This window comes from Arabidopsis lyrata (genome assembly GCF_000004255.2).
Source record: "Arabidopsis lyrata subsp. lyrata unplaced genomic scaffold ARALYscaffold_8, whole genome shotgun sequence".
NCBI lineage: Eukaryota > Viridiplantae > Streptophyta > Magnoliopsida > Brassicales > Brassicaceae > Arabidopsis > Arabidopsis lyrata.
This window is the reverse complement of record NW_003302548.1, coordinates 16,705,712-16,767,324: the sequence shown is the minus strand read 5'-3', so window position 1 is coordinate 16,767,324 and position 61,613 is coordinate 16,705,712. Positions and strand designations below refer to the sequence as shown.

The 61,613-nt window shown below is 37.5% G+C and overlaps 14 protein-coding genes across 19 annotated transcripts; 9 read left to right on the top strand and 5 right to left on the bottom strand.

Annotated features, from left to right (window-relative positions):
- The first annotated feature begins 4,424 nt into the window (after window positions 1–4,424).
- LOC110225792 (uncharacterized protein At3g60930, chloroplastic-like) lies at window positions 4,425–5,694 on the top strand. The gene is made up of 2 exons (XM_021015792.1): window positions 4,425–4,889; window positions 4,963–5,694. The coding sequence occupies exons 1-2, from the start codon at window positions 4,425–4,427 to the stop codon at window positions 5,692–5,694; spliced, it is 1,197 nt and encodes a 398-aa protein (XP_020871451.1).
- A 7,395-nt stretch (window positions 5,695–13,089) lies between these two features.
- Window positions 13,090–15,067, top strand: LOC9302135. The gene is made up of 3 exons (XM_021015429.1): window positions 13,090–13,833; window positions 14,543–14,617; window positions 14,758–15,067. Exons 1-3 carry the CDS (start codon window positions 13,441–13,443, stop codon window positions 14,863–14,865), a joined length of 576 nt encoding a protein of 191 aa, XP_020871088.1. The 5' UTR covers window positions 13,090–13,440; the 3' UTR covers window positions 14,866–15,067.
- A 2,814-nt stretch (window positions 15,068–17,881) lies between these two features.
- LOC9300431 (TBC1 domain family member 15) lies at window positions 17,882–21,656 on the top strand. Its single transcript, XM_021016283.1, has 12 exons — window positions 17,882–18,422; window positions 18,970–19,065; window positions 19,255–19,358; window positions 19,467–19,606; window positions 19,697–19,789; window positions 19,887–20,009; window positions 20,114–20,202; window positions 20,308–20,413; window positions 20,514–20,611; window positions 20,724–20,987; window positions 21,065–21,148; window positions 21,259–21,656. Exons 1-12 carry the CDS (start codon window positions 18,333–18,335, stop codon window positions 21,268–21,270), a joined length of 1,299 nt encoding a protein of 432 aa, XP_020871942.1. The 5' UTR covers window positions 17,882–18,332; the 3' UTR covers window positions 21,271–21,656.
- A 564-nt stretch (window positions 21,657–22,220) lies between these two features.
- Window positions 22,221–23,801, bottom strand: LOC9300430 (thiamine thiazole synthase, chloroplastic). The gene is made up of 3 exons (XM_002864308.2): window positions 23,286–23,801; window positions 22,674–23,162; window positions 22,221–22,583 (listed from the first exon to the last, which is right to left on the bottom strand). The coding sequence occupies exons 1-3, from the start codon at window positions 23,691–23,693 to the stop codon at window positions 22,422–22,424; spliced, it is 1,059 nt and encodes a 352-aa protein (XP_002864354.1). The 5' UTR covers window positions 23,694–23,801; the 3' UTR covers window positions 22,221–22,421.
- Window positions 23,802–24,565: 764 nt separating this feature from the next.
- LOC9300429 (protein translation factor SUI1 homolog 1) lies at window positions 24,566–26,850 on the bottom strand. Its single transcript, XM_021010511.1, has 5 exons — window positions 26,726–26,850; window positions 25,605–25,686; window positions 25,200–25,405; window positions 24,948–25,001; window positions 24,566–24,860 (listed from the first exon to the last, which is right to left on the bottom strand). The coding sequence occupies exons 2-5, from the start codon at window positions 25,639–25,641 to the stop codon at window positions 24,816–24,818; spliced, it is 342 nt and encodes a 113-aa protein (XP_020866170.1). The 5' UTR covers window positions 25,642–25,686; window positions 26,726–26,850; the 3' UTR covers window positions 24,566–24,815.
- Window positions 26,851–27,016: 166 nt separating this feature from the next.
- Window positions 27,017–29,113, bottom strand: LOC9302134 (trafficking protein particle complex subunit 3). 2 transcript variants are annotated; one of them, XM_021010500.1, is made up of 6 exons: window positions 29,007–29,113; window positions 28,489–28,576; window positions 28,133–28,230; window positions 27,788–27,887; window positions 27,420–27,602; window positions 27,017–27,325 (listed from the first exon to the last, which is right to left on the bottom strand). In XM_021010500.1, the coding sequence occupies exons 2-6, from the start codon at window positions 28,543–28,545 to the stop codon at window positions 27,203–27,205; spliced, it is 561 nt and encodes a 186-aa protein (XP_020866159.1). In that variant the 5' UTR covers window positions 28,546–28,576; window positions 29,007–29,113; the 3' UTR covers window positions 27,017–27,202. The 2 variants fall into 2 exon arrangements, with proteins under 2 accessions (XP_020866159.1, XP_002864352.1); XM_002864306.2 differs by lacking the exon at window positions 29,007–29,113 and having other exon boundaries at window positions 28,489–28,788.
- Window positions 29,114–29,263: 150 nt separating this feature from the next.
- On the top strand, window positions 29,264–31,823 carry LOC9302133 (protease Do-like 4, mitochondrial). Of its 3 annotated transcripts, none has more exons than XM_021015854.1 (8): window positions 29,264–29,624; window positions 29,732–29,977; window positions 30,115–30,288; window positions 30,378–30,659; window positions 30,759–30,886; window positions 30,978–31,145; window positions 31,364–31,414; window positions 31,541–31,823. In XM_021015854.1, exons 1-8 carry the CDS (start codon window positions 29,315–29,317, stop codon window positions 31,787–31,789), a joined length of 1,608 nt encoding a protein of 535 aa, XP_020871513.1. In that variant the 5' UTR covers window positions 29,264–29,314; the 3' UTR covers window positions 31,790–31,823. The 3 variants fall into 3 exon arrangements, with proteins under 3 accessions (XP_020871513.1, XP_020871514.1, XP_002866059.2); XM_021015855.1 differs by having other exon boundaries at window positions 30,115–30,304; window positions 30,400–30,659; window positions 30,978–31,130; XM_002866013.2 differs by having other exon boundaries at window positions 30,115–30,304; window positions 30,400–30,659.
- Window positions 31,824–32,180: 357 nt separating this feature from the next.
- LOC9302132 (protease Do-like 4, mitochondrial) lies at window positions 32,181–34,909 on the top strand. Its single transcript, XM_021015791.1, has 8 exons — window positions 32,181–32,499; window positions 32,622–32,867; window positions 33,156–33,351; window positions 33,500–33,759; window positions 33,884–34,011; window positions 34,164–34,340; window positions 34,494–34,544; window positions 34,653–34,909. The coding sequence occupies exons 1-8, from the start codon at window positions 32,181–32,183 to the stop codon at window positions 34,839–34,841; spliced, it is 1,566 nt and encodes a 521-aa protein (XP_020871450.1). The 3' UTR covers window positions 34,842–34,909.
- Window positions 34,910–36,405: 1,496 nt separating this feature from the next.
- LOC9302131 (2S seed storage protein 5) lies at window positions 36,406–37,187 on the top strand. The gene has a single exon (XM_002866011.2). The coding sequence runs from the start codon at window positions 36,459–36,461 to the stop codon at window positions 36,954–36,956; it is 498 nt and encodes a 165-aa protein (XP_002866057.1). The 5' UTR covers window positions 36,406–36,458; the 3' UTR covers window positions 36,957–37,187.
- A 1,379-nt stretch (window positions 37,188–38,566) lies between these two features.
- On the top strand, window positions 38,567–42,315 carry LOC9302130 (autophagy-related protein 18f). Of its 2 annotated transcripts, none has more exons than XM_021010920.1 (8): window positions 38,567–38,658; window positions 39,130–39,406; window positions 39,545–39,976; window positions 40,065–40,445; window positions 40,531–40,761; window positions 40,833–41,549; window positions 41,634–41,800; window positions 41,892–42,315. In XM_021010920.1, the coding sequence occupies exons 2-8, from the start codon at window positions 39,218–39,220 to the stop codon at window positions 42,076–42,078; spliced, it is 2,304 nt and encodes a 767-aa protein (XP_020866579.1). In that variant the 5' UTR covers window positions 38,567–38,658; window positions 39,130–39,217; the 3' UTR covers window positions 42,079–42,315. The 2 variants fall into 2 exon arrangements, with proteins under 2 accessions (XP_020866579.1, XP_020866575.1); XM_021010916.1 differs by having other exon boundaries at window positions 38,582–38,833.
- Window positions 42,316–43,589: 1,274 nt separating this feature from the next.
- LOC110225845 (ankyrin repeat-containing protein NPR4-like) lies at window positions 43,590–45,279 on the top strand. The gene is made up of 2 exons (XM_021015931.1): window positions 43,590–44,173; window positions 44,373–45,279. The coding sequence occupies exons 1-2, from the start codon at window positions 43,652–43,654 to the stop codon at window positions 45,237–45,239; spliced, it is 1,389 nt and encodes a 462-aa protein (XP_020871590.1). The 5' UTR covers window positions 43,590–43,651; the 3' UTR covers window positions 45,240–45,279.
- Window positions 45,280–48,096: 2,817 nt separating this feature from the next.
- On the top strand, window positions 48,097–50,930 carry LOC9300428 (probable galacturonosyltransferase 12). The gene is made up of 5 exons (XM_002866009.2): window positions 48,097–48,525; window positions 48,991–49,046; window positions 49,135–49,884; window positions 49,979–50,281; window positions 50,367–50,930. Exons 1-5 carry the CDS (start codon window positions 48,312–48,314, stop codon window positions 50,649–50,651), a joined length of 1,608 nt encoding a protein of 535 aa, XP_002866055.1. The 5' UTR covers window positions 48,097–48,311; the 3' UTR covers window positions 50,652–50,930.
- On the bottom strand, window positions 50,883–53,157 carry LOC9300427 (transcription factor ILR3). Its single transcript, XM_021033309.1, has 5 exons — window positions 52,714–53,157; window positions 51,973–52,035; window positions 51,694–51,771; window positions 51,451–51,613; window positions 50,883–51,377 (listed from the first exon to the last, which is right to left on the bottom strand). The coding sequence occupies exons 1-5, from the start codon at window positions 52,839–52,841 to the stop codon at window positions 51,105–51,107; spliced, it is 705 nt and encodes a 234-aa protein (XP_020888968.1). The 5' UTR covers window positions 52,842–53,157; the 3' UTR covers window positions 50,883–51,104.
- A 3,236-nt stretch (window positions 53,158–56,393) lies between these two features.
- Window positions 56,394–61,346, bottom strand: LOC110225708 (kinesin-like protein KIN-14N). 2 transcript variants are annotated; one of them, XM_021015633.1, is made up of 17 exons: window positions 60,943–61,346; window positions 60,518–60,782; window positions 59,831–59,975; window positions 59,632–59,741; window positions 59,430–59,549; window positions 59,135–59,338; window positions 58,868–59,044; window positions 58,704–58,778; window positions 58,460–58,606; window positions 58,234–58,372; window positions 58,039–58,148; window positions 57,794–57,955; window positions 57,497–57,705; window positions 57,313–57,394; window positions 57,134–57,238; window positions 56,948–57,052; window positions 56,394–56,857 (listed from the first exon to the last, which is right to left on the bottom strand). In XM_021015633.1, the coding sequence occupies exons 2-17, from the start codon at window positions 60,710–60,712 to the stop codon at window positions 56,678–56,680; spliced, it is 2,265 nt and encodes a 754-aa protein (XP_020871292.1). In that variant the 5' UTR covers window positions 60,713–60,782; window positions 60,943–61,346; the 3' UTR covers window positions 56,394–56,677. The 2 variants fall into 2 exon arrangements, with proteins under 2 accessions (XP_020871292.1, XP_020871293.1); XM_021015634.1 differs by having other exon boundaries at window positions 61,067–61,346.
- Between the last annotated feature and the right edge of the window lie 267 nt (window positions 61,347–61,613).

The following is a 61,613-nucleotide window of genomic DNA, read 5'->3' as shown; positions in this document are numbered from 1 at the left end:
ATGTTTTCCCGCCAACAATTTAACGCCAAAAAAATTACGGAATCACTTTTCCCGCAAAAAAATTTTTTGGCGGGAAAATTTTTTGGCGGGAAAAAATTTTACGGGAAAACTTTACAAGGTATTTTAAAGGTTTTTTACAAGTGTTTTGGCGGGAAAAATTGAGGGCTCACTTTTCCCGCCAAAAAATATTTTGTATTTTGTGGACCTAATTTTGTTATATTTCCTTATATATTTGTGATATCTTTTATTAAAAGAAGAGTAATTTAGCCATTTTGTACATAAAAAAGGGTATTTTTAAAAATGGACAGCCAAAGGAGGCATTTTTAAAAAGGGGTATTGAAAAAGGGGCATTTTTGTGAATCTCCAAAAAAAAAAGACAATAGGATGTCGGGTAAAAGTAGGACTCATGATCATTGTGATCCATGTTTATTTATAGTTTTAGGTTCGTCACTTCATACATACAATACAACATTCACATATGCTCTTATATATGCTCTCACATCGATAATTGTTTCGATTATATGCTCTCACTTCCATATATTTTTCTTCTTAATCAAACTTTTCGTTTTCTTTGCAATTTGTACAATAAATGTGTGATTCGCCGAATTAAAATGAATTTAATTAAAATTTAATTAATATCGATATGGTCTCCAAAAAATTAGCATCATCAGCATGACAGCCTTCCATATTCAACTCCTCTCTTAAATCATGAACCATGCTCCTCAAGTTATTATTACGATAAATATTTTTTAAAATTTTAATAACTTACTATACTGTTAAATAACTAATTGAAATGCGTCTACTAGTACCATATAAATATATAAATAGTTGCAGTACAGGTTTAATTATTGTATATATTTTTGGATAATGTGAAACCGGCGCATTTGCTCGTTGATTTATTCGTAATCCAGAAGTTAGTAAATTGATTATTCAATTGTGGGTTTCTTATGGACCATCCAAGTGGATAAATAAGAGAACAATTTGATTAGGAATCTAATGATGTTTCAGTCCACTCTATTCATTTAACTTATCAGGAAATAGCCAAAATGCGACGTCGGACATTTTAAACTTGGCAAGACCTAATTGTGGAGGAAAGCTGATGACTCACCAACACACACACACACACAAAAAGGCCTAATTGTTGAGGAAAGTTAACAATGTGTAGCATTATTGGTCACATTACATGTTATCCCAAAAGCACAAAACCTGATACTTATTTAAGTTCCTCCCACATAAATATATGTCTTTAACCGTGTTAATACGAGATTTTAAGGTTTATATGCTAAACTTAGAGGATATTTTTGTGCTACTTTTGAGCATCTCTAAAATTGTTTATAGTGTTATTCATAAACATGGTCATATATGGAGGACATTCAAGTATTATAAGATTTAAGATTTTATACTACTTTAGCTTTAATATACTGACATTAAACCTTGTAAGTAGTTTACATGTTTAAAACTGCTCCTCATCTTCCACTTTATATTATTTACATTGAGCAGAATGTGACACATCTTCCCCCTCCCAATATCATCACATAAAATGCAAATTATTATTATTATATTAATAGACCGGCTTCACTTTTGTTTTAACTATGTATATACCTCTAATATATATATGTTGTTCTTACACTAATATATTTTATATCTATAGATTCTAATTAGGGGACAATGCACCAAACAATTATTCGATAAAGATGCGAAAGTAATCATAGAGTAGCTCGACGGAAAATATAAGTCCAAAAACTTAGAACCAAAAGTGAGCACCCTTTATACAGTGTTGAAAAGGAAGATATTTAATAAAATATAATTTAGCATATCTTTATAGCTCCAAAAAAAAACAATAATATGGAAGAATTGCATATACTTGTGGAGGTCGAAACTAACACAATCAAGATTTGTCTAGGGTTTTATTTTAGGGATACGATAATCGTGAATTCTCAAAGAACAACAGAAACGATTGATACCAAAGATGGTGTTCTTGATATTATTAATGAAAAGATGATTTTGATCGTACAAGAGTTTGATCGTAAAAGAAAAAGTGTTCGTGCTGTGAGAGCTTTGCGTAGTGTACTTTCTAGAGCGATATTGCTTGCCTTCTGCGAGAGCCTTGAGTCTCTTTATATAGGGGTGATGAACCGCCTCTCCAGCGATATTCTCGGAAGATTTCCATTTATCTTGAAGTCGGCTTAGAATATCGCGGATTAGGATAGTTTCCTTATTCTTCGGAGTCTTTTGGAAGATTTCCTGATTTGAGTTGATCCTTCGAGATTCTTCCTTATCATTTCCGAGTTTATCGGAAATGATCCTTCTTTTTCGGAAATGATAATATGCTTGGAAATGATACCTTTAAAGAAGAATATTTACTAAGTCTTTGCTTCGGGCGACGATGAAGACTTCGCCTCGGGGAACTTGTGCAACTGGCTCGGGTACACAGGAAGAAACGGCTCGGGCACTCTAGGATGGCTTCTTCGGGTGTCCCCGAGGCGATGGGCTCAGAAACTCCCGAGGCGATGGGCTCGGGTACCCCCGAGGCAATTGGGCTCGGGTGCTTTCGATGTCTTGTTCGGGATATCCCGAGGTGAATGATGCGATACCCCGAGGCGATCGCCGAAAGACTCCCGAAGTATTCTAAGTCTGGCTTGGCGCTAAAGGATGGAATCCGACCCCAACAGTTAGCCCCCCAGCTCGTTAGTTTGGAGGGCCGAGCGTGACGAGCTGTGACAATTAGGCCGAGCCGTTTACTTTGAATAGTTCGGTCCCTTTAGCGGTTTGAATTCCTCTGTCGTTTCATCTTCTCTTGGCGTGTGACGGTTGGGATTCCTTCTCGAGAAGTGGAAAGGTCCTTTCGCTGATTCCCGAGATTGGTGCGGATGCGAAGTATCTTATTTGATTTGTGCGTGCCCGACGCGCCTTAGACGCGAACGCGATGTTTTTATTTGGTTCGTACCCGACGCGCCTTAAGTCCCTATAAATGTTAAGTCTCGGACTCATTCTCTCATTTCGCAACTGCAAAGGAAATTTTTCGAGGTTCGTTCTCTTCTTTCTCTGATCTTGAGTTTTTTTGCATTTTCTCTATTTTTCCGTTATACTTCCGTCGTAGCGCCGCCGTCATTAGATCTAGGTTGATTTCTCCGATCTATCGGGCTTTGTTCCTCCGATAAAATTCTCCAATCTCCCGAGCCAGAAAATGTCTCTATCTGATTCCAGCGATTCGCCCCGAGGCGACATTCATCTTCCCGTCTACAAGAGAAAGATGGTCTGGAGTTCCTCGAGCGACCCCGAGGCGGATACCACGGACCATCAGATCGTGTTGTACCGTGGAAGTGATGCAGAGTCGGCTTCGCGGGAAGAAGACCCGAGCCGTTTCATCGCTCGGGAAGATGCGGTTGCAGATGTGGCTCGGGATCAGGATTTGCCTGATGATCCCGAGGCGACTTTAAGCAGGAGGAAAGTCCATCCACCGGCAGCTGATGAAGCTGGGGTTTCATGCTGGCGAAATGCCCCCGAGGCGCCTCTACTTCCTGTTAAGGCCGAGGAGGTTCACTACGATTCTGACGAGGCGGCTAGGTTGCTCCAAGCTAAAATCCAAGCAGCCAAGGGTCAACAGAAGAGAAAACGAGCCAAAAAAGCTAGGAAACCTGATCCTCCGGGTTCCACTTTATGCACGGAGGATTCGCTTCGGGATCTCAAGGCTCGATTTGGTTTTAGTGAAGGGATTGAACTAAGACTTCCAACTTCGAATGAGCGAGCGGATGATCCACCCGAGGGGTTTTTCACCCTTTATGAGGGGTTCTTCTACCATTGCTACTTATAGATTCCGATTCCGAGGCCTGTATTGGCGTTTCTATGGTCGTACAAGATCGCTCTGTCTCAGATCACAACCCGAGGCTTGCGCCATCTCATAGGGATTCTAGTCCGGAGTATTGAGACGGTCAACCTTGTCGGCCTTAGCCACTTAAGGAATCTCCTAGAGATTCGGCGCATACCTGGCCCCGTCGAGAGATTTTACATATCCCCGAGGCCAAATAGAAGGGTTATTGGTGGTTTCCCGAGCAAGGACGAGAAGTACACTGACCATTTCTTCTTCGTAGCCTTGAATGAGTATAGTGTCCACGAGGACTACTTAGGGAAAGTTGTTGGAAAGTGGAGAACGATTGGTACTACGCCCGAAGCCATACTTGATGTTTTGTTTTGCTTTGAACTTCACTAAATATTTTCTTGTTTTCGCAGATCGGAATCCGTCATTTCTCGAAGACGTCCCCGAAGGCTTTTTAGATCTGCACGACGAACTGATAGCTCGGAAGTGTGATTGGACGAAACACTTCTCCCAAGAAAGAATTGAGAGAGCCTTGCGTTTGTTGCACGGAGCTCCCTGCCAATCTTCTTCAGAATCATCCGACCACCGTCTAGATCACCTCATCGAAATGCAAGGAGCTGCGCAATCTCTGAGAGCCAGGAAGGCTGCTGAAAAGAAAGCGGCTAAGGAAAAAGCCGTTTTGGAGGCAAACTTCAGACCTCCTACTCCTCCCGAGGCCAGTCTTGAAGTCGTCGGCGTCGAGGCGACCAATGAAGCTCGGGATATGGTTTCGATCATGCCCGAGGCGGCTGAGCGAATCTCTCCTGTGACCAATATTCCCGAGGTGGTAGGGACCTCGGCTATTGTCGCTCTTGGTGCCGAGGCGAAAGCTAAGGCGAAGGTTAAGAGGCCCCGAGGTGATAGCTCGGGAGGTCGTAGGAAAGAGAAAAGGAGTCGCACCGAGGCTCCCATCTACAAAGATAAGACGGCATCTGCTAATCTTATCGCTTCTTGCTCGGGTCCGACCCTAGCTGCGCCCGAGGCCTTGCTGGAGGCTGAAAATTACCGCGAAACTGCTGCGGGATTCCTGAAGGTAATGGTTTATTTCCGAAGCTTCCTAAGCCTTTTAAAATTCTTAGTACTAACTTTAGTTTTTTGCGTTCCAGGCTTTCCATTCGATGAACCGCATGGTTCGAGCCTACGACTCCTCGAACCGTAGATATGAGACTTCCCGAGCCGAGGCGGAGGTCAGAATTGCTGGGGCCGATGCCAAGATGGCCGAGGCAGAGGCCAAGATTGCCGAGGCGGCGACTAAGGTTGCCGAGGCGGATGAGGCCAGGCGGGAAGCCGAAGCGTTGGCTAAGGCAGAGAAGGTCGAGCGATTAAAGGTGGCTGAGGACGGTCTTCGTCTTCGTCGGAAGATGGAAGCCGAAATCGAACGCTTGAACCGACTATTCTCCGAGGAGAAATCGCTTCGGGAGAAGGAGGTACGTCGGGAGAGGAAAAAGGCTAGGAAGGAGTTCGCCAAGAAGGTCAAGGCGATAGAAGCGAAGATGGACCTGTATGGGAAGGCGTCCGAGCGCTACATGTTCCTCGTCCAGGCCAGAGCTAACGCTGAATTGATCGCCGACCTTGAAGGCGGCAAAAATGTCGAGGATGAGAAGGAGGAAGTTCTCCAGTGGAAAGCTGAGTATGGAGATGCCGAGGAGGAGTTTGTGCGGATCGGAACCGAGCTGCGAGAGGATCTGAGGCTTCCTCCGGCTTCCCCGGATTCTGTTGAAGATAATTTCGGAAACAGGTCAATCGAAGGGGTTGCCGCGGAAATTGGTATTAGGGATCAGGCCGGCACGAATCTGAGCTCCGAAGTCGCACATGTTCCGGAGGAGCGGGATGAGTAGATCCGTGGCGCATTCCTTTTAATTCTCGATTTTTGTAAGACTTGATGCCTGGACGGCTTTATCCACTATTGATAATGAATATATTTTGTTCTCGATAAATTTCTAGTCTCAGAGCTTTTCGAATCACTTTTCGAACCAAGCAAATCGTGTACCAGTGTTAAGTAAACCGGGTTTTGGTAAGTAGGACTAATCTTTGTCGGTTGCGACCCGAGCTGATATAGTCGATGCCAGTGCTTAGAAGCGAACTGGGGTACCAGTGTAGAAGTGAACTGGGTTTTCTGAAGACAACTTCTTTATGGGAGGATATCTCCTTCCGAATTGTCTTGGATGCTTATATAGCGCGCTGTAACCGTAGAGGTGTAGATGAATTTAGTTCGCGGGCGTGGCCATCGCCCAAACGAAACGAACGGAGTTTAGACCGTGTTGATTTCCCGAGGCGAGTTTCGGGGTAAAGACCGAGGTGGATTTGATCGGATAAAAACCCGAAGTGTATACTTAGAAATATAGTTTGATAAAATTTGAATAGGAGTATAGGAAACGTATAATTGATAAAGTTTTGAGTGGGAGTATGGATATACGGACCCACTCCCCCCCTTTTTTAATTAGGGGGGGTAGCTGAACTCGTCCGAGGACGAGCTGCCTACGTACCCTTTTCAGGGATCAAGTCACCCCGTAGTTCGAGTACATGCGTACCTTAGGTTTTTAGCGGTAGTATTTCCTTAGATGCATTGCGTTCCAGGATCTAGGTACCGCTTTGCCGTTCATGTTGATGAGTTCGTAGACGCCGGGACGGATTACCTTTGCGATCGCGTAAGGTCCCTCCCAATTCGCGCCGAGTTTGCCTGCGTTCTGCTCGGCGGTATTCTGGAAAACTTTGCGCAGTACGAGATCTCCTTCGTGGAAACGGCGATGTTTAACGTGAGAGTTGTTGTACCGAGCCGTTGCATTCTGATAGTTCTGCATTCGAACCAAGGCCGAATCTCTTCTTTCGTCAACTAAGTCCAGCTCGTCCAGCATCATCTGCGTGTTGGAATTTTCCTGCTCGGGGAGAAAACGTCTCCTTAGTCCCGGGATCTCGGCTTCGGTGGGAATCACACACTCCGTGCCGTAGACAAGGGCGAAAGGTGTTTCTCCCGTGGCTCGCCGTGGCGTGGTTCTGTGTGACCAGAGTACTCCTTCTAATTCGTCGGCCCAGCGGCCTTTCTTTGCGTCGAGGCGCTTTTTTATTCCGTCGAGAATCGTCTTGTTTGCCGCTTCGGCCTGTCCGTTCCCCTGAGGATACCGAGGCGTAGACTTGCTGAGGCGAATTCCCCATTTCTCGCAGAATCCTTTGAACCGAGCCGAAATAAACTGCGATCCGTTATCTGTAACGATCTCGTAAGGTATCCCGTGGCGGCATATGATGTTCTTCCAGACGAAGTTTTCGACCTGCGCGTCTTTGATGCTGGCGTAGGAGTCTGCCTCGATCCATTTGGAGAAGTAGTCTGTTAGTACGAGGACGAGTTTCTTCTGTTTGGAGTTGTGTAGAGGTCCGATGATGTCCATGGACCATCGCATGAACGGATAAGGCGAAGTGATGGAAGAGAGGAGCTCGGCGGGTTGATGAATGGTTGGTGCGTGCCTCTGGCATTTATCACACCGTTGAGAGAATTTCTCGCAGTCTTTGACCATCGTCGGCCAAAAATATCCGTGGCGTTTGATCTTTATGGCTAGGGCTCTCCCGCCGGAATGGTTTCCACAAGATCCGCCGTGTACTTCTTCCATGACTCTCCGAGCTTCGTTTCCTTCGACACAGACAAGGAGAGGACCAGAAAATCGCCATTTAAAGAGCTCTCCGTCGATCAGAGTATACCGAGCCGCTTTGGCCTTAAGCTTCCGAGCTGCCCATTTTTCAGTAGGAACTTCTCCGTCGGCGATGTAGCTTCGGATGGCTCCGATCCATTTGGCGTCGCTTCCGTATTCGGGCTCGGTTGCGTCCGTAGTTTGCTGGTCCAGCTGTTCGATGTCCATTTCTTCCGGTTCTTCCGTTTCCCGAGCTGTTAGAACTTGATCTTTGCTATTATCTTCAATGCTCGGCTTTTCGATGAACTCAACCGGTATGATCCTCTTCAGATTTGGGTCGGAGGTTGAAGCTAGAGCCGCTAAGGCATCGGCCGATGTGTTCTCACCTCGTGGGATTCTGTTCAACTCAAACTCTCCGAACTGTTTCGCCAAGTCTTGCGTGAGAGCAAGATACGCTTCCATTCGTTCGTCGCGAGCCGCGTATTCTCCATTGAATTGATTAGCCACGAGCTGGGAGTCGCAAAAGGCTCGCAGCTTGTTGATCTTAAGTCCCCGAGCCAGCTTAAGTCCTGCTATCAGCGCTTCGTACTCAGCCACGTTGTTGGTCGCGTCGAAATTTAGCCGAAAGGATTGTTCAAGGATTTCACCCTCTGGTGATGCGAGGCGGATTCCGACGCCAGAACCTTGTTTTGAGGATGAGCCGTCGACGTGGAGGATCCAAACAGCGTTGGGTGACTCTTCTCGGACGTTCTCTGTTGGCAGCTCGATGATGAAATCGGCCAGGACTTGAGATTTCGCGCATGTTTTGTTTCTGTATTCGATGTCATATTCGCTGAGTTCTACTGCCCACTTGGCTAAGCGTCCCGATTGGCTTGGACTGTGCAAGATGGTTCGGAGCGATACGGGCGCCATGACGACAATCGAGTGAGACTGGAAATATGGCCGTAGCTTCCGAGCTGACATTACTACGGCGAGGGCGAGTTTTTCAGTTTGCGGGTAGCGTGTTTCCGCGTCGGTGAAAGTTTGCGAGACGTAAAAAATCGGCTTCTGCTCCCCTCTGTCTTCCCTGACTATGACTCCGCTTATAGCCGTGTCGGAGACTGCGATGTACAGGAATAACGGCTCGCCCGGGATTGGTTTCGCTAACACCGGTGGATTAGCCAAATACTTCTTCAGTTCCTGGAAAGCTTCTTCGCAGCGATCGGTCCATTCGAATTTATTGTTCCCGCGCAGAGTATCGTAGAAAGCCAGGCATTTGTCAGTGGATCGCGAGATGAATCGGTTCAAGGCTGCGACTCTCCCGGTGAGACGTTGGACTTCGCGCTTGTTCTGCGGTGAGGGCATGTTTAGTAGAGCATCGATCTGTTTCGGGTTCGCCTCGATGCCTCGGTGTGTTACGAGATATCCCAAGAATTCTCCAGACTTTACCGCGAAACGACATTTTGCCGGGTTAAGCTTCATGTTGTGCTTGTTGAGCTGACGGAAACAGTCGCATAGATGGGCTATGTGGTCGCTTTCTTCAAGAGATTTGACTAACATGTCGTCGATATAAACTTCCATCGTCTTCCCGAGCTGTTCGGAGAACATTCTGTTGACGAGTCGCTGATACGTCGCGCCGGCGTTCTTGAGTCCGAAGGGCATGACTTTGTAACAGTAGATACCTCGGTCTGTGATGAATGCTGTCTTCTCGCGATCGTCGGGGTGCATGAGAATTTGATTGTATCCTGCGAAAGCGTCCATGAATGATAGCAACTTATTTCCCACGGTTGCTTCCACTAAACGATCGATATGTGGGAGCGGAAAACTGTCTTTAGGGCAAGCTTTGTTCAGATCGGTGAAATCGACGCAAACTCTCCACTTGCCGTTCTTCTTTTTAACCACGACAGGATTTGCTAACCAGTCCGGATACCTTGCTTCAGAGATCGAGCCGATCTTCAGGAGTTTTTCAACTTCGGCGTTCACTGCATCTGCGCGATCCCGACCCAATTTTCTTCGCTTCTGCTTGATGGGCTTGAAAGATGGGTCAACATTCAGCTCGTGGCAGATTACGTCGATGCTTACCCCAGGTAGATCTTCAGCCGACCAGGCGAAGGTGTCGATGTTCTCCTTGAGGAATGAGATGAGCTCGGTCTTGAGCTCCTCGGTTAAGTCGCTGCCAAATTCCACACATCGTTCGGGCCGTTCGTCGTCGAGGCTAATGGAGATTACAGGATCCGAGGTAGGCTTCTTCTCCTCGCGCGCCTCCTCGATCTGTAATTGCTATAACTGTTTAGATATAGCCTTCTCTTCACTCCGGCCAAGTTTCGATTTCTTGTGATCCGTTTCAGCTTTTACTTCAGTGACAGGGTTTCGGAGTTTGTGTGCTGCCATGAAACACATCCGAGAATTTTTCTGACTGCCCCAAATTGTTTTCACGCCATTAGGGGTCGGGAACTTGACACACAGATGATATGTTGATGCGACAGCTCGCATTAGATTTAACCACGGGGTTCCCATTATGACGTTGTAGATGGTAGGTCGATCGGTGACTGAGAAGTTGACTATCTTTGTCACCCCGCCGGCTCGGACTGGTAGTTGGATGGTCCCAAGCGTCATCAAAGTTTCCCCTGAAAATCCGAGGATAGGCCTCGGGGTCGGAATCACCTGTGACATGTCGATGTTCATTCGTTGGAGCGTTTCGCGAAAGATCACGTCAATGGTGCTGCCGGTGTCAATTAACACTCGGTAAATATCGTGGTCTCCTATCGCTAATGTGACGACGATTGGATCGTTATGAGGCATGTCGAGCCCGTTTGTCTCGCTCTCTTCGAATGTGATCACGTCGTTAGGTCGATCGAAGGGTCTTGTCCAGTTGCTAGGTGTCTCGGCTCGGCGTTGATAAGCTTTGATTGCCGCTACAGTGTCAGGACAGTATGGCGATCCACCCATTATAGTAAAAACCTTCTGCCGCGTACCATCTCGGTCTTCGTCTTCCGATCCCCGGGTTCTTTTCTGAGACTCCTGGTTCCTTGGTTCGGGGTCTCTTCCTGGGTTGGTCTGCTCGGGCTCCGGTTCTGGCTCGAGATCCTTAAGAGTAACGTTTGTCCCGAGCTCTCCAGCTAGGAATTTGGTTGCTAACTTGGCTCCGAGGCTTCGGCATCTCGAGGTATGATGGCCGAAAATTTTGTGGTGTTCGCAATATTCTTGATCATTGCTCGGTGGCTGATCCCTTGTCCAGGTGAAGGACTCTCTTCCCCGCCCACGGCCTCGGCCTCTGCCGCGGCCACGGCCTCGGGGTGTGTCGATTTGGTAGCTATGGTATCCTGAGAAATTGCGCCCTTCGTGATGCGTATATGTACTGCTCTCACGCGTCTTCTTCTGGATTGGAGGTGCCGCTTGGGCTTTCTCAGTTTTCTCGGTTTTCTCGGCTCGGGACGCCTGTTTCGTCGGCTCGTGCCTCTTTGCTAGTAGCGCCATTTCTTCTTCGTGGGCGACGAAATCCGAGGCTCGATGCAGCGCGTCACGAATTGTTGTTGGTTTAGACAGGTTCAACTCTTTCCTGAATTCTGACTTGTACCAGAGAGCTTTCTTCAAAGCCGAGAGAGCTGCTACATCTGTAATTCCTTCGACCTTGGCTAGCGTCGATTTGAAGGTCTTGAGGAAATCCCTTAATGGCTCGGTGGGCTGTTGAGATAAGGACCATAGATCCGCGTCGGAAGTTCCGGGGTCGATGAGCACGGAGTATTGTTTGAGGAACAATGTCGACAGCTCGTCGAAACTATCAATCGAGTTTCGTTCCAATCTTGAAAACCACTCTAATGCGGGTCCTTTTAGGTGTTCCACGAACAGTAAGCACAGACCCGCATCCTTTTCTCCGGGCTTGAACCTGGCTCGGGCCACAGATATCACGAACGATTTAATGTGGCACTTCGGGTCGGTTGATCCGTTGTAGGAGTCGATTCTGAACTTTCCCAGGTTGGACATCGTCGTCTCAGAAATTCTTTTGGTGAAAGGCGTATTCCGAGATTCTTCCAAAATTCGGTCGATGTTCGGCGCGGAGGATGAGACGCTATGTATCTGGGTTTTGACGAGCTTCATATCAGCTTCCGCCTTGGCTAGGGAGGCTCGGATCTTGCTTAGCTCGTCTTCTCTTTCGGATTCTTCGGCCCACCTTATGTTTTCTTCAGTTTCTTCGTCATCAGTAAGGTCTGTTCGCTCGGCGGAATTAGCTCCGGCTCGGGTACGCTCATCCTGAAGATCTGGCTCGTCTGTCAAGTCCACTGCGTCCGGCTCGGTGGGATCATCCTGGTCCTCGCGCCTGACATGGTCGGCTCGGGTTGCGACTCTGGTGTTGCCGGTTGGTGTCGCGAACGTGAGTCTCGTTGGGTTGATGCCAGGCAAGTCCCTCCGAGCTCGTGGTGGCCGAGTTTGGAAACGTGTGGTTTTTTGTTGCCCGCGTGTTGCGATTTCGTCGACTCGCTGCGCCAAGGTTTGGTTGGCTTTCTCTTGGTCGTCAGTTTTCTTCTGGAATTTAACCATCAGATCTTTCAGTTCGGCTAGAGTCGCTAGGATCGTCGGATCGGCGGGTTGAGGGTTCTCAGGGTTCGGAGGGTTCGGGATTCCTCCTCCAGCTGGTGGTGTCTGACGACCGTCTTCGGTCATCGTGCTTTTCAGTAATCGAGTTCTGCGTCTTAGGGTAAGAGAATTCTAAAGTATCCCCACAGACGGCGCCAAACTGTGGAGGTCGAAACTAACACAATCAAGATTTGTCTAGGGTTTTATTTTAGGGATACGATAATCGTGAATTCTCAAAGAACAACAGAAACGATTGATACCAAAGATGGTGTTCTTGATATTATTAATGAAAAGATGATTTTGATCGTACAAGAGTTTGATCGTAAAAGAAAAAGTGTTCGTGCTGTGAGAGCTTTGCGTAGTGTACTTTCTAGAGCGATATTGCTTGCCTTCTGCGAGAGCCTTGAGTCTCTTTATATAGGGGTGATGAACCGCCTCTCCAGCGATATTCTCGGAAGATTTCCATTTATCTTGAAGTCGGCTTAGAATATCGCGGATTAGGATAGTTTCCTTATTCTTCGGAGTCTTTTGGAAGATTTCCTGATTTGAGTTGATCCTTCGAGATTCTTCCTTATCATTTCCGAGTTTATCGGAAATGATCCTTCTTTTTCGGAAATGATAATATGCTTGGAAATGATACCTTTAAAGAAGAATATTTACTAAGACTTTGCTTCGGGCGACGATGAAGACTTCGCCTCGGGGAACTTGTGCAACTGGCTCGGGTACACAGGAAGAAACGGCTCGGGCACTCTAGGATGGCTTCTTCGGGTGTCCCCGAGGCGATGGGCTCAGAAACTCCCGAGGCGATGGGCTCGGGTACCCCCGAGGCAATTGGGCTCGGGTGCTTTCGATGTCTTGTTCGGGATATCCCGAGGTGAATGATGCGATACCCCGAGGCGATCGCCGAAAGACTCCCGAAGTATTCTAAGTCTGGCTTGGCGCTAAAGGATGGAATCCGACCCCAACAATACTGTACAATGATTCAGTCATATAATTCTACATATCATTTTTTTATATCTTAATATGTTGAAAATATATTTAAGAACGTTCACTAAAAAATATTATAGTTTATTGATGTTAACATTTTAGATAATTCAACAATGACAATTTATACTATTCATAAAACTTTCATAAATCAAGCTCGATTTTTTTTTTTTAATATAAAAATTCATTTATGTTTTAATTTGCAGGATAACAGTATTAAACTGGTTTGAACATTTCAAACCAACTTTTATTCCAACCAAATAGAGAAACAACAGATAGAGCGACCCCACAAACCAAGATTCCAAACCAACATTACATTCCCCATCATTGACAGCAAAATAATATTAATTCGTTAAAAAACAATTTTAAATACTAATTTGATTAATTCACTATTTACTTCACTATGTATATAATAATCCCTCACGCATGTTTCCTTTCATCTGTTGCTACCAAATTACAAACCAACCATTTTTCTTTTTCTCTTCCAAATTTTTCATGGAGAGTTCAATGAACAATGCCTTCATTATGGGAAAACATGAAACGGCGACGTTTACAGGCGACCAAAATCCAGAAGAAAGTAGCTGGACGATGTACTTTGAGGATTTCTTCGAGGCTTCTTCAAGCATAGTTGACGTCGGAGATTGCAGCTCTTCCTCCGTCTCCGATGCAGCGTCGTTCGTGGCCACTAAGAAGACCCTCCACGTGTCGAAGCAAGAAGGATCTAATTTGGACATCAAGAGGACGAGAAATAGAGAGATTCCTTTTGGTCGTCGTCATGATCTTGAAGACACTGCCTCTTCTCCTTCTCATAGCCCTAACGTCAGTCTCTCTCTCTCTCTCTCTAAATGAATATATATTGTTGTATGTATTGTTATAATGATTTTAATTACCAAATGATGTTGGTTTAGTGGTTATCGCCGAAGTGATAAACACAAAAGATCGATTTTTTACTATACAAATCATGAAAACACTATAAGACTACTTCATGAAAATTTTAAGTAGACTATAGGTATGTCATATGCGGTGAATATGATTTTTTCAGGCATTATCCATTTTAGGTTCCTTCTATATTTTTCTAAGAACGTGATTAATTACTTCTTTTTTTTCGTTTTGCACAAACAGTCGACGACCAACTATATATATTGTATATGAGTAAATATGCCATGATACAAATATATAAATGGGATATCTATATTAGTCCTATGCTGATTATATTTTTTAGGACAATATTGGATTGATGATAAGGTTAGACGTCAATGATAGGGAATAATTTATTTTTCTTTTTGCCAAGAGAGGCAAGCAATCATTAAAATTTTGGGTTTTGACTCATAATTGAAATATACTTATAAAAATTAATCCAAAAACTTATGCACCAATCTGTGCCATGTCTTAAGTTCCTACTATTTGACATCAATGTATATAATAATCAGCTTTAACAAGTCAATTGTACATTATATTAATTTAGTCCATAAATATTTAAACAGTTATTATCTAATTAACAATTTGGGATTTTTTTTTCGTTTTATAGGTCTATAGCATGATGAACCTACAGGACAACAACACTAGACACGGGGGTGGTATTGTGGCTGATGACACAAATAATGTAAGAAACACATTAACTAGCTATAATATTTAACTTTGTATAGTTAACGTTAGAATTGATCAATCATATGTTATACGAAATATATGCGATCGATATGATATTTCTAACAAAAATTTACCCTACGATAATGTTTTGCATAGGAGAAAAGAGAGAGTGCAGTGCAAAACCAAGGTGGATTATCAATAGACTTGAAGAAAAAGGGGCTTTGTTTAGTTCCTTTGTCTATGGTCACCAATTTTCTTGGTTGATTATAAATAACAATCCTTATTCATTCTTTTGGTTTCCAATAATTTTTTTCCTTCTAGAATATTAATATTTGGTAGATTTTTTTCAGTCATATGTAATATATGTTATTCACTTAATTGTTGAGATATGCTTATGTAACAAATTACATATGGCATGTGAGTTTTATGGACATTCATATTTTTATTGGAATATATGTATATATATATTTTCGAAAATGAGTCATATAATCCTTCACACAATCATTTAGAAAAGTCTCAAAAATGTTTTTATGATTTTGTTTCGCTGGCTATGCACCATAGATCAGTTTTCTGTTTACCACATTGTTGACAAATGTGGTACTCACCTAACCGCCGTAGGTCACAAGGTGACCGTGCATAGTTATATTTTTTTTTCTCCAGACCAGATTAAAAGCCACAACGTGAGAAAGCTAGCTAGGTAAGAGGTACAAATAAACTACGGGTTTAAATAGTAACACATAAAAAACAAAAAACATTCAGTCATATTCAACTAAATTCAACAATTTTACAGTTACTATTTGCATAAAACTAAATTCAGTCAGATTTAAAAGATTTTTTCAACACTAACTAATAATACGTAGATATGTTCATTTTTGATAAAAATTCGGATAATAACGAGTACACAACTTAAAATAAAATCTTTTTGAAATTACAAATCAAATTTTAATTTTAAAATGAGTCAGATTTATGGATACAATATATGAATAATTCAGATACATAAAATCACTACCAAAATAAACAAGATTCGAATTCATTTTTGGATAATTATAAATAATTTTGGATAATATTAATAACTTTTAGATAATTTAAAATGAATTTTTAAAATTTTGCAAAACAACTCATAACTATGCTAAAACTATTATTTAAAATATCAAAATTTTCTTAATTTTCTTACTCAAACACTCATCCTCATCATAGTATTGATTAAAACAACTAGAGAACAATAGAAAAAAAAAATCAATTAGATAATCTATATTTTATTATCATGTTAATTTTTGAAATTAATTTTTCAATAATGCTTTGACAAAGGTTTTTATTAATTATTTACATAATTTTAATAGCTCAAATTTTTAATATGGAAGACTAACTCAATTTTGCTAACCAATATCTTATTTATATATAGTATTAATTTTAGTATTTATTTATTGATATAAAAGTTAACTAGACCATTATATAATTTTATCTATTTTGTGTACATAATTTTTAGTTATTCTATTAATATTCATAATTATTGAATGATATTTTTTTAGTTAAAGTTTTCATTATTTTTTAAAATTTTGTCAAAAATCACAAAAAAAAATGAGCTAGCTAGATTCAACCGTCACCATTTACAAATGTATAAATTCAACTAAATTCAGCTTAAAATCACTAAAAATTTTAACTCGATTTAACAATTCAGAGAGATTCAGTCAGATTTTCCGATTACTATTTAGACTCTACATAGGTCAGAATATTTTCTAAAGAGAATTGTTAGTGACAATTTTTTTTTTTTTCTCTTATGATATTAAATTCTTGTGTATGTAACGTTAACATTTGTTAGACTCAAAATCATTAGTTATGATATTCCAATTCAAAAGTTTTCCTTATGTTTCATGTATCTTTCATCTTTGGATTGCTAACTATTACCGGCTTTCTATTTTCTTAGCCTGCGACACATAAATAACCTTTGGAATTATGACTCACTAAATCTTTGGGTATATGACATGCCTTTCTACTATAAACTTTTCCGAATTTTGTATATTTAATACAAGATTCCCAATTGGAAACATTTAACCCTAACATGTCATGTTTAAGATATGCATATATATTGAATGTACGTGCGTGTTTAAGAACTTTTATATAGTTTCCATTTATTTATAAAGGTAAATCTCTTTTTTTTTCCCTAAAAGGTCAATCTTCTTACTCGCTATATAATTTGCCATTTCTTTAGATACAAGAGGTAATAGTAAGATATATTATTCACTAGTCGTATCTAAGTTTCCATTTTTTTGGTCAGCACTAGTATCGAACTTTTCCTTATAGTTCGAAGCTAATTATTAATATAAAACCTCTTCTTTTTGATTGATTATATTTTTCTTTCGGCTTTCAATACAGTATACACACAAAAAGGAGAAGGGAGAATGGAAGGCTTGGGACTAATGGCGTTTATAGGTTTTTTTGGCGTTTTTGGTGGCTTTATATGTTTCGCCATCTATGTATTTTACGCATATTGGGCAACAAGAGAGGATCAGGCGTAATTGGTGATTGTATAGGACGATTCGACAATGCCTATCTAGTTGTTTCATTGTTTAGTTTTCTTTTATTTTTTTTTCTGTTATTTTTTTCATAATATAGTTTACATCGCTTACATACTTTTTTTTTCTTTATCAACGACATCGCTTGCATACAATTACATTATTTTGTTCCTAAATAAAATTAGTTGTTTTTTTAAGTCTTGTGGTGGCTTAGTCTACTTTTGTCGTTTGGCTGAAACGATGAGTGACTTAAACCTCTCTAACGACTAATGTCGGAGTTGTTGAATACGTCAAAACAAGACACAACTTCACTCGGCGAAAAATCTACTATGTGGTTTATGTGACCTAATTAGTTTCTTCCAATGTTTATCAAACCTAGTTTTCTAGGGTTTTGGAGAATAAAAAACAAATAAAGACCGAACCAAATCAAAAATACTTAAACAGAAGCTAATTTTGTCACCGGTTTTAGTTCTAACAAAAACTAAATCATCCAACACAATTGCTTCAAATCGGATGGAAACCAAACTATTGAAGTATAGAATTCCGGTTATGTTAACTAGTAATTAGGGTTTAGCTAGTAAACCGGGGGTTCAAACCCTCTACATAAGACTCTTTCTTATATAGAGGGTTTGACCCCGGTTTGCCCTAAACTTGACCCCGGTTTGCCCTAAACCCAAAACTTCAAACCAAAATCAAATCATAAACCGATTGACTAAACTAAAAACTATGTCAACAAACGCAACCTTGTCTCGTTTACTAAAAACGGAGGAGAGAAAGATAAATAAAGAAAGATCGATGAGCTTGACCAAACGATCAACACCTCTTAATCACCATCAAAAATGATTGCTTCTCCAGAGACCACTCAATTATTTTAAAAAAATGTAAAACGAAACATGGTTGATGATTAATTAGATTAGATTAGTAAAATAATTGCAAACCAAAAAGAAAAGTTCTGTCTTTGATCTTTTCTTTAATCTCAAAAACTGGACCCCTCTTAAAGATCTCTTTTTGTTTTTCTTTTCTTTCTTCTCCAAAAATTCGACAAAGAAAGAATTGATCTTTTGAGAGGGTTCCAGTTTTTTTTCTTTCTTTCTTCTCCAATCTTGTTTGTAGAAAAAAAAAAACCCATTTTTTGTTTGGATTTTTCATTTGATTTTCCCGGGAAAGTTTTCATTTTTATTTGTTTTTGGGGAGGGGATTGAAAAAATTAGCTAAAAAATGTGGGGAGCGTTCGCAGAACCAGCAGATTCTTATTACCAGATTCGTCCTGAGTGCAATGATGTCCCCAATACCAAATTCAAGATCAAAGTTTGTCCCTTTCCCTAATAATTTCTTCTTTTTTTCTTGGATTTTGGTTCACCATTGGATTCGTTATTAATGAATGAGATTGGCGTTTGCGATTCCCTGGGAGCTTTCAGATTCTTTTGTCTTGTTGCTTAGATTCTTCTTTCTCCCTTGCAATGAATTTTTCAGCTAAAATATTAGCATTGCTTTATTATTGTTGGCCTGATTTTTTCTTCTTCGATTTGGAACTTTTACCGATGAGAGCATTTACTAGTTATGATTTAGGCTATGACATGTTTATGTCTTATGATGCTGATTTATATATAATGGGGATTATTGATTTTAGTGCTCTTTTAGGTTTATTATTCTCATGATTGTGTTTAGAGAATTGCAGATACATCAATAGTGCTATGACTTGCTTAGAGTTAATGTTTTTCTGATGCTGATTGTTTAGGTTCACCTTTCTAGCACTGATCATGCTCAGTAGCATCACATGATTATGTTTTAGAGAACGACAGAGTCTCAATTTGCTGACACTACCTGTCCGTTTTGCTTAATTTTGTTTGTGCAGCCTGGTAAAACTCTAAGTGTAAGAAAATGGCAGGCTGCATTTACAACAGAAGGGTTCCTCGATATTGGCAAGACTCTAAGTCGAATCCAACGAGGGGTAAGTCTCAAAAACATTGTTTCCAAAGACTGCAAAATTAACTAAATTTGGCCATGCAAAAAAAATCACTTACATTTTAATCCTCTTGCTTGCCTTTTTGTCATTTCAATCAAGAAATCAAGAGTACACGGTATCAGTTGTGTTTTCTTATCATTCCAGTTCTGTTGTTTGCTTTCTTGACTGGTCTAGGGAATCCATCCATCAATTAGAGGAGAAGTCTGGGAATTCTTACTTGGTTGTTATGATCCAAAGAGCACATTTGAAGAAAGAGAGCAAATCCGACAACGTAGAAGGTGTTCTTTTTCACCCATATATAAGTTTATGAAAGATCTTATTCATCTTGCATTCGCTTTGCACTATATCTTTTTTTTTTTTTTTGAAGTATGGATATTTTCTTTCAGATTGCAGTATGCTTCTTGGAAGGAGGAATGTAAACAAATGTTTCCAGTTATCGGAAGTGGTGGATTCATTACCGCACCTGTAATTACCAACAAGGGTGAACCCATTTACGATCCTATTGTACTACAAGAAACAAATTTAGGTAAAAATTTGTATCTTTTGCTCAAGAAAACAGTAGAACAATCACCTTTCACTAGAACTTGGTAAATTACGCATTGTAATATTATCTCAGGTGCAAATGGTTCGGATTTCTTCAAAGATCTTGCAAGCCGCGGACCTTTGGACAAGAAAGTTATTCAATGGCTGTTAACACTTCATCAGATAGGTCAGTGATCGCGCGGACTTGGTCACAACAGAGAGTAGTTATGAGAGAGATAATTCAATATATCATTCAATTCATTTGCGTCAACTCTTGTTTTCAGGTCTTGATGTAAACCGTACAGATAGGACTTTGGTATTCTATGAGAAAAAGGAGAATTTGTCTAAGCTCTGGGATATTCTAGCTCTTTACGCGTGGATAGACAATGACGTTGGTTATTGCCAAGGTAAGCAGTGAAATTTAAAGAAAGAACACGGTTATCCTTTGTTCAAGCCCTGAAAAGTTGATTGATTCTTAAGTTTTGATCTATCTACTGTTTCTTCTGACTAGGAATGAGTGATCTTTGTTCCCCTATGATTATGCTTCTTGAAGACGAAGCTGATGCTTTTTGGTGTTTCGAACGGTTGATGCGCCGATTGGTACTTACGGACTTACCTCTATGTTTTGTGTTCATATAAGTTTTTCTTGACTCTCTCTGTAGTCAGATAATATTTAACTATTTCTTCTTTTTTTCAAATTGAAAGCGAGGGAATTTTCGGGACACGGGGAGATCAGTTGGAGTCGAAGCACAGCTTACTCATTTGGCTTCAATCACTCAGATTATTGACCCCAAACTTCACCATCACTTAGGTATCTACTAAAGCTTTCTCATCTCACTTTTAGTGTATAATTAATCGTTACAGGTTGAGCAAGAGAGATCTTTAAAGCCACTGTGGATCTTGAAATGCAGAGAACTTGGGTGGAGGTGACTATCTCTTTGCGATTCGAATGATAATGGTTCAGTTCCGAAGAGAATTCTCTTTTTGTGACTCCTTGTACCTTTGGGAGGTAACCTTTTTCTTCGTCTCTTTATAAACTCATAAACTCAGAAACATTGTTCTTTAACCGCACACTAATAAAGTGTGATACATCCATTACGGGGATCTTTTGCATTGAGCAGATGATGTGGGCATTAGAGTATGACCCAGAAATGTATTCTCTATATGAGGAGCCTCAATTCGAGGGAGAGAGAACCGAAGGTTCTTCCAAAGGTAAACCGAAGTCGATAAACCAATGTGGGAAGTACGAGAGAGAGAACATGAAGAATGGAGGGAAAAGTGCAGAAGGTCCTTTGCCTATTTCTGTTTTCTTAGTGGCTAGTGTTTTGAAAGACAAGAGTTCTAAGTTAATGACCGAAGCTCGAGGACTTGATGACGTTGTAAAGGTAATGCAGAGAGATCATTTTTCTTTAAGCCCTTCCATATCCAGTGAAGTCCTCTTTAATCTGTGTATTTTGCCCAGATCTTAAACGACATAACCGGAAACTTGGATGCTAAGAAAGCCTGTACTGGTGCAATGAAACTGCACAAGAAGTATCTAAAAAAGGTTTGGTTTTTTAATTACCCTTTCTCTTAAATTCTGTCACAAGTTTATACTCTTATGGGTTTATGTATGATCCTTCTTGTCTCTGATTGTTCTGTTTTTTGGTATTTCAGGCCAAGAAATAGCATTGGAGAAGATTCATGAGTAGCAGCGTTTTTGTATGTTATTATACATATTTGATAACTCACAACATCCGGCGACAAAAAGTGAATGGTCAGAGATTTAACGATTCCTTGGGTGGTGGTAATGAAGAAAAGAAACCATGCAGCCCAACTTACACAACAACTTCTCGTTGTAAACTGTTCATACAACAAATTCATGTTTGTAATCTTTGTTTCACAAAACCATGTTCACAAAAAAGGATTATCACCGATGTCATTTCTAAACTCATTGTTGCACTTCTAAGCCGGATTATATATGTAAATAAGGATGGAGTATTTGAATTCCAGGTCAGACATCAGTATATATTTTACAGTTCATAAAAGAAATGTAAACATTTGTTTTCTTTCTATTTTACAGTTTTCCTCTGTTCTCTGAATCTAAAATCATAAAACTCTTTGTTCATTCATAAGCAGAGAAACTATAGACTTTTTTTTGTTACAGATTCTAGACTGCTAAATCTATCTGATGATCAAAAGAAATGTTACAATAAGAATCAGAATCGAGGACAAGAATCCGACATTCAATACTAATCTTCTTATGAAGCTCACATTATTCACCATTGAAGAAAAACCTCTTATAGAATCCATCTCCTCCCGGAATCCATCTCATATCAAAACCAAGTTTATGATAGTTGGTAGTAAAAGGAACAACAACAGTCCGTTAGGAACAGAATAATGTTTTGTATCTTCATTGTTCCTCAGGTTTACTTAGGATGCAAGAGAAAGGAAGAGAAAAGAAAATAACTCATAATTCTAAATTTAGTCCTCAGAACATGAAGCTTATGTCCTGCAATAAGAGAAGCTATTATAATCTAAAGATTCGAAACCTAACATTCAGACATATTTTGACTTGCTACAAAACTGAACATGCCAAGGACAACTAGAAAGCTGCTTGTACTACAGCCACAAAGAAGGAGAAGAACGAGAACATACGCATTACGAATGAACGGATAAGATATTTTACACAGAAGAAACACATTTTCATTGACAAGAGGAAACAAAGAAACAAAGACACCAGAAAAAGTTCAAGACTTAAACACCTAAACTCCTTTATTGCACTCCTTCAACATCCGAAGGATCAAGGGAAATTTTTCTTAAGTTAAAACCTTTTGATTTTAAGCATCTACGGTTTCAGCTGAATCAGCAGCGGCTAAGACCAGCTCCGGGCTTAGGTTTCCAACGTTAGTTCCATCAATAGCATTTGGCAGCCCCAAAGCCTTAAGAGCAAGTTGTCCGGCCTTCTGTCCCGATATCATCATAGCACCAAATGTCGGTCCCTACACCACAACAAACTCACTCAGGACATGATCTTCAAGAACTATTGATATCAACTCAAAAATCCGTCAAGAAAATAGAAAAAGACTCACCATTCTCGGTGCACCATCGATCTCAGCAACTTCCATACCGGTAACAATCATACCAGGAACAACCTCTCTGGTCAACCTCACTATAGCGTCTTCAGCAGTGTTCATGTCCAAAGCCTTCATCCCAGGAACATGATCAATCATCCCAATACTCTTCAACCTCTTAACACCAGTAGCTCCAAAAGGACCATCATGACCACACGAGCTAACCACAATCTTCGCCTCCATAACATTGGGGTCCATGCAAGACTGTGTGTCATGGTTCTGAGCCACAAGAGCCCAGTTAGTCACCACACCACCAACTCTGTTTCCTTTCACAATCAAATCCTCAGCCGCCACAGCGTTGAAGAGCTTCACATTAGGACGAGCCAAAAGCTTGCTCATGATGGTAGACGTGAACAGAGCCGCGTGTTTAACCACAACGTAGTTGTCTTGCTCATCGTAAGCCACACCAATCTCATCAAGGAACAAGTGAGCTGGTTTGCGAACAATCTGCCATAAACACAACAATCAAACCCAAAATTGAGATTGATAGTCACAGTGATTAAGTCTAGACCTAAATCCTCCATTAAAACAGAACCAATCGCACATGCAAAAAAACAATCTAAATCTTACCATGGCGGAGAAAAGCTGACCACCGAGCCAAGCGCCACCACCAGGACTAACAGATTGCTCAATAATCGCAACTTGAACATTAGGGTTCTTACTAATCTCATAAGCACAAGACAAACCAGCAGATCCAGCACCAACGACGACGACATCAGTCTCAGCGTAAGTGATCATATCAGTCATGTACCTTCTAGTCATCTCACGAGACACGATCGATTCCTTGATCGGGTCGAACGTGAAAGCGTTCAAATCGTAACCAGCGGTTGTGGCGCGAACGGAGACTACGCTTCCAGATCGTGGTTTGAGACCGATAGAGATAGGAGCTGCGGAGATGGATGAGCCATGGAAGGAAGAATCGAAAAGTCTTTGAGGTTTGGTTGAAGAAAGAGAGAGCGTAGAAGCTATGGCAGCCATTTTTTCTTTAGGGTTCGAGTTTAGTGATGATGATGGTGAAGTGAAGAGTGGTTGTTGAGTATTTAAATTAGAAGAAGAAGAAAAATATCTGAAGATTGATGGCCACGTCAGAGATAAGGAACGAAAGGTCAGAGAAGGTCAGAGAATTTTGGTTTTTTTTTTTATTATCATGATTATTTTAATTTTTAGCCATCAATGGAAAGTAATTAACGGTTCCCTTTCTGCACGGTTCTGATTGAATGAAAAGACATTTCTTCAACAAACCCAAATTTAGTAAGTAATTAAACATAAATCCTGTGGGACATTGTTTAACCACTATTTTATAAAATTATTTGATAAATATACAATTTTTAAACTTATTTTTAAACTAATATGTATAAAAAATTAAAAATCCACACCATCATTGATTATCATATGTCTAAGATCAATACTAAAACTAGGCCAAATCAATACTAATTTAGTCTTTGATTTGATCTAGTAAAATAAAAAAATATAAAAAAATATCTCGAAGCTTTTGTCTGGAAACATCTGTAGCCAGTTGCAGTGAGTGTGTGGTGACACGAACAACAAGAAGGTGAAATATCTTTGTACGATAGAGACGGCATTTGGATTTTACTAGTGAAAGAGACAGTTCATTTATCAATATTTGTGTGTTTGTGAATTATTATTATTATTATTATTTTTTTGATAATTCAGGTAATCCTAAAAGCTTTTTAGGTCCAAAAATTAATTCTGGGGTCCGGAAAAACCAATTTGATCATTCAACTTTTGTGGTCCAAACTAAAATCTGCAATTTAGTACTTGGAAAGTACCGACCGTATCGATTCCATAACTTCAGGTTGGTACTTGTATAATTTCAAAAATATGAATCATTGTAGAGAAAAATATAATTATCTTAACAATCTGATATTATAACCTAAGCAAGAGGTGAAACAGAGTAACACGAAAACAGGGGACGAAGAAGTATGGACATAAGCCATTAAATTCGAATACCAAACAGAATGAAGAACACTAGGAAGAAGACGATTCTTATCGTCTACTCGAATCAAACCCGGAATACGCAACAAGAGATGAAAGAAGAGAATGATATGGTTTTATTATTAATATGATCCACTAGATAGCTTAGAAACCATGGATCTTGATGTTATCCTTCTTCACCAAACCAGCCTGTGATAACAGAGAAACAGTGAGATCAAACAATGATCTTTTGTAAGTTTTAGCAGTAAAACGACTCGCACAGTTATTGATTTTTACCTGAACAAGGAATGTGGAGACGTTCTTACGCTGGTCACCTTGAAGCTGTATGACCTGCAAATCAACACAAAAACATAAGCAAAACTAAAACATAGATGCTCGAATGTTCATCTAAGTTAAAGCAGAAACAAATAGCGGTTACGAAGACTTTTAAAAGCTGAAAATATGATACTTATCTACCTATGTTTGCATCAAAACGACAGAGATATTATCATCCACTTATGGATCAATGAAGATTTTTATATAACCAACCTGTCCAAGTTCTGAATCCTGAACCACAGTGCCGTTGCAGCAAAACTCTTTCTTGAGGTCTTTAAGTATTTTGGTATAGCTGTACTCTTTCTTCAGGCCCTGGACGGTTGTCAAGCTTTTCCTACCATTTCGCTGCTGGACACGGATATGAACGTACTCCTTTGTTCCGGCACCTGAGTCCTCAACATTCGCATCAGCAAACGGATCTGAAACAAGCAACAGCAAAATGGAGAAAGATAACCATTAGATTCCCATGTGATATAAATCACCACAAACAACTAGAAGAAAACGGACATGCTCGATACAATAGGTAATCAAGATCTGAAATAAGTAGTATGGACATCTAAAACAAGTATAAGAAGATCAGTGACTACAATCTCAAGTTCTGGTACAGTAGAAACATACCAAAGGCAGTGGGAACCTGGGAGTCAAGTTCAGACATGAAACTTAGTTGATTTGAGGGTAAAACTAACCGGGAAGCTGAGATCTGTACAAGAAGAAGGATAACATCCACGTTAGAATATGATAGAACATGAACATATCCAATCACAATCGATTCAATCATGAAGATAGTTAACAAAATCTTACATAACAATGATGTATAGAATCACTGTTCAAGAAAGCGCTAGGCGCTAAGCGGGCGGTGACCCAGTGCCTAGCGCCTAGAACGCCTAATCGGGGCCTAGACGATTTTTTAGGCGGTTTAGACGTTTATAACATAAAACATTATAAATATGATATTATATATAAAAGTTATATAAAATATCTATATAAAACCAAAAATTATGAAATTATAAACAAAAACTAGATAAAACATTTATTTATATTTATATTAAACAATATAAGAATATTTATAACTATATATATAAATAAAACTCTAATTGAAATTAAAAAAAATATTAAACAAAATGTATGTAGTTTTAGGTGGTCAAGGCGGTTATCTAGGCGTCGCATGAGAGCCTAGCGCCTAGTCGGGGCCTAGGCGACCGCCTAGACCGCTTTTTAGAACACTGTATAGAATAAAAGATTTTGCAAAGTGGACGAGATGGTTCATCAAGTAAGAAGCAAAACTATCATAAACCCATCTCAGAAATCATCTTAACAAACAAAATTATGCTACCAAAATTCACACGATCATCAATAAGATTTTATCACAGAACACAAATATATATGGTGTTTTATGTATAATCGAGAGATCCAAACAATTTAGTAAAAGCTGATACAGTTCAATTACATATCATATAGCAAGAAAACATCAATTGACCAAATCAAAATCATCGTTGTTGAATTCATTACAAAAAAAAAAAAAAGCTAAAAGCCAAGATCTTCTTCTCTGTCGGAATCAGATACAAACACGAAGGATTTGAAACATAATTTTCAATTCAATCTCTATGAATCAAAATCGAAAACCAAATTGATGTAATCAAAATTTATCGAAGAACTCAAATTCAATCACAGATCGGTAAAAGAAAACGAAGCAAGAGACAAACGGTGATCGAAGAGAGATAAAGGGAGAAACTTTTTACCTGATTTGTAAAATTGGGGTTTCGAAGATCTGATGATAATCTGTGTTAGAAGAAAAAGAAAACCCTAAATTTGGATAAAGTCTGCAACTTGCGTTTTGTTCTCTCGACGGTGAGAAAATAAAAAGACAAGAGGTATTAATATTTAAATAACCAATGATGTCCACGTCGGATTTACCTGGACCAATCATATGACGACACCTCAATGCTACTTTTGTCTTATTTCTTCATGAGGCAAACCAATAGATATCGAAAAAAACTCTGATTTAAGTGACATCGTAATACAATTAACTCTTGTCACATAAGAACACTAAGAAATGGAATAAATGGTTTTGTACCAAAACATCAACCAGTATTTAGTTTCATAGCTTATGGTTTTGTGTTTACGAAGAAAAAGATAAAGCTAAGAATTGTAGAGAAAGAGACTACAAACAGTAATTAGTTTCTCTTTGAGGAAGAGGGAAGATAAGAGATTGACATTTATTCATCATCCTTGTAAGGATATTCCTCAGCGACTTGTTTCAGTAGCTTCACTTGCAACTCGTAAGCATCATCTCCTCGAAGAACATCACGCGTCCATGTCACTTCTGTCTTCATTGAGACCTGATCGTTGTGTAGACAAACAAAAAAAATAACATAAAACACTGATTCCGAACAAGTTCTGCACTTGATAAAGGAGGAGTAAAAGGAGACTGACCATTTCCAAAGCTCCTCTAATGACTCCACTTAAGATATTGCAGTAGTAAAGACCTTGGCAAGTATCCGGAAGCTCCACGAAATCAACTAGCGGGTTGTCCTCCAAGATTATACTGCAGCAAGTCCCATCTGCGTCCCAGCTTGTCACTGATGCAGTGACCCCTAAGAACATCTTGAAACCCACCTGTGTAATAAGGCAAAGCCTGTTACTGCTTCTCCATATTGTAAAAACCATAGCAGATATCTACTAGACACTAAACTTATGCTCTAGTTTTGATATGTAAGGTTTATCTATAGTGTCAAGTGGAATGAACATTCAAAATTGCAAAATCGTGATACTAAACAAGCAAGTCAATGGAAATGGCAAACCTTGGCAATCATTTCAGCAGTTTCCTTAAAGTCAACGCATCTGGAAACACCAGATTTGGCTAGAAACTCATCGATAAGTCGGATTCCAATGTTGTATCCCCTGCAGAATAAACAGAAAGCTAGTGATAAAGTTGTAAATCATAGAACACTCATCAGTATGAACTAGAAAGTCGAATGCTTTATTCGTCTCATCAAACGGCGTATAATTAGAAAGATATATTAACAAAGGAACTAGAGGACATAATGCAGCAAAACTTCAAACACAAGAATGAAAAATACAAACTTTCAAGGGACCAAAAAACCAAAATTAAAGCCAGTCTACAGAAAGTGTAGAAGAAGAATTACATTTGATCAAGCTGTTTGTTAACTTCCTCCACTTCTTCCAAGTCAGTAAGCAATTGACGCACAATTGCACCATACGTCAACGTGAACAACTCCGCATTCTACAAAATTATCAGATTCCAAGAGAGATCAAACAGTGTCTCCATAACAAAATCTAATCAAAGATTCGGAATTGGCTTCAATGTTTACTTCTCAAACCCTTAAAAATTACAAAAACACATCCAACAGCAATGAAGCATATACATAGAAAGAGGCTTATCCTAAAAAATCGATAAGCAAATCGGCAATGAAGCATATCAAATACCAAATTCTATAAAAGGAACAGAGGAAAAGGAGAAAACTTTGAAATCTAAACTTACCACACGATCAATGCTAGAGAAGATCGCATCACCGGATCGAGGACCAACCGGGGCCATCTCCAAATTTCCCGGAATAGATGACTATTTCCTACACATACAAAAACCGACAAAAAGAGCACTTCATCAGAACAGGACAAGGATTCTACTTGATCAAATCAGAGATAAGCTATAGAAATCAACTTAGTCATGAAAATAAAATAAAAAAGGAACCACAATGGTATTAAAGAAGACACATCTCTTAAAACTCATGTAGATCTACTAGCAGAAGATAAGTGGCTATAAAATGGAGTTACACTTGACTTTGTTCGATTGGAACAAACACCTCTAAATACCTTCCCAATCGATTCAATCACAATACACAATTGGTAAATTAAACCACAAAATCAAAATGGTCCCCAACAAGATTATCAATCACAAAAGAAAAACCCATTAAAGAATGGTCACTGCGTGATGCAGATCAATTAACGATCTAAAAAGCACGAAATAAGAAATGGGGTTAGAGAAAAATCCAATCTTACCAAATAAGAAGCAAAACCCAGAAGCAAAAGACAAGTTTTTGGCGATGGCAGAAGAAAGAGAGAGAGAGTATTGCTTGATCGCAAATTTCCTTTTCCATTAGAGAAGTTAGAACCTTTTGTGTTTATATTTGGGCCTAAGCCCATTGGGCCTTTTTCCATACTAAAAAGAAAGAGCCAAGCACACATTAGCATAACAGATTAATTATATGCTACGAAAGTTTCTAGTTTCGATTGATTATATAAAATGAACATTTCCATTAAAATCTTAAAAAGATACGTTAAATCTAGAGGAAAAGCTAGTAGTGTAAATGATATATTTATGTATCGTTAATACAAGTAAAAACATCCTACTTAACATGTTGTTCCGGTCTGTTCATATTGTGGCTAGGTTCAGCAACTCCACGAGCACTTCGGTTGCTCGATTTTTCTATTCTCCTTCCCTTCTTCGTCGTGGTTGGTCTTTTAGAGCTTCTTTTATATCTCGTTGTTGTTCTTCTGTGTGCGTTCGGTCTGATATTGATGTGGCTCGAGACTCGGTGGTGAAGATCTTTTCCTTTTCTAGAGAGCCAAATGTTGTTCAACCTTGGCAAACAACTGAGAAAGAATACTCAAGCTCTGGTATTCATTAACATCTTTCTCGTGTGATTTTTTTTTTTACTAGATTTGCAAAATTTCGAAAAACCGTATGGTATATCGTTTGGCTTAGTTTGGAATATCTATTATAGGATTTGTAATATCCGGAAGGAGGATTCTTACAAACTCTCATGTTGCGGGTGATCACCCATACGTGCAAGTGAGAAAGCATGGTTCATCCACTAAGTACAAAGCAGAAGTTAAAGCGCATGGATATGGATGTGACTTAGCTATTTTAAGCATTAATAGTGAAGAGTTTTGGGAGGATATGAATCCTTTGGAGCTCGGAGACATACCTTTTATTGGTGAAACTGTCTACGCTTTAGGTTATCCTCGTGGTACGTCTTGAACAATGCTTTAAATTTTCGTATTGAGAGAAAAATAAAGCTTTGATCATATGTGGTATTGAGAAAAGAATAACAATCATGCTTCACTTAAAAAATGACTAATTAGTTACGTTAATGCGCAAATGCAGGTGGTGATAGCATATCGGTCACAAAAGGTATTGTAACGAGAGTTGAACCTCAAACGTATTCTCACAGCTCCATTGGAATATTAACGATACAAACAGATGCGGCTATTAACGATGGAAATAATGGTGGTCCGGTGGTCATGGACAACAAAGTTGCTGGTGTGGTATATGAAAATCGTTCATCTTGTGACGAGTGAGTTAAAATTATATAAATCTTAAATATTTTTCTTGAGATTGCAAACAATTTAAGATTTAACTAACATCAGTTTTTTGTGGTTTTGTGTGCAGCTATATAATACCAACTCCAATAATTAAGCATTTTTTAACTGCTGTTGAAGAAACCGGTCAATACATTGGTTTATGTTCTCTGGATATATCATATCAATCTATGGAGAATGATTATATACGTAAACACTTCAAAATGAGTACTGAAATGACAGGAGTTCTTATAAACGAAATAAATCTGCTGTCAAGTGCTCAAGGAATTCTGAAAAAAGATGATGTCATTCTAGCAATTGATGGTGTTCCTATTGGAAATGATGAGACAAGTAATCTCCTACTTACACACTTCTATATTATACCACATTGATGAGTTCTCTCAATGTGTGTTAATTGGTGATATGTGAATTTATGTTTGTTGCATGCAGTTCCTTTTCGGAAAAAAGAAAGGATCAATTTCGAACATTTGGTTACTATAAAGAAATCAGGTGAAACAGTCTTACTTAAAGTCTTAAGAAAGGGAAAAGAACACGAGTTCAATATCATTGTAAGACATGTAAGTCATCTACTTTTGTACCGACATAGTTTTTTATCAGATAATTAAATACTGGCCCTGTAATTCTTGGCGTATAATCATTGGTTCACAGGATCAGCCGCTGGTTCCGGACCGACATCTTCCAAGTTATTACATACTTGCGGGTTTTGTCTTTGTGCCTCTCACTAAGCCATACATTAGTAAATCTTGTAAAATATGTGAATGTTCATCAAACAGAAAGGCCAAAAAGGCTGGTGAACAGATTGTTATAATTTCACAGGTTTGTGTTTTTCCATTACCCAATTCTTTTTCTTCTTAGTAAGTTCGGGTTTTGAGTTGTAATTGGAATATTGAGGTTTAACTTGAGCTAACATGATTCTCTTTGTATTCTATTTCTTTAGCCATTAAATTCTGCCAAGTGATTTGAGTTTTACAATATATGTAGATAGCAATGTAGTTATTTTGGCATCAAGAGTTTGATTTTTTATTTTGGTGTAGGTCTTATTGAATGACATAACCACAGGATATCGTGATTTCAAAGATTTGCAGGTAATTCATTTCTTGCTTATTCGCAAATGAAAGTAGTCTTGAAAAAAGGGAATTATATCTATATATATATATATATATAGTTTCACGTTCATCATGTATGTCTTGAGGACATAACTAATCTTACAGGTGAAGAATGTGAACGGAGTGGAAGTGTTGAATCTCAGACACCTAAGTGAGCTCATTGAGAAGTGTTGTGAAGAAGATTTGAGGTTGGATTTAGAAAACGGACGAGTTATTTCCTTGAACTATACATCTGCAAAAGAAGCTACTTCTTGGATCTTGGAACATCACGGAATACCATCGGCCATGTCCAAGGATCTTAAGATAGAATCCAGTCAATTAGGTTCCTCAGAAGCTGCTTTGACAACCCAATAATCACTCTTATATATCGCTAATGAGATCGAATTTTTCAGTTGTTTTTTTTTATACTTTTAACATTATATTAGCCAATTCAAATGAGTACATAGTTCAAACCTTTTGATGAATATACAGAATTAAACCCTAAACACTCTTTTACGCCTCTGTTACTTGTATCAGAAGCATCCATTTGCATTCTAGGGTATTGTCGTCTTTTGGTCAGTTACTAGTGACCAGTTTAACTGAACCAGTCAACTCTATATTGGGCCGAGTTTAACCTAATTAGCTTATTTTGACCCTAAAGGAAAAAAAAAAAAAGAAAATTAGTGAAAAGTTATGAGTGACCATCAAGTAAAGAAGACGACTCAAAACCCTATGACAAAATCACTCAAAATCGTAGCCGCTCGAGATGTCGTTATGGTCTGTTCGTATCGTGATCACCAGGTTCTGCAACTCCTCGAGCACTCAGGTTCCTCGATTCCTCTCTTCTCCTTTCCTTCTTCTTCGTTCCACTTCTGTCCGGAACAATTTACTGCCCCGTTTTCATGCTTCCATATCTCGTTGTTGTTCTTCTGTGTGCGTCGATTCGCGAAGAGAGTCAACGCACACAGAAAACTCTGCTATTGATTCGGCTCTTGACTCGGTGGTGAAGATCTTTTGCTTCTCTAGCGAGCCAGATGTTGCTGAACCTTGGAAGAATAGTTGGGTGGGGTTAGCCACGGGCTCTGGTATCCATAAACCATCTCTCTCTCTCTCTCAAACTCTCTTTTTTCTCTCGTGTGATTGGGACGTTTTGGTTGTGCCCTTTCGTATAGTTTGACTTATATATCTTAATGTGAAATTTACTTAGGATTCGCAATTTTCGGAAGGAGGATTCTTACAAATGCTCATGTTGTAGAAGATCACTCATACTTGCAAGTGAAAAAGCATGGTTCACCCACTAAGTACAGAGCAATAGTTGAAGCGGTTGGGGATGAATGTGACTTGGCCATCTTAGCTGTTGATAATGAAGAGTTTTGGGAGGATTTAAATCCTTTGGAGCTTGGAGACATACCCTCTATCGGCGAAACTATCTTCGCTTTAGGTTATCCTCGTGGTACGTCTTAAAAAAGTCCATTAAAATTTCGTATGACTAGATTTTAGAAGTTAGAACAAAGATTTGAATTATGTATAATATTGAGAAAAGAATTACAATCACGACTACCTATAGATTAGTGGGAACGGTTCCGGGGATGAAGGCTTTATATTAAACGATATTAAATGCTTTCTTAAGGTAACTTTTTCGAAATGTTTTATTGCTCTTCTTGAACATGGCAAAATCTGGTCATGGTAGATGATATACTCATAAAAAGACTAATGAGTTATATTAAGCGCTCAAATGCAGGTGGTGACACTATTTCTGTTACAAAAGGTATTACATCGAGAGTTGAACTTACTAATTACTGTCAGAGCTCCACCGAGCTATTGACAATACAAATAGATGCAACTGTTAAGCATGGAAATAGTGGTGGTCCGGTCATAATGGGAAATAAAGTTGTTGGTGTAGCATTCCAAGGTCTTCCAAGGTGTGAAAATATAGAGTGAGTTTGAAACTTTAAATCTTGGACAATCTTTTTCTAAGTAATTTCTAGATGAAATTGTGTCAATAAGCCCATATATTGCAAGCTTAAGTTTTTGCAAACAAAAGGTTTGACTAACATTATCTATTTGTTGTGGTTTTTTATGCAGGTACATAATCCCAACTCCAGTAATTAAGCATTTCTTAAGTGTTGTTGAAAAAAACGGTTACTACATTGGTTTCGATTTGCCGGATATATCGTGTCAAGCTATGGAGAATTCTCAAATACGTAAAAACTTTAAAATGAATCATGGAATGTCAGGAATTCTTATAAATGAAATAAATCTGGTGTCAGCTGCTCATAAAGTTCTGAAAAAAGACGATGTCATTCTTGCAATTGATGGCGTTCCTATTGGAAATGACGAGAAATGTTAGCTTTTTCTTTTCTTTTAAAGCTTGCGAAAATGTATATTTAGTTACATATTTTGTACTCAATTAGGTGAATCTTCTCCATGTGTTTTGATGAAGTGAATATATATTTTCTTCATGTGCAGTTGTATTTCGGGGAAAAGAACGGGTAAATTTCAATCATTTGGTTTCTATGAAGAAACCAGGTGAGACAGGTCTATTTAAGGTCTTAAGGGATGGAAGAGAACATGAGTTCAAAATCAGTTTAAACTCAGTAAGTCAGATACTTTACTAGTGACATATTTGCCATTACTTTTTGTGACTTTTTTTTTGCTATAAATAATTGAACTTATTGTCCCCTAGTTCTTGTTTAATTCGTTGCTTCACATTGGATTTGAATGGAGAATTTTCAAAAACAATACGCAGGTGCAACAACGGCTGGTTCCGGTGCGCAAATTTGATACAAATTGTTACGTATTTGCGGGTTTTATCTTTGTGCCTCTTTCTAAGCCAAACATTGAAAATTCTTCTGGCGCCATATGTGACTGTACATTAAAAAGGAGGCCCCAAAAACCTGTTCACGAGATTATCATAATTTCTCAGGTTTGTGCTTCTTTTTTACACAATCTGTTTTAAGCATAACGTAATGGAGATGAAGATATATAACTTGAGCTAACATGGTCAACAAGTGTCTTCTTAGTTATTCTAGTATCAAGTCAAGAGTTATAGAGTTTGATTTTTTTTTTGTTGGTGTAGGTGTTATGGGATGTCATCAACGTAGGATACTCTAGTTTCAAAAACTTACAGGTATAAGTCATTATTCCTTATTTTTAAAGGAAAAGTTGTCCCAAACACCATGAATTAGACTCACTTTGATTCTACAATATTGATCATGCCTATTTATGGTGTAAACAGGTGAAGAAAGTGAACGGAGAGGAAGTAGAGAGTATGAATCACCTACGTAGACTCATAAAAAAATGTCGCACCGAGGATTTGAGGTTGGACTTAGAAAAGGGAAAGGTTATAGTCTTGAACTATAAATCTGCAAGAAAAGAAACTTCGTTGATCTTGGAACGTCATAGAATACCATCGGCCATGTCTTAGAACTTTTAACAAAAACTTTTCATGAGTATGTCATATATATGTCCTAATTAACTAAGAAACTATTGAGAATTATGATATAAGCTTATACTTGGGACGCATTAGGATAAGATCATCAATGATTTATTTATCTTATCAATCTAGTAGTTGTGCGTTCACTTCCAAGAACAAGCTAATCCGGAATAAATTTTATGGAATAAGTTGGAAAACAGTACGTTTTCCAAACTTAAATTGAAAAACTAGTACAGAGACTATTCAATATTGAGATATTACTCGGGTCCACTAGTTTGTGAGATACAAAAACTTACTAATAGAAAAAAAGTGGGGTGAGAGAGAGAAACATGGGGTTTGTTGTTAGTGGGCCACGTTTTTTTTCCTTTTATATTACACATTCTCTCAAAGTTTAATAATTAAAATGTTCTCTAGTAAAATTTTATTTTTCTAAAATTGATCATATAAATAAAAATCTATGTTTTTTTCTCTTTCATTTGATATGCATTTTGTTTAATGATTTTTAAATTTTATATTACAGAGCACTGTACAAATAATATCTATACAGTTATAAACCACTGTACAGATATAGACCACTGTACAGATATAGACTACTGTACAGAATGATGCATCTGTTAAACGAAATCATAATTTACTGTTAAACAAACAAATATCCTTCTGTACAAATGCACCATTCGGTACAGTGGTCTATATCTGTACAGTAGTCTATATCTGTACAGCGGTCGATATAGACCACTGTACAGATATAGACCACTGTACAGAATGATGCATCTGTTAAATGAAATCATAATTTACTGTTAAACGAACAAATATCTGTACAGTGGTCTATATCTGTACAGTAGTGTATATCTGTACAGTAGTCTATATCTGTACAGCGGTCTATATCTTGTACAGTGCCCTATAATATAAATTTTAAAAATCCTTAAACAAAATGCATATCAAATGATAGAGAAAAAAACATAGATTTTTATTTATATGATCAATTTTAGAAAACTAAATTTATTAAAGAGCATTTTAATTAATAAACTTTGAGGGAATATTTAATAAAAAAAGAAAAAAAAACTGGCCCACTAAAGTCCCCACACGTCTCTCTCTCTCACACACCCAACAAAAGCTGTCTATTTTACTAATTCTAAATAGTAACCGTACTACTTTCCCAATTAAGTTTCAGAAACGTATTACTTTCCCAACAAACCCAAATTTTATTTACTTTGTAGACCAGAAAGAACTTCAAATGAAAAAAAAAAAAAAACTTCAAATGAAAATGAACCAAGAAAAAAAAAACGAAATTGTCATATTATAAATTACAAAAACTCCAAAACAAAAACAAAAAACAAAGAAAAAAATAAGAGCATGCATGGTGTTGCAGATGCGGAGACTCGTCTCCATCATTCACTTGACACATGCACACATTACTGAACTTTCGAACACCTAATCCAAACAAAACTCCATGCGTGTTATGTTCCAAGTGCTCACACACAACCTCATGCTTATTACACGTGAATGCCATGCAAAAGTCCTCTCCTCCATAAATAAACCCATTCCCATTTTCACTTCACTTCATCCGTCACTCACCAAATACCTCAAATCCTTAAACAAAATCAAACCATGGCTAAGCTTATTCTCGTTTTCGCAACTCTTGCTCTCTTCATCCTCCTAGCCAACGCATCCATCTACCGCGCAGTGGTGGAGTTCGATGAAGAAGACGACGTTAGCAACCCACAACAAGATAAGTGCCAGAGGGAGTTTATGCAGCATCAGCAACTAAGAGGTTGCAAGCAATGGATCCGCAAGCGAGCTCAACAAGGAAGAATCGGATACGAAGCTGATGACTTTGAGCTCACTCTTGATGTTGATTTTGAGGACGATGAGAACCCAACACCTCAACAACATCAACCAGCTCTTAGAATGTGTTGCAATGAGTTAAGACAAGTGGACAAGATGTGTGTGTGTCCTACACTGAAAAAGGCTGCTCAACAAGTTAGATTCCAGGGAATGCATGGACAACAACAGATGAAACATGTGTTTCAGACTGCTCAGAACTTGCCTAAGATTTGCAAAATCCCTGCAGTTGAATCCTGCCAGTTCAAGGCATCTCCTTACTAAGATCATGAAGAGGACCAGACTATAAAAACGCACACGTACACACATGGTGATTTTGTTAATGATAATAAAAAAAGTCTCACTCTTGTGGCGTGTTCGTGTTTGTATCGTAGATATATGTTTGTACTGTGTGAGTTAAGAGTCTTAGTGGCAATATTACACCTTGTAGTGTAATGTAACTTGCCCTACCCCCTTAAATAAAAGAGTGTTCTTGGGTACTCAAAATCTTTAACACCACACTCTCTAAGTCTCATGTTTGTGTTTTAAGAAATTATTGAGAATTGTGATATAAGCTTATATATGTATACTTGGGATGTACCTGCAGTAGAGGATTAGGATAAGATCCACATGACTTCTATATGGATTGAAACCTTGACATGGTTCTTTTCTATAAATAGATTTGGTGTTTGAAAGGTTTAAAAGAAAAGACACACTCAGACTCAATTCGAGGCTATGCTATTCTATATTTTGGAGTGCCCTCAATAGAGAAATTTTACTAAAGAATGGGGAACCAGCCAAATTGACAACTTGGAATTCGTGGTCATCACAAATTACGACGTGGTTAGGCCACAGGCCAGCACAAGAACTAGCAGGTTCATAAGAAGGTTCAGATTCTGAGAGGGAAATGCAGCGATCTCTCCAATGTCTCGAGTGTAAACAACGTTTCCTTTTTCGTCGAGCTTGAACACCACCATTAATTACAGCTATTGTTTTCATTTTCTCTAAACCCGTTAATGATCTTTCCAGTGGTCTTCTTGTACCACTTAACCAAGAAAATTTCGTAGGTGTGGATAGTGAAGCAGAGACATGATGAATGTTCTTAAGGGAAAAGCAAAAAAGAAAAACCTAATTGAAGAAATGGTGATGTTTTACATCTTCTCCTACACTAAAACAGAGGAAGTAACTTGCTCGCCAAGTTTTCATTTTAGTTATGGTCAGACTAATTATGGTCAAACCCTCCTTCAATTAGCCGGGAACAAAGAGGAAGAAAGCTAGCTACTTCGTGAGCCTATATACCCACAAAAACTCCTCGTATATTGTCATCGGTTCAGTTTTTGAGCTTGTGACCGGTTCAAGTAAACCGAGTCGAACCAAAGTATTTTATTTAACCAATAAACTAATTAAAAAGAACAGTAGAAAAATTAAACTAATGAAAGTCCTCATCTAAGACTAGCGCACGTCACGGAAAAAAAAAAAGATAAGACTAGCGCACGTCGTACTAATTTCGGTAGATTTGATTGGTTTAGAGTTATTAATGTTATTATAAGCAAAATTCGGTTCGTTTTTTTGGGTCAAACACACGGTTTGTTATAAAACTTATAATCAATTGTAAACTATAGACCTTTTTTTTTCTGGTCAATTCGTCGTAAAATTAACTCATTAATGAGTGCAATCGAGAATTAAAACGTATTAAATTTCAAATAATATTTAGGTTGGTTTGGTTTAATTATTGGTATAACCAAAAAAAACCAGACATTCTCAATGATTTATTTTAATTTAAATAGGGAAAGAGACGTGGAAGGTGAGTCTCTCTTTCTCTCTGTAGTAAATACAAAGACGATACGTAAAAGAGAACTTAATCCAAAATTTGTTTTTGAGAACTTAATCCGAAATTTGTTTTTCAATATATAAATACGAAAGCATAAACAAATCATTTATCAAGTTTTTGAAACAACAACAGATTTCTAAAACAACTCTTAATCAGGTCTTCTTCTTCGCTCTCTCTTCTTCTTATCCTCAAAAAATCTTTCCCCTTTTCTTGCTCCTTAACGTTTCCAAAGTCTTTATCAGATTACTGCTTCGAGACTCTTAATTCTTTTTTCTGGGTTTTTAATATCTTCTAATTCTTTTCAATTTCAACACAAATTTGTTGCTTTTAGGTATATACAATCATCTTCATTTAGCGATTCAAGCTTAAGTATCTTTTTGTTAGTTTGATCGTTGATTCTATCTTCTGGGTTTTTGTAAAAGTTCGATCTTTTTGTTTCTTTCTTGTTGATTTGTGTGTTTCTTGCTTCGTGACGACTTGAAGAAGAAGCAAATTTTCGAGTTTGCGTGTATTTTGTTTCTATTTTTAAAGATTCTAATCAAATTTCTTCAATTTCGGTTTTAAAATTGCAATTTTTATCTCTGCCCCGTCTTTCTCGGCGATTCATTTTTCTTGGAAATATCTCAGGCGTCGATATAGAGAATAAAAATCGAAACTTTGTTTCATTTGGAGGTTAAAGATCAAAGCTTTTTGGTAGTGAAGAGTCTCCACCATTATGAGGAAAAACGGTGACGGTTCTTCTCCGAAGTCGCCGGACGGAGTTATGTCACGATCAGCTCGGAGTTCGTTTCGTGCTTTGTCTAATTGCCTTAAGGTGATTTCATCTGGTGCTTCTACTGTTGCTCGCTCCGCCGTATCAGCTGCTTCTTCCGCCGTTAGGGACGTTGATTCTCATCACGATCAGGTATTGTATTTGCTTCAATTTTTGGAAACTTTTGGGATTGTTTTACTTCATTTGGATGATTTTGATATCTTAAAAGAGCGGTCTTTATGTTTGTTGGAGTGTTTGATGAGTCTTGGTTGATGAATTTTGAATCTTTAGGTACTATGGGCGGGGTTTGATAATCTACAGAAAGAAGATGGAGATACTCGAAGAGTTCTTCTACTAGCATTTAAGTCTGGATTTCAAGTTTGGGATGTTGAAGATACAGAGAATGTTCACGTTATAGTTTCTACACATGATGGACAAGCATTCTTTATGCAAATGCTACTGAATCCAATAAAGTCTGGAGCTTTAGATGATAGGTTTTATAAGAGCCGTCCTCTTTTGGCTGTGTGTGGTGATTCTTGGGAAGAACATTCAAGTAAAAAGATCAGTTCTGATAACTCCGGAAGTGAAACCGTGGCTACTCCTACTAATGTCTATGTCTACTCGTTAAAGTCTCAGTCTTATGTGCATACGCTGAAATTCCGGGCTACCATTTATTCGGTTAGGTGCTGTTCTCGGATTGTTGCTGTACAACAAGCAGCTCAGGTTCAAATGTCATATTGTGTCACTTTTGTTTTTGTGATTTTTCTGTTCTGAAACTAACAACGTGTAACTTAAAAACATGTATTTGCAGATAGATTGCTTTGATGCTGCAACACTGGAAATGGATTACACGATTGTCACTAACTCCATTGTGTGTGGCTCCTCGGGTGTTGGATATGGCCCTCTTGCAGTTGGTCCACGATGGATTGCATATAGCGGAAGTCGTATTGCTACCTCAAGTTCTGCAATTTTCACTTCAGAACTTCTCTCACTGTCATCATCACCCAGTGTTGCACAATTTGCAAGAGACTCGAGCAAGCAGCTCGCTTCTGGGATAGTAAATCTTGGAGACAAAGGGTACAAGTCATTGACTCGATACTGCGCAGAGGTTCTTCCCAATCCGTATATTCCTGGTTTAAAAAGCATTGGAGTTGGTAATGAGAATGTGCCAGATGCAGAGAGCATAGGAATGGTATACACAAAATCCTCCTCAATTTTTTGCTCTCAAGTTGATTTTCCATTGGTATGTGCCTTAAACATATCCATGGTATGTGCAGGTTATTGTCAAAGATATCACAAACAAAAGCGTCATAACGCAGTTTAAGGCACACAAGAGTCCGATTTCAGCTTTGTGCTTTGACCCAAGTGGCCTGCTTTTGGTGACTGCTTCGATTCAGGGGCACAATATTAACGTCTTTAGAATAATGCCAACAATCTCTACAAGCAGAGCGGTGAAGAAAACGACTTTTGCCCATCTGTTCAGGCTTCAACGCGGTTTTACTAATGCGGTAAGCAGAGCCCTTCACCTACACATGTTGAAAATGTGATGCTTTTGATTTATCTTAATGTGAATTTTCAGGTGATACAAGACATCTGTTTCAGCAGTGATAGCAATCTAATTGTGGTTAGCTCTTCAAGAGGGACAAGTCATCTGTTTGAGATAAATCCTGAGAAAGAGGGGGATTCTCCGGTTCCTATGTCTGCAATCAGTAGGATAAGAAGCGGAAACAGCAGCGGATGGATTGGGACTGTGAGCGATGCAGCTTCTGCAGCAGCTGGAATGGTTGGAGGCTCTGTTCCGGGTACAATCACATCCACTTTCTGTTACTGCGATGAAAAGAGTAACAATAACTACTATGGTTCTGTTGCTGATATGTGCTCCAAGACGAATCTTCTGGTGTTTGCTCCTTCTGGATGTATGACACAGTATGCCTTACGGGAAAATGCGGCTGGTGCTGGTCATGAGACTGCTGCGATGATGGGGTTTGACTTTGAGTCAGGTCTAGAGACTGAAGGAAAGTTAGCGGTAGATCCAATAAGAAGGTGGTCCATAATCCAAAACCGATCTAGAAGAGAGACGCAGGATCACCACAGTGACATATATGGAGGTGGAACATCAGTGGATTCTAAAAGCAAAGTGTTTCCGGAGGTTGTTAGAAAACAGAGTGTTGAGGAAGCTTGGAAAGTAACTAAGAAAGGAAAGACCCATGTGGATGATAATCGTCATTTGTACATATTTGAAGCAGAACAGCAAACGCATCTGCCGACTCAGCTACCGTTATGGGAAAGGCGAAAGGTAAAATTTCCATCTGTTGAGAGAATGATCTGGACAAATGGTAATGTGTTGTTGGAGAATGGTAATGTGTTTTGCACAAAACAGTTTAGGTTTCAAAAATTGGCATTGAATCGGGGTGAAGATATTAGTGGTGGAGGAGGGGAGATGGAGATTGAAGGAATCCAAACTCGAACTATTGAAGCAAGAACAAGAGATCTGGTTCCAGTCTGGGGTTATCTCCATTCTCCAAGATCCCAACAAGTGACAAACGAGTGAGTTTTCTGATACTGATTATGCTCAACACTTAAAGTTTTTGTCTTTGTCTCTGTCACAGTTTCTTGACACTAATACACTATGACACAGATCAATGCAGAGTCCAAGTACCACTACAGAAGATGACAAAGTGGCTCCTCTGGAGGGTCATGGAACAGAGACTGATCTCGGGGCTGTACATAGTGAAGAAGAGACACAAAGCGAGTCTGTAGATAAAGAAGGTATTGCAGAGGAGAAGAATCACAGTGAAGATGAGGATGAAGAGCAAGTGGATTAGAAGAAGGTGATCGTGTTATTGGTTTATTTTTTTCACACAAACTCGGCTTCAACAACAGAATAACAAAAAAATAACTCTGGAAAATTGTATAGAAAAGAAAAAGGAAAATTGACATATCTTTTAGATGTAAATAGCTTTAGTACTTTTTCTTCTTTTTTTACAAAATATTATTAGCCCATTGATTCATGAACCATCTTATGATGTAAACAAAATATAAAAAAGTACTTTTTTTTACTACCACCTTTGTATTCAAAGAAAAAGAGTTTGCCACATAAAAATTTGTTTGTTTTTTGTCTTTCTAAAATTGTGATGTTTAAGTAAAACAGACGAACGACTTTTAATGAGCAGAAAATAGAAACAAGCAAGAGAAAAGAGGAACCAATTGTCCTAATACACCACAAATATTAAATGAAAATGCAGACATCTTACCACACCACAAATATTAATAGGATAGAGTTTCTCTGATGAGATTGAATCGGTTAACAGGAAATCATGGAACAGAGCAAATTCTTTCAATTGTTTTAGCTGTTATTAGTGGAAGAATGAGTCTTCCAAAGGTATAGAGACTTATTATCTTCACACTTTCTTAATTCCGTTATAGGCTTGTAGCTAGGGCCTAGGAATGGTTGATTCATCTCCTTTTTGTATTGTGCCATTTGCTAGGAACTTATATAAGTTTAAACTTGAGAGTGTTTGATATAACAACAACAAGTTGGTTTTAAGTTTTTTGAACTAGTTGACCAACAAAAAAAATTACCCTAGTGGACAATGAAGAGATTGTTAACAGAAATTACAACCTCTATACATCCAATAAAATTGTAACGATTACTTTATGCAACTGTAAAGTGGGCCAAATTTTCATTTTATAAACGAAAAATAAAATGAAATTTAATGAAGAGAGCATCGTTGACTTTAGATAGATTCAATGGCGGACGCACGTCAAGGGAAATTAAAGGAGTCGCATATACTAGCAGTGTATATCATGTATGGTAATATATGAGATATCACATAACTAGACTCCAAAACACATTAATAAAAAAAAGGATTACAATTTTTACTAAAGTTTTGTTCTTAAAAAAGTATTACCTTCTAATGTATGGTAGATTTTAATGATATTAGTGTAGATAAACTTTGCTATATATTGATAATAAGATTATGTATTGTACCCAGTAAAAAATAAAAAAATTGGTCTGCCACTGACTAGTAATTAAAATAACCCTTAAGAGAATGAATATAACAATTCTAAAACAACAAATTCAAATTTATATCTCAAATGGATCAAAGTTTCCTCAAGCCACTTGAAACTAAAATAAGTTTTTGACTTTTTACGAGAGGAGAGTAGTGTTTAAAGAGAATGAAAATCTCAAATAGATCAAAGCTCCAACAAGCCACTTGAAACTATATAGATATAAAATAAATATATATTTTGACGAAGAGAGCGTGGTTGACTTTAGAGAGTAGTATTTAAAGGAACCCTTAAGAGAATGAATATAACAAACTTAAACAGCAAATACAAATTTATTTCTAAACTCTAAAGTAGATCAAAGTTTTCTCAAGCCACTTGAAACTAAAGATGACTGCACAAAATTTCGGCAGAAACGACAAGGCCACTTTTTCTCGGTACGTGGAAGAGAATTCGTTTAGGCTGACGGAAACAAACGAAGGAAAAGTTTTGCAGCTCTGCCCTTCCCTAGTCACTTCCACCAACTCCAAAGGTGACACTCCTCTTCATTTCGCTGCTAGCTTGGGACACACGAGCACCTTGATTCAGATGTCCACGAAATACGAGGGAGAAACCCTAGATGATCCAAAACTTGAAGAAATGATGAATAACGATGGCTTGACACCTTTACATTGTGCGGCAATGAAGGGTTCTATTGAAATCCTTAGGGAATATCTCGATATGTCGCCCTCGTCTTTCGACTCAGTCACAGGAGGAAAGAAAGAAACTGTCTTTCATATAGCTGCGAAACACAAGAATAACGAAGCTTTCATCTTCATGGCTAAGAGTGCCAAGTTAGGCAAACTTCTCTACCAGCTCGATGCAGAGGGCAATAATGTGCTTCACGTTGCTGCCTCCGTAGGCTCTATTGCCGTAAGTTTTCTCTTTCTCTTTATTTTTTGTTTTGTTTTGTTTTCATGAGATGTTTTGCTTCTATCTATGAGACTATATATAGATGCATTAAACAATATTTTCATGAGAAGATATATGATCCGAAAACTTAAAAATATGCGGTTTTGTTGTTTATCTCCTAATTTAATTAATTAATATATTCAATTTGGACATATCACAGCTGGTAAATTACATAATCGACGAAACAAATATAGAAGTAACCACCAGAAACAAAAAGGGTTTTGCTGCGATTGACCTCCTCAACGAAGACGATGAAGGTTTCCATCAGCTATCTACCGCTCTGATGTGTGGTCTGGAAATAGTAATCGAACACCCTTCAAGTCCTAGAGAAATGGGAAATCTTGAGATCCAAGTATTAGATGTATTGAAGAAGCTGCAGACGCAGATGCTAAGAGTTCATAGTAGATTGAGTCCTAACAAAGAAATGGAGATACTAATGGAGGGACCGAGTCCTAACAAACAAATGGAGATACAATTGGAGGCTTTGCAAAACGCTAGGAATACAATCATAATTGTCGCTGTCTTGATTGCATCGGTTACTTTCACATGCGGTCTAAACCCGCCTGGTGGGGTCCATCAAGAGGGACCCTACATAGGGAAATCAACCGTAGGAAGAACCCTAGCTTTCATGATCTTCTCGATAAGCAATACCATCGCATTGTTTACATCAGTTAGTATGGTCATTCTTCTCCTCAGCATTATACCTTATAGGGAGGATTCACTAAAGAAGTTCTTGGTTATCGCACATTGGATGATGTGGGTGGCTGTTGCAGCTATGGCAAGTGCTTATGTGGCTGCGGCATCGGTCCTTTTACCATATTTTGAAGAAACAAAATGGTTGCTCTATGCCACTCTTGCTATCGCTGGCTTGACGCTAGGGGGTATGTTTGTTTATCTACGGTTTAAGCTGACTAAATGCATCTTAAGGAAGATGGATTATCTTAAATGGATGTCGTCCTCGCTAGTACCCAAGCATGGGTCCCTAGACATGGCAGCCAATTCGGTTAAAGGCTATTATAGCTATTGAAATCATAATTAAGAGGTATCCAAGTTATACAGGGCATATCATTAAGTAATATATATTTGACGTCTTTCATGTTATTTGTATTAGTGTACGTATATTTGTATGTATGCAATATAAATTTTAAAAATTCTCTTCAAATTTCATGTTTTTTATTTTTTATTTATTTTAAAAGTACCTTGTATTCATCTCTTTGTCCCTTTTACATCGATACCATTTTATGCTCTCCTTTTCATTCCCATTATAAATTTCATGTTTTATGTGTTAGAAAATTAACATTGTGTCCATTGCAAATTTCAACGACGAACATTTCAAATCGAAAAATTACCAATTTGGCTACTTAACAAATATTAACTAAAAAACTAATCTTGATGATTATTTTACATGTAACATAACATGATCACCATTCAACCTATTTTTCGTTCGCTTAGTACTGCTTGAGCTTTCCGTTAAGATTTTAGATAAAAGTCGTGTTGAGTGTTCAAACAGTGAATCAACCAATTCCAAGGACAAGGAGAAGAAGAAAAACTAATCATATCGTTCAAGTATTTGGAAAACCAAAAGGGAAATGTACTATTATTTTTCAGCTTCCAAATTCCAACCATGTCACCACAAGGTCCAGAACGAGATAAGCATAGAGTTTTGAAGTTTCGTGAAATCTCATGAATTCGAAGCATCATGAAACCAAAAATATTTTTGTTGTATTTATCATGAATCTTGATGCTTTTATGTTTTTTTTGTTTTATCTGTTTTGCTTCAACCACTTTTTCATAAATATTATTTTTGGTGAAGACATACTCCAAATTTTACAACTATTTCGGAAAAAAAAAACACAACTACAAAATCCTAGGGCATTAAACAAGCTCCATCATTTATCAATGATTAGTCTCTAGTTGTCACGTAACTTTTGTCGTTTTCTTGATAACTCGACCGCATGATTCTTTATTTTATGGTCCGAGTGGTAACCGAATGGTAACAGCGTATTTGATTGTGCGGAAAAAGCGATTTTATAGTGCGGTACGGTTCAACTGTTGTATTTGCGGGACAAGTGCGGTTTTTATAAAATAAGCGGTACAAAATAATGTTTGACTGGTGAAAAAACTATTTGCGGTACACAACTAAATGTGTGATTGGCAAAACAAAAAAAAGCGGTGCGATTATATATTATCATAAATATATTACAATATTATTATATTAATAATTAGTATAATTGTATATTATTGTTTGTTTGATGTTAATTAAAAAATATTTTCATACATTTATAATTTTAAATATCCAAATTGTTGAACGTAAAATTTTAATTTTTGACATACATAATGTTCTATCAATTAAAGAGTTAATCATTAAAAAATACAACACTTTAAAAAATCTACTTGTAGTATACAATAAAATGTTATAATTGAACATTCATAAATCAAATTAAATAAGAAAGATATATATTCATTTAAATTTTGATATATTAGTAAACTAATTTTAGTTAGCTTTGAACTAATTAAGCTTTTAAAAAAAATGAACTAAACACAAAATTTTATGAAACTTAATTTGACTATTTTGTTCTATGTATTTACCATAAAAAGAGAGGGAAAAAATTATTTATTCTTCTTCCTTTGCATATGTGATTTTTGGTGAGTACAGAAAATATTAATGATTTTTCAATGGATATGCGTTTTTGTTTGTACCGCTGGATTTTACATGGAGTGTTAACTGAAGTGCGTTATTCTATATGTTAAGTAATAGAGTTGTCTCGAAAAATGTGAGCGGATTTACTTTTTCTTTTTTGTAAAAAACGCAAATTAGTGTAATAAATTGTGATTGGTAGTAGTAAAGCGTATTTGAAAGAAATCTTAAAACAGTTGTGTTCCCATTCAAGACCTATAAGTAGCATTTATTATTTTTTTTAACCAAAAAAATGATTCTTTTTTAATTAATATTCAAGCATATAAACATGATAGAAAAAAAAAATTCTGAAAATGGATACATTTTCGAGTGTTTTAGCAAGATATTAGATTGGTAACGATATTTCATAGAGGCCGTAGCCGTAGACATATATAGGCCCAAAAACATTCCATAACTAGCAGAAATTAAAACATGCAAATATTATTACACTGGAAAGGCAAAAAGTCTTGAAGTACAAACTACAAAGACTTCTTGTTTGGGTGTGGACGAGACTGAATAGCTTAAGAGAAAAAGGTCGCAATCGAAATTAGAGAAGAAATTAGTCCTCAAAAAGTAAATTCTGAAGTTGAAGCTCCAATGTCTTTGTTCAAAGACTTTATTTAGATGTAAAGTTATGTCTTGTAACCACCAAACAGCTCCTTTTCATCTACACTCTCAAGTTTTAAAACATTTGTGTGTTGCATTGCCTTTTGACTTGTCTTTCTCTCTCCAACCATCCTCCTTCAACATAAAGCCAAATCCAAATCCCCTAACCGAACCGAATTATACCGAAGATGTTGAGCTACCACAAAATTTCACGGTTTAGTGATCATAAAAATTAAAAAAGTGTGACAAGAGTTTCATAATTCGAACGGAGTGGTATTCCGAGTCCACCGTAAAAACTAAGGTTCTCATATAAATGTACAAAAGAAAACCATATAAATCCAAATAACCTAACCGATCAAACCTATAACAATAATACTAACAAGAATCAGATTACATAAACAGCAATATTAGTGACTCGGTTTAGTAATCAAAGTAACAATATATATATTGATTCCACCGGCTTCGAGATTTGAACCGAGAAAACCGAATAGCGCATAACCGAGAAAAAACCGAAACTTCCTAACAAATTCAGAAAACCGGTAACATAAAACAGTGGTGTTTCTAATTCTAACCAGCACACGTTTCCTTTTTATTTACAAGAAACATCAGAGTTATGATCTGCCATTAATAACCTAAACACAAAGCAAGGTTAGGTAAATGATATGGACCCGTTATATGAATAATCATACAATACATAACAACGTAAGATCCAGTTTCCCTCTTCGAACATCCATCTCCTTTCAGACAAAAAAAAAAACACATAATCAGAAAACAAAGACATAATAAATAAAGAAACAGAGGAGAAACAGAGAGATCATGCAGTTGCATATATCTCCGAGCTTGAGACATGTGACTGTGGTCACAGGGAAAGGATTGAGAGAGTTCATAAAAGTGAAAGTTGGTTCTAGAAGATTTTCTTATCAAATGATGTTTTATTCTCTACTCTTCTTCACTTTTCTTCTCCGATTCGTCTTTGTTCTCTCCACCGTTGATACTATCGACGGCGATCCCTCTCCTTGCTCCTCTCTTGGTACGTTTCTTCTTTATTTCCTAATTTTCTAAAGTTTTTTCTAAATCCGGAATTTATGTAAGATAATGTTTATGTAAACTCTTGATTTCGTTTTTTCAAAAAACACATTAGATATTTTCTTACATGTTGAAAAAAATAGCAGTATAATTTTACTAAATACACATTTTACTTTCTATGTGTACATGCACAATTACGTCGAGCTGAGAAATAAATTTTATATTATGCTCTAGTTCATGTAAAACAATAATCTAAACGAAGAAGTGGAATATAATTACTAGAGATTTATTCTTAAGAGTGAATCCAAGAGCTGGTCGGTTTGTTTCAGGTTGATTTTGTATTAATTATGGTCAAGATTAATTAAATATTTAAAGACATTTCAAGTGACCTAAAGAGATTAATTTACTTAATCTCATAATTACACATCATTTTAACATCAGACCAAAAAATTACCTTTTAAATTAACAGCTTGCTTGGGGAAGAGACTAAAGCCACAACTTTTAGGAAGAAGGGTTGATTCTGGTGTAAGTCCTCTAACTTCAGTTTCATACTCTTGAGCACATTTACATTTACTGAGATTAAAAAGTTAATTTTCTTTGGTTATTTATCTAGAATGTTCCTGAAGCTATGTATCAAGTTTTAGAACAGCCTTTAAGCGAACAAGAACTCAAAGGAAGATCAGATATACCTCAAACACTTCAAGATTTCATGTCTGAAGTCAAAAGAAGTAAATCAGACGCAAGAGAATTTGCTCAAAAGCTAAAAGAAATGGTGACATTGATGGAACAGAGAACAAGAACGGCTAAGATACAAGAGTATTTATATCGACACGTCGCATCAAGCAGCATACCGAAACAACTTCACTGTTTAGCTCTTAAACTAGCCAACGAACATTCGATAAACGCAGCTGCGCGTCTCCAGCTTCCAGAAGCTGAACTAGTCCCAATGTTAGTAGACAACAACTACTATCACTTTGTATTGGCATCAGACAATATTCTTGCAGCTTCGGTCGTGGCTAAGTCATTGGTTCAAAACGCTTTAAGACCTCATAAGATCGTTCTTCACATCATAACGGATAGGAAAACTTATTTCCCAATGCAAGCTTGGTTCTCATTGCATCCTCTGTCTCCAGCAATAATTGAGGTCAAGGCTTTGCATCATTTCGATTGGTTATCGAAAGGGAAAGTTCCCGTTTTGGAAGCTATGGAGAAAGATCAGAGAGTGAGGTCTCAATTCAGAGGCGGATCATCGGTTATTGTGGCTAATAACAAAGAGAATCCAGTTGTTGTTGCTGCTAAGTTACAAGCTCTTAGCCCTAAATACAACTCCTTGATGAATCACATCCGTATTCATCTACCAGAGGTAAGTTTGCTCTGTGACTGGTGAAGATTACTCAATACTCAACACATTTAGACCCGCAAACCTAAAACCGTGTTTGCTTTCTTTCTTTTTGCAGTTGTTCCCGAGCCTAAACAAGGTTGTGTTTCTAGACGATGACATTGTGATCCAAACTGATCTTACACCTCTTTGGGACATTGACATGAATGGGAAAGTAAATGGTGCAGTAGAGACATGTCGAGGAGAAGACAAGTTTGTGATGTCAAAGAAGTTCAAGAGTTACCTCAACTTCTCAAACCCAACAATTGCCAGAAACTTCGATCCAGAGGAATGTGCTTGGGCTTATGGAATGAATGTTTTCGACCTAGCGGCTTGGAGGAGGACTAACATAAGCTCCACTTACTATCATTGGCTTGACGAGGTAAATGGAAACCACTAACTACCCAACAATCAGTATCAAGCAGTAATCATCTTAACTCAAAACAATTTTCATGCATGTGTTGCAGAACTTAAAATCAGACCTGAGTTTGTGGCAACTGGGAACTTTGCCTCCTGGGTTGATAGCTTTCCACGGCCATGTCCAAACCATAGATCCGTTCTGGCATATGCTTGGTCTCGGATACCAAGAGACCACGAGCTATGCTGATGCTGAAAGCGCCGCCGTTGTTCATTTCAATGGAAGAGCTAAGCCGTGGCTGGATATAGCATTTCCTCATCTACGTCCTCTTTGGGCCAAGTATCTTGATTCCTCTGACAGGTTCATCAAGAGCTGTCACATTAGAGCATCATGATAATCACAAACCAAAACCCAATTTCTACATTGGCACCCAGAGAGGAGATTCACAGATCAAAATATAGGATCAAACTTTTCTGCAATGGAGTTTCACTTCTCTACCGGATCATGTTTTGCGGTTTCTTCAGTCTCTCATGTTTCTAATTTTTTTGTACTTTCAAACTCTTATGGCGAGAAAGTAACCCCATTCTATGTATTAATGTACGAACACATAAAGTGAGAGACGATCTGCCAAACTCTACTTAAATTTACATGTGAATAGATAACATTGCGCGAAGCAATTGGAGTTTACAATGTCATATCATTGTTCAACAGATAACAGTTACGATGATAACACGACAAAGCAAAAGCAACGATAAGACTAAGAAAGCCGAGAAGAGGAGAGCAAAACAAATGGAGACTTTTCTTTTAAGCGGAAGCAAGATGCAAACCGGTTGATGAGTTTTCTTGACTAAGCAACAGGAGGGCGAAGGACATGATCCTGAGAAGTATCGACTGAAGCAGGAGGCATGAACTGCCACATGGCAACTCCTGGGTAACTGATGATTGGCACCATCTTGTTTCCGGGAGCTTGGCCTTGCGCGGAAGCAAAAGCAGTAGGCATCATAGGTGGGGCTGGGAAAAAACTTGGTTGAGGAGCATTCATGGCTTTCAGCTGCTGCTCCAGCTTTTCTTTCTCTGTCTTCAGCCTCTGTTTCTCATCTCGCAGCTCGTTTTTCTCAGTCTGATTTACATAAACCGGAAACTAGTAAGCATTCGATGATTTTATGGGGAAAAAGGAGGATTACAAATTTCACCTTTAACTCTTTGATTTTGTCCTGAAGACTTGAATTGGAGTCCTTCAGTTTCTGGGCCTCGCCCCGTAGCTGTGTCACCATGCGGACAGCATCAACCAAGATAGCAGCCTTGTCTGTTTTGGGAGGATTTCCAGGCTCCAAAATAGCACCCAATTCCATAAACCTGTTGTTCATTTGAAAGGCGACAATTTTAGTTCCTACTACAGAGGAAAAGGAAGGATATACAAAAATGAAAAAACTTACTTGTCATTCAACCTGTCCCGTCGCTGCTTCTCTCTGCATGCTTTCGAGCTAGTGGCAGAGGATGATTCACATCTCCCCCTGAGACAAAAAAAATGACCAAAATTACTCTTTCTGATACTAGTCAAGAGAGCCAATACAGATCCCCGCAACAAGAGAACCATAAACAAGTCCATAGCGATTTCTCAAAGTTAGAAATTCTGGAAGTTGCTATAGTTTCCTGATTCAGTCGGTCTTTTTATTTAAAGGTGTGTCACATAGAGTTTACCATAAGAAGCTTACCTCTTTTTGGATCCAGGTTCCTTGCTAGCTTCTGAATTTCCAGCTGAGCCATCAACTCCAGCACTGAACCAACAAGAAACACATCGAACCAACTAAGTATTACATCTATGTTCAATCATGCAGCAACTTACAACTACTCACTTCTAAGGAAGAAGATTATATTACTTAACATTGACATCGTAAGGTCAAACCATCCACTCATATTAGAAGTCCCTATCCATAAAAAGGAATCTAATTCCCACCTAACAAAGTGATATAGATCAATCGATTCCGAATCAAGCAACATGGCAGAAGTTACACTCAAAAACATGTCAGGCACACACAGTTGACTTTAGATAAACAAACCCAAACCTCTCCTGAGGCCAAACTTCCTAACTTAACATCATTTCACCCACTCTAAGGATATCTACACAAGCTAAAAGAACCCAAATTTAAGCATAAACACCAATTTCAATGAATAAGAACTCAGTTCCTTCTCTATAACTTACAAAAACAATCACACAAGCTTCAAAATACAAAGTTCGTTACTTTAAACATAAATTCTCGATTCTTCTCAAATTCGAAGACAAACAAAATCAACCCTTTCCTTGATTAACGACACACTTTCGCATCCCAGAACAAACCCAAATGAAATCATTCAAGCAATCACACTGATTTCACTCAAATCAATTTAAATTTCTTATAAACCAGATCGGAACCCTAATTGAGCACTTAGAGAGAAAAGGGAAGTGAAAACAAAACCTGGAGTTAGAAGAAACACCAATAGGTTGCTGAACAGGCCAAGAGAAACCAGGACCTTGGATTGTGAAACTTCCGTAATCAGCATCGATCAAGTCACAAATCCAATTAGCGTTTTCGGGTGACACCATCTCCTGAAACTTCCACCGGTGAAAAGGGGGAAAAAGAAAAGAACGGCGAGTTTTTTTAAACTCCCAGGTAATTGAATCTTCCCGGCGGCGATCAGAGAGATCGAAAGAGGTGAATTTTAAAGGCTAATCGATTTCTGCCGTTGGTGGAAGGAACAACCAAAGAAGGAGAAAAAAAACTGTTGGAGGAGACGAATTGAGGAATCTTGGAATCCAGAGAAATTAGAGTGGTTTTCACGCGCACTCTTCTTTTTATTTTGGGCTTTCAAAGGCCCATCATACCAATGGTTTTATTTTATTTACTTAGTTTATTTTTCATACATTGTTTTTTTTTTATGTGTTACATCATCATATATATTAAATCAAATATCTGATACTTTTAAAATAAAATTAACTAAGCAGGGCATTTAATTTTTTTAACCTAGTGGATTCTAATTCGAATTTGAAAGTATGTGGTGTATGAGTTGAAAGTATGTGGTGTATAGAGAAAATTAAAATTAACATTTCATAAACCGATAAACGGTCGGGGATGTGCCTTTAGTCAAGTGGTTAAGTCCACTTGACTCCGCTTTCTTCACTGGAGTTCGACTCTACTAAATTGCGTTACCCCGGGTAGTAAGGATTGGCTATGGATCGGGTCTTGTCGATCCAAAGATGTAAAAAAAAAAAAAAAAAAAAACCAATAAACGGTCAAAATTTCAAATATTTTTTTGTTAAAGAATAATATCAGGTTTTTTATCCACTATAAAGACAAAACATATCCATTAACAATCTTTTTTTTTGTGTTTATCAAAATCGGTATAGACGTGTAGTATAGTGGCAAATATTCCTGTTTTTAACCAAATAAAATGGATTTTTTTTTGTGTATGTTTCGACTATCTTAGCAATAAGCAAAAACCTAACCACGAATCTGTACTTATCAAGAATCTGTCACCATTAATGCTGGTTTTGATTAGTTTTTTTTTTTTGTTTTAGTAATATGTGTTTTCTATTTGTTTATTCATGTATTCATGTTCGTGGATCGAACCGATAATATCTGAGAACATGGTTGGAATGGTCGTTTGGTCGTGATCTAGGAGATTATTCATTCTTCTGCTTCCTCCCGTACATACATGAAAATTCCTATAATATATTGGTATCATTTGATAAAATATATAACATAACATTAACATATTATATTAACCGAGTGTTCTTGGTCTAGTGGTTGCCACTTGTGAAAGAGTTGCCCCGTTGGTCTAGGCCAGAGATCGATTCTCCGCAAGCGCGCAATTGCTAGATCTCCACTTGGCCACATGGATATGGGTCTTTGCTTTCGGTCCATTTGCATACCCGGACAGAAAGTCTATCTGTGGGTTGCACCTCCCCCAAGGGATTAGTCTGGGCCCCTCCATAGGTCAGGATTCCCCTGAGTTATAAAAAAAAAAAAAAAAACATATTATATCATACATATAGATACGAACATTTTGTTTTTGTTTTTAAGATACACATTAATATTATTATTATTAACTTCTCAACTAGCATAATTGAGATCATATATTCGTGTCAACTTTTTAAATATATAAATATAAGATGCCCATCGACATCTCAGGTTCAAAATCCAAAATTTAACAATATATGGGTAATTTGATCGGTTGTTCTTTTTTTTTTTCCTAACTTTGGATCGATAAGGCCCGATCCATAACAAATCCCTATTACGCGGGGTAACGCGATTTAGTGAAGTCGAACTCCGGTGGAGAAGGCGGAGTCAAATGGACTTAACCATTTGATCGGTTGTTCAAACACACAGAAATAGAAGAATCTCTTATGGACAATATGTTTAATTTTTTTCTCCCAAAATTATATAATAGCACATCTTTCTCTTTTTAAACCAATACTCAAATCATATGCGTCAACTTATTTTCTTCCAAAAATATACGGAAACCCACATTGATAAATGACTTATCAACTACTGATTATGGATGAGGTATATTCTCTAGAGATATTGGACTAAAAATATTTTTTAGTAATTTTTTTGTTTATCCATGATTCTCCTCTTTTTTTTGGTTATCTTCCATATTTCTATTTTATATATGCATATATTTTAATAAGATATAAAGTAATATACTCAGAAGATTATCAATTTTTTCTATTATAGCTTTTCACTACTATTAATTGAAAATATGATCGGCTAAACCAGTTGATGTTAGTTTGATTAATGTATGCAGAAAAGTGGCATTATGTATCAACTTGACTATTTGTAATAAACTACAATATTCCGAATCAAATGTTAATAATATGAATGCTATACATAAACAAGTACTTACATAACTATTTTAAAGTTTGACTTGTTCTTTTCCCAAGTTCCGTGAAGGCATGAATTTTGCCATGACTCCAGATTTTATTTAGTTTACCTTATCTCCATATTTAGAAAAAAATTCAACAGGAGTTGACTAAATCATATAATAATGTATGCGTTTTCTAGGTTATATTCGTTCGATGTTCAAGAAAATTAATCGATTACGTGTTATAAGTTATAACTGGTAAGAACAATATTTATCTCTGGTTTAGTGAATTATCAAATGACCAATAGACCATTATAATAGTAAGATGGTGGAAAATAAGAAATACCAGAATTTAACTAACGTTTTGATGTAATGATAATGAACAATGTAAAGTTAATTTTCTACGTGATAAAAGGTTAATTTTATGTAACGAACCAGATTTCTACACATATGAGCGTTATGCATTATGCATTATGCATTATGCGTGTATGTTAGTCATATGGCAAAATCATTTTGGAAAATATGGCATGTATTATCCACGATTTTATAATATTTTTGGTAAGTTACGTTGTTTTCAGTAGTATGTATATAAAAATTATAGTTATATCCAACAACAAATTATTGCTTAAGAGAATGTAGGTTTTGACCCTACCGCAATCAATTTTGTTTTTACAACTGACACAAATACATTCAAGTCAAATTGAATCTAATAATTCTTATACCAACATCTTGATTTTATCTGGTGTCATTTAACTATATAAAATCTAGAACAACCTAAATAGAAAACAAACATTTACCTTGAATCAGCTAATCAAGTGGGGTTTCAAGTTGATCAATGGAATACATGCATTGTTCCAAAGGGTGGGCAAAAGATGCCGTCATGTCCCATTCTGTTACGTGTTATTTCCATTTCCGAATTCGGGTCCTATACATGATTACACCTTGATTTGAAAAAAAAAAAGAAAAAAAAGATAAATGGTATACCACTTTTTCATGTTTTGAAAAAAAAATGAATTCTTACTATTATCAATTTACACGTATTTATGTTTTTGAAAATTAATTTCACTTACAAGAATATTAAAATATAAGTAAAAATAACAAAATATTACTCATCTTTAAACATTGAGTAGTTTTAGTGTTTTATGATTATTTTGCCAAAGTTTTTCAAGTTCAGTTATTTCAGTTATACGATATTGAATTTGATCAAACATAAACAATCGTTCATATCAAATTTTTTTTTATCAAAAACACTACTACCATTAGACTTCTAAGCCTGGTAATTGGTCACAGCAAAGAGAAATAAATATTTTGAATCCCAGAAGATGAATATGAATCCGAAAATAAACAAGCAAAAACCTACTTATTATCCAAAAGAAAAAGAATTACATAAACAACAGATATTAAAATGCTAAACCAAACTATACAAATTACAACAAAGTCTTCATGTTTTCTTGTTAGAATCATCCCATCCTTCATCAAGTGGTGACCATATTTTGAGTACAAACATTCATATAATTAAATTAACGTTGAAATGAAGCTTTTAGCTTCAAACTTCAAATCCATCTCTCTTTCTTTCTCTCATCCAAGGCTCAAACGATTTTCCAACGGTTTGATGTTAGTCTGCCTACGTGGTGTTCCAATCTCGCAAGCATTCACTCTCGCTGCGAATCTAAGAGAGCAGAGAGACTCACCGGTTGAAGAAGATTCCGGTGCAATGTTCACAAACATTAGCGTCTTTGCGTCACCGCCTAAGCAAGGCTGAATTACAAATCAAACACAATTTTTATTATGAGGCACAAATCAAGAAACCAAAATTTTTGAAAGATCTTTTGGTGTTTTGGTTAGTACCTGGAGAAGATATGTGAGCTTTGAGTTTCGGAATGGTACGTGATCTTCTTTCTTTGCCAAGGCGAATATGACATCGCCTAGAGACGACAAACTTTTGTTGATTGCCTGAAGAAATAAACAAAGTTTAAGAGGCTAAAATTGCAAGAAATTAACCATAATCTTGTTTTATGTTTCCAACAAACGTACTTGAGTTTCTTTAAGCCTATCTCCAGTTGATCCACTCTTCGATAACCGCTCACTACCCGCAAGATCAATCAGGTTCAATACACCTTGTACTTGTTGCTCGGTGCTCTGTAAGAAAAAGCCGGTTTGGTTTATCACACAAAACAAACATTCTGTAAGAAGAAAGACGGTTTGGTTTGTACCTCGTTAACACCAGAGATTCTTAGTGTGAAAACAAAATGGCTTCTTGAAGATTGCTCGTTCATCTGAGTCTTCCCTACCGACCTGAAGAAAAAAGAAAACAACTTTAAACTGTTAGAAAAATTCATCGAAAATCTTGATGGCCATTTAGTTCAGTCAAATTGAAACGGGTTTCAGCTATTTTGCCTGTTACGAGCAGCATGATCTAAGAGGAATGAAACCTCTCGAGAGCTTTTCACATCCAAAATAGTAAGCTCAGCGACATGCGTGTTTCCACTAGCATCATGTTTAATAGCATGTTTCTGTGGAGAAACACCATTGTCCGTTCTTACAGCTTCTTTGTTTGTTGACAAGAGATCTCGGATCGTTTCATTGTATATTTCCAACATAGATACCTATAGATATGATACAAGACTAGGGAAATTATATATCTACAAGGATTTATCTTACTTAGTGGTACTTAAAAGACAAGATTACAAATACCTGCAATTCGTATTTCCAACCCTGAGATCGAAGAGACTGCCTCGTTTCAAATATTTGCTCCAAACATCGCGGGATCAGCCCTTTTTCCTCGGGGTTTCCTGGTCTACCCATCATTGTATAAGTTTTTCCCGATCCGGTTTGTCCATATGCAAAAATGCACACCTAAAAAATGAATTATATCAGCTTTAATTAGTCCACCAAACAGTGAGGCACAGTATTGTTTGCCAATTCCAGATTTTACTTACCTTGTAACCATCGAGAGCACTTTGAACAAGTTGAGAAATCTCAGTGAAGACATCTTCTTGTGATGCAGTCGGCGCAAAAACCTTATCAAATGTGAAAGCATGCTTTTGCGCTGTCCATAGCAAAAATACATCAACTGTTAATAAATGTGTTATTTCCGCAAGAACCACATTATCACAGAAGTTTTCGTTTCATACCATTTTGCATCAAGTCAATACCGCGACCAAGTGCTTCTAGAGATGTCGGGTAGGAAATAGTTTTTCCCTCATCACCATTATTCTCACCCGGCAATAGAGGTCTAACTCTACAGAACACACGTATGTTTCCTTTCAGTTCCTGCAACATGAGAATAAATCAGGATAAGTCAACCTTACACAAAGGGGAAGAAACAAATGTGGCAGAGGTGAGTTAAGCAGATTATACAAGAATAGTATTGTGCAACTTCTTCCGTAGTTTTTCTCCTTCAACGAGTTTAAGCTCTGCTTCTTCTACTCGACTTTTCAAATCGATAATGCTTTGCTTCTGGTCTTCATACTCATTCATTTTCTCAAAGGTAGATAGATCAGACACCTAGACCATAAACAATCAAGAATTGTATCAAAAACTTAAGAACTTGTGAAATCTAATAAAGTCATTTGTTATATGTGATTCGAGAATGTGATGAAACCTGCAGTCTCCTCTCAGAGGATACTAGTCGATCCTGCAACTGTCGTATCTGGGTACTCTGGGACGAGCATGTAGTCTGGGACAAAAAAAATTTACATCATATATGTTAAGAAAAATTAACTTGACAGAGATTTCCTTGCAAGAAATTATACAAAGATAGGAAACCTCAAGCTCGGTTATGGCGTCTTTGAAGTCGTTGTACTTGGTTGCCTCGGTTTGTAAGGTTTTTACTTCCACTAAATGGCGATCACGGTCATCTTTGACTTGCTGAAGCTCGACCTTGAGACTCGAAATTTCGTTTACCAATTCACCTTTCTGCTTCATGATATCTTCTTGTGAAGCCTAGCAAAAAAAAAGAGACACCCAATCACATTCTGACCAAAACTATAAACATTTACTACTATTAATCGGATTAAACAGAGCATTAATCACCTTAGAAGCAGCAAGCTGATCCTGTAATGCTGAAAATTGACCCTTCAAGTTACCAATATTTTCAATAATGGCAGTCCGTTCTTTCTCACCGCGTTTTATAGTTTCGTGAGCTTCATCAAGATCACCTTGTAGCTTGCTGTTATACAGCTGCAAGCTTGAGTTATACTCTTGCAACAGTTTGTACATGTCATTTACCGATTGTATCTGAACAAAACACATAAAAAACGGTCAACTTTGATTAGTTAAAGCTAAGTAATAGGAATTTCCCATTTCAGATCCTTTTAAGTTTTCTTACCCTCTGGTTAGCCGTTTGAAGATCTCCTTGTGCTTTTCCTAGCTCTTCTGTGAGACCAGCTTGTGCCTTTTCAACAGAAATTCTTGCTTCTTTCTCTTTTCCAAGAGAATCATTCGCCGCCTAAAGCAAAAAAAATCGAATTAAAACCCGCAAATATGAAATATACACAAGTAATCAAACGAGAATTAACTGCGCTACTTACCAACTTCTCCGTTTGTTCCCTAGCAAGTTGCACTTGAACAGATTCGAAGTTTTTCCTCAGCTCCTCAATAATCATATTCAGCTCCTCTTCTTTGTTTTTCAAACTAACCTCTGTCATCAAATTGCACAAATTATAAAGTTCAAATCCCAAAAGTTCTACCAAAAAATTTCAACAACTAAACTTTCATTTGGAAACGCACCCATGTCAGTACAATGCTTCTCATTCAATTCCAACGCGTTCTTCAACTTCTCTTGCTCAAAAGCATAATCCAACTCAAGTTCTTGAAACCATCTAATGCAAAGTCTAAGTCTTTTTATATAATCCATCATATTCTCACATCTCTCCTGCAAAATCAACCACAAAGAAGAACATTTCAAATTCAAACCAAAAGAGATTCTACCAAAAACACATAAACAAACTCCTTTAATGCTTATCAAACAGACAAAACTATTTTGGTCCCACAAATTGTCTTATAACAATCAAATCTTCTTCTTCTTCAAAAAAAAAAAAAAAAACACAACAGATCCAACGATAAAAGCCAGTAAAGCTAACTGAAATTAAAAGCTCCAGATTCTACCACAGAGATCAATCAAACACATAAACAATGTCTTCAATGCTATTGCCTAAATATAAAAGGTCCCACAAATTGTCTTATAACAACAACAATCAAATCTTCTTCAAAAACAAACAACGGATCCAACGAGAAAAGCCAGTAAAAAGCTACTTCAAAATTCAAAACTTCACCAACTAAAACTCTCTGCTAATTGAAACCCTAATTGATAAAGTTACTCAACAATTAAAACTTACATTACACAAGAAGAATTTTAGATTCAGGTAAAAAAGAAAAAGTTGATATATTTAATGAGGTGGGGAAAAAAGTAGAAACCTTGTAGTTGAATTTGCTCTTGTACTTGATTCGTTCATTAAGAAGAGTTTCAACGTCTTCTCTTGTAAACTCAACAGGACCATATTCAGATCCGGTTGTACTCGCCGGAGCACTGTTCGGCGTCAGATCTTTTGACCCATTTGTCACCGGAGAAGCTGACCGGATTCTTCCATTGTTTGCCATCGCCCCCACCATAACAGAAAAAAATGTGAACTTTAATTTGTTCTCTTCTTGTTACCTAATTACTTCAAATTTCTCTCTCAATCTGCAAAAAAGGTTTGTTTTTTTCTCTCTTAGAGATCTTCAGGAAAAAGATAAAATTGAGTAATAAGATTAAATGAGGGAAAAAGGAAGGAAACCCGTGAAAGATGAGATTTTTAAATTAGCAACAAAAACAGAGCATTTTCAAGAAGAGAGAAATAAACCTAAAGATTGAAACTTTAAGAGGTAAAGAAACTCAGTGAATGAAGAATGTGGATTTCAAAACATGCCCAGATTTGTGAGGAGTGTTGAGAGAGTGGAAGAAGACGAAAAGATTAAAAAGAAGACCTTTGGCATTTAAGAGAGATTGTGTCCTTTGTACTAAAGAAAGAGGATTTGGGTTTTAGAAATGGAGGCACGTTTCAGTTTTGTTGCTCTCTCGTCTCTTCTCTTGGTGTTGCTTGGGCTACTTATTTTCTATATTTGTTGTTTGAATGTTCAGAGAGAGAGAGAGAGATGAACGTGGGGCCGTTGATTGGATCTGAAGTCACCGAGGTAATGAAATCACAGCCGTTGCTTTACTAAGCAGCAAAGGAAATTAAAAGAAAGGTTTAATGTTAGGACGACTAGGGGCAGTGGGGGTAATGTCAGTGGACTTATTATGACTTTATTAATCCATACACCAAAACAAATTTGTTAAATGTGAACTAAAAATAACATGAATAAATTTTCTGTCATAAAAAATGTATTAAGAAAATGCTAGTAAAAAATCATATTCATGAAATGGCCAAAAACTTTATATTAATGAAAATATTTATTTGTGTTCTCGAAAAGAAAATTTTACCATTTTTTATGTTTTATTATAATTCTAAAATATGGAAGTTATAAACATTGT

Excerpts from the sequence above, each read along its gene's own strand:
- LOC110225792 (XM_021015792.1), top strand. The coding sequence starts at position 4,425 with ATGCAAGGAGCTGCGCAATCTCTGAGAGCCAGGAAGGCTGCTGAAAAG. Across the intron at positions 4,890-4,962 it reads CTGCTGCGGGATTCCTGAAG|GCTTTCCATTCGATGAACCG; the intron begins GTAATGGTTTAT and ends TTTGCGTTCCAG.
- LOC9302135 (XM_021015429.1), top strand. The coding sequence starts at position 13,441 with ATGTTTCCTTTCATCTGTTGCTACCAAATTACAAACCAACCATTTTTC. Across the intron at positions 13,834-14,542 it reads CTCCTTCTCATAGCCCTAAC|GTCTATAGCATGATGAACCT; the intron begins GTCAGTCTCTCT and ends TTCGTTTTATAG. Across the intron at positions 14,618-14,757 it reads TGGCTGATGACACAAATAAT|GAGAAAAGAGAGAGTGCAGT; the intron begins GTAAGAAACACA and ends TGTTTTGCATAG.
- LOC9300431 (XM_021016283.1), top strand. The coding sequence starts at position 18,333 with ATGTGGGGAGCGTTCGCAGAACCAGCAGATTCTTATTACCAGATTCGT. Across the intron at positions 19,359-19,466 it reads CAAATCCGACAACGTAGAAG|ATTGCAGTATGCTTCTTGGA; the intron begins GTGTTCTTTTTC and ends ATTTTCTTTCAG. Across the intron at positions 20,010-20,113 it reads TGACGTTGGTTATTGCCAAG|GAATGAGTGATCTTTGTTCC; the intron begins GTAAGCAGTGAA and ends TCTTCTGACTAG.
- LOC9300430 (XM_002864308.2), bottom strand. The coding sequence starts at position 23,693 with ATGGCTGCCATAGCTTCTACGCTCTCTCTTTCTTCAACCAAACCTCAA. Across the intron at positions 23,163-23,285 it reads GTCAGCTTTTCTCCGCCATG|ATTGTTCGCAAACCAGCTCA; the intron begins GTAAGATTTAGA and ends TGTTTATGGCAG. Across the intron at positions 22,584-22,673 it reads TCGATGGTGCACCGAGAATG|GGACCGACATTTGGTGCTAT; the intron begins GTGAGTCTTTTT and ends GTTGTGGTGTAG.
- LOC9300429 (XM_021010511.1), bottom strand. The coding sequence starts at position 25,641 with ATGTCTGAACTTGACTCCCAGGTTCCCACTGCCTTTG. Across the intron at positions 25,406-25,604 it reads CCAGGTTCCCACTGCCTTTG|ATCCGTTTGCTGATGCGAAT; the intron begins GTATGTTTCTAC and ends TGCTTGTTTCAG. Across the intron at positions 25,002-25,199 it reads AGGATTCAGAACTTGGACAG|GTCATACAGCTTCAAGGTGA; the intron begins GTTGGTTATATA and ends GTTGATTTGCAG.
- LOC9302134 (XM_021010500.1), bottom strand. The coding sequence starts at position 28,545 with ATGGCCCCGGTTGGTCCTCGATCCGGTGATGCGATCTTCTCTAGCATT. Across the intron at positions 27,888-28,132 it reads AACAAACAGCTTGATCAAAT|GGGATACAACATTGGAATCC; the intron begins GTAATTCTTCTT and ends TTTATTCTGCAG. Across the intron at positions 27,603-27,787 it reads CTGCTGAAATGATTGCCAAG|GTGGGTTTCAAGATGTTCTT; the intron begins GTTTGCCATTTC and ends CTTATTACACAG.
- LOC9302133 (XM_021015854.1), top strand. The coding sequence starts at position 29,315 with ATGATATATTTATGTATCGTTAATACAAGTAAAAACATCCTACTTAAC. Across the intron at positions 30,887-30,977 it reads TCAATATCATTGTAAGACAT|GATCAGCCGCTGGTTCCGGA; the intron begins GTAAGTCATCTA and ends ATTGGTTCACAG. Across the intron at positions 31,415-31,540 it reads GTGATTTCAAAGATTTGCAG|GTGAAGAATGTGAACGGAGT; the intron begins GTAATTCATTTC and ends CTAATCTTACAG.
- LOC9302132 (XM_021015791.1), top strand. The coding sequence starts at position 32,181 with ATGTCGTTATGGTCTGTTCGTATCGTGATCACCAGGTTCTGCAACTCC. Across the intron at positions 32,868-33,155 it reads CGCTTTAGGTTATCCTCGTG|GTGGTGACACTATTTCTGTT; the intron begins GTACGTCTTAAA and ends GCTCAAATGCAG. Across the intron at positions 34,341-34,493 it reads AGATTATCATAATTTCTCAG|GTGTTATGGGATGTCATCAA; the intron begins GTTTGTGCTTCT and ends TTGTTGGTGTAG.
- LOC9302131 (XM_002866011.2), top strand. The coding sequence starts at position 36,459 with ATGGCTAAGCTTATTCTCGTTTTCGCAACTCTTGCTCTCTTCATCCTC.
- LOC9302130 (XM_021010920.1), top strand. The coding sequence starts at position 39,218 with ATGAGGAAAAACGGTGACGGTTCTTCTCCGAAGTCGCCGGACGGAGTT. Across the intron at positions 40,446-40,530 it reads ATGCAGAGAGCATAGGAATG|GTTATTGTCAAAGATATCAC; the intron begins GTATACACAAAA and ends TGGTATGTGCAG. Across the intron at positions 40,762-40,832 it reads AACGCGGTTTTACTAATGCG|GTGATACAAGACATCTGTTT; the intron begins GTAAGCAGAGCC and ends GTGAATTTTCAG.
- LOC110225845 (XM_021015931.1), top strand. The coding sequence starts at position 43,652 with ATGACTGCACAAAATTTCGGCAGAAACGACAAGGCCACTTTTTCTCGG. Across the intron at positions 44,174-44,372 it reads CCTCCGTAGGCTCTATTGCC|CTGGTAAATTACATAATCGA; the intron begins GTAAGTTTTCTC and ends GACATATCACAG.
- LOC9300428 (XM_002866009.2), top strand. The coding sequence starts at position 48,312 with ATGCAGTTGCATATATCTCCGAGCTTGAGACATGTGACTGTGGTCACA. Across the intron at positions 48,526-48,990 it reads CTCTCCTTGCTCCTCTCTTG|CTTGCTTGGGGAAGAGACTA; the intron begins GTACGTTTCTTC and ends TTAAATTAACAG. Across the intron at positions 50,282-50,366 it reads ACTATCATTGGCTTGACGAG|AACTTAAAATCAGACCTGAG; the intron begins GTAAATGGAAAC and ends CATGTGTTGCAG.
- LOC9300427 (XM_021033309.1), bottom strand. The coding sequence starts at position 52,841 with ATGGTGTCACCCGAAAACGCTAATTGGATTTGTGACTTGATCGATGCT. Across the intron at positions 52,036-52,713 it reads GGTGTTTCTTCTAACTCCAG|TGCTGGAGTTGATGGCTCAG; the intron begins GTTTTGTTTTCA and ends TTGTTGGTTCAG. Across the intron at positions 51,772-51,972 it reads GAACCTGGATCCAAAAAGAG|GGGGAGATGTGAATCATCCT; the intron begins GTAAGCTTCTTA and ends TTTTTGTCTCAG.
- LOC110225708 (XM_021015633.1), bottom strand. The coding sequence starts at position 60,712 with ATGGTGGGGGCGATGGCAAACAATGGAAGAATCCGGTCAGCTTCTCCG. Across the intron at positions 58,149-58,233 it reads TATTGACTTGATGCAAAATG|CGCAAAAGCATGCTTTCACA; the intron begins GTATGAAACGAA and ends TGCTATGGACAG. Across the intron at positions 57,395-57,496 it reads GATCATGCTGCTCGTAACAG|GTCGGTAGGGAAGACTCAGA; the intron begins GCAAAATAGCTG and ends TTTTTTCTTCAG.